This window comes from Lepus europaeus, chromosome 5 (genome assembly GCF_033115175.1).
Source record: "Lepus europaeus isolate LE1 chromosome 5, mLepTim1.pri, whole genome shotgun sequence".
Lineage (NCBI taxonomy): Eukaryota > Metazoa > Chordata > Mammalia > Lagomorpha > Leporidae > Lepus > Lepus europaeus.
This window is the reverse complement of record NC_084831.1, coordinates 70950564-71019983: the sequence shown is the minus strand read 5'-3', so window position 1 is coordinate 71019983 and position 69420 is coordinate 70950564. Positions and strand designations below refer to the sequence as shown.

At 40.4% G+C, this 69420-nt stretch overlaps 1 protein-coding gene and 1 pseudogene across 1 annotated transcript in view; one reads left to right on the top strand and one right to left on the bottom strand.

The window, feature by feature from the left end:
• Nucleotides 1-32434: 32434 nt before the first annotated feature.
• Nucleotides 32435-32844, top strand: LOC133760816 (myosin regulatory light chain RLC-A-like; annotated as a pseudogene).
• Nucleotides 32845-65097: 32253 nt separating this feature from the next.
• GIPC2 (GIPC PDZ domain containing family member 2) overlaps nucleotides 65098-69420 on the bottom strand; it is a 105479-nt gene continuing 101156 nt past the window's right edge. Inside the window, exon 7 of the mRNA XM_062191608.1 lies at nucleotides 65098-69420. This exon is cut by the window's right edge and continues 160 nt beyond it. The gene's annotated coding sequence lies outside the window, so the exon portion shown is untranslated.

The following is a 69420-nucleotide window of genomic DNA, read 5'->3' as shown; positions in this document are numbered from 1 at the left end:
CTTGTTTAATGACTGTTGAGTTTCAGTTTGAGATGAGGAAAGTTCTGGAGACAGATAGGGGTGATAGCTGTAAACAATGTAAATACACTTAATGCCACTCAACTGCACACTGTAAAAGGATTAAAATGGTAAACGTATTTTATATGTGTTTATCACAAAAAAAAAAAAAAAAGCAGGTCGAGACAGGCATTGTGGTTATATCTGTTCAATTCCCAGCTACTTTGCTTTGGATCCAGCTTCCTGCTAATATACCTAGAAAGGCAGGGGCCATTGCTGTGGTGCAGCAGGTTAATGCCCTGGCCTGAAGTGCCGGCATCCCATATGGGGGCCAGTTCGAGACCCGGTGTTCCACCTCTGGTTCAGCCCTCTGCCATGGCCTGGGAAAGCAGCAGAAGATGGGCCAATTGCTTGGGCCTCTGCACCCACGTGGGAGACCTGGAATAAGCTCCTGGTCCTGGCTTTGGATCGGTGCAGCTCCAGCCACTGTGGCCAACTGGGGAGTAAACCATCAGATGAAAGACCTCTCTCTCTCTCAGTCTCTCCTCTCTCTGCGTAACTCTGACTTTCAAATAAATAAATAAATCTTTTAAAAAAGAAAAAAGAAAGGCAATGAATGATGGCCCAAGTACTTGTGTTCTTGCCACTCATGTGGAAGACCTAGATGGAGTTCCTAGCTCCTGGCTTCAACCTGGCCTAGTCCTAGCTATTGCAGGCATTTCCAGAGTGAACCAGCAGGTGTAATACTTCTCTAGCTCACTCTCTCTCTCTCTCTCTCTCTCTCTCTCTCTCTTTCTCTTTCTCTTTCTGGTTCACCCCCAAATGGCCATAACAGCAGGACTGATCTAAAGCCAAGAGCTTCTTCAGGGTCTCCCACAGGAGTACAGGGGCCATCTTCCACTGCTTTCTCAGGCACATTAGCAAGGAGCCAGATTGGAAGTAGAAATGAAATGCATGAAGTTTGTATACCTTAAATAAAAGGTTTATTAGTTAAAAAAAAGAAGAAGAAGAAGAAGAAGAAAGAAAGAAAAAATGAAAGTGGATTAGCCAGGACTCCAACCAGCACCTATATGGGATATTGGCATCACAGGTGGTAGCTTGACCCGCTATGCCATGTCATCTCATATGTATATTTATATTTTAAGCTCCTGAAATTTAAAAGGCTTCACTGTAAGTGTACTGAACGCATGATCCTGAATTGATAATTAAATGTTTCTATTTTTGATTTATAAGTTATAAATTACTATTGCATAAATGTAATCATTAAAAGTTCAATTTCTTTATGATCTTTGGCTAATAATTCAATATGTTATAATATATCCAGTGTGTACCTACACTTTAGTATTATCTTGTTTCCTATATAATTATTAGATTTCTAGAAGTTTTATAATTTATTGAAGTATAATTGATAAGTGAAAATTTTGTATATTTGAAGTACACAAATATATGTCTCAGTATAAACATGAAGTGGGGAAATGATCAAAGAGAGATGCTGGTCAAAGAAGACAAACTTTCAGTTATGAAAGATGAGCAATTATGAGATTTTTAATACATATGTAAAATGAAACTAAGAAGAAGGAAGTGGAGCAGCCAAGACTTGAACTGGAACATCCCATCCCGTATGGGATGCCGGCACTGCAGCAGTGGCTTTACCCACTACCCCACAGCACCAGACCCAGCAAGTTGATTTTTAAAATTATAAAAAATTATATATGTAAAGTCAATAGCACAGCTTTTATTTTTATATTTTTATTTTAATTGGTTTTTAACAAATTCAATGTGATTTGCAGATACAATTCTAAGAACACAATGATATTCCCTTCCTCCCTTCCAACTTCACAGTTGGTGCACAGTAGGTAACAAGTAAATTTAGTTCCCTCCCCTTTCAGTAACTATTACACATTCTACTAGACATTGTTAATCCCTTCCTGAGATGAGCGCTGACCACATGGAAGATAAACTGCCTTTTTCTTTTCAAATTAATTCTTTTTTTAAGATTTTATTTATTTACTTGAGAGGTAGAGTTACAGACAGTGAGAGGGAGAGACAGAAAGGTCTTCCTTCCGTTGGTTCATTCCCCAGTTGGCCACAATGGCTGGAGCCGCACTGATCCTAAGCCAAGAGCTGGGTACTTCTTTCCCAGTCCCCTACATGGGTGCAGGGGCCCAAGCACTTGGGCCATCCTCTGCTGCCTTCCCAGGCCATAGCAGAGAGCTGGATTGCAAGAGGAGCACCCGGGACTAGAACCGGCGCCCACATGGGATGCTGGTGCCGCAGGTGGAGGATTAACCCACGGCACCATGGCGCCAGCCTCTGAATTAATGCTTGAGTACACATAAGAACCAAGGTAATCAGGAAGAAAGCATGCACATAATTACTCAGGTATGAAATTAGCTCCATTCCAGATCCTAGACTGGATCCTGTCCTATCTTTTCCTGAATGGCCCAGTAGGTTCTCAGACTCAGCTTTTCCCAAGCTGAATCCACTCACATGTTCATAAAACTCATTTCCTTCCTTTCTTCTTTAATTTGCAGGAGAAAATAAGGTTAGAATAGCAGTTCCCAACTTCCCTTGGTTCACAGCATCATTAATGACTTATAAATTTTTTCATGGTGACCCCAGGCCAAAAGAAATACCTAATATTTCCATTTACTAAGTGCTTAATAAATATGTATGTTATAACAACTTAGCTACCACCTGAAACATAATGCACATAAATTTTTTAGATGTTTTATTTCACTCTCTTTTTTTTTGGAATTTGCTTCACTCTCCAAGTGGTCACAACAATTAGGAGCCAACAACTCCATCCAGGTCTCCCAAGCAAGTGACAGGAGTACAAATATTTGAGCCACTTTTTGTTGCCTTCACAAGTGCATTAGCTGATGGCTGGACCAGAAACACAGCAACTAGGAATCAAATGGATGTTGCAATATTGGATGCCAGAGTTGCAAGTAGTGGTTTATCCACTGCACCACAAGGGCACCCTTATTTCAGTTTTAACACCAATATGGGTAATGCACAGCTTGTAATATCTTGTAATAAGATTGGACACCACCACCTTCATCTCTTGTTCCATGCTGATTTTCAGGAAGTACTTACTATTTATTATAGCAACCATCAGAAGACCAGCTTTGCAAAGATATGACAGCACCAAAAGGAATGTATCAGTATGACACTGACATATTGCAAACTAGTAATTTATGTGATGTCGAACAGTCTTAAAGTAAAACTATGCTTCCCTCAAGATTTTAAAAAGTCCCACAAACTCCTGTGACTTCACCCTGGCATCCCAATGCTCCTCAGCCAGTTTTGGAATGCATAGTTAGAATGAAAACTCGGAACATGCTGTGGTAAGGGTCCCTGTGAATTGTGTTTCCCTGTACCCATGCACCTGCAAAGGCCCCTCCACATAGGCTCAAGCCGATGTCACCTGCTTTGGCTGATACAATGTTAGCAAATGCCCATGAGCAGGGGCTTAAAGAGTATGTAGGCTTCGGATTTTTCCTTCTCTTGCTGCTAAAACCTCTTTTGCCACCAAGTGACACACTCAGGCCAGCCCCTTAGAACATGAGACTTCAAAAAGTGAGGTCTCAGTCATTCCAACCTTCTCAACTGAGACCCCAGACTTGTTCATGAGACCCACTTGGACTATCTCGCTCCAGCCAAGCTGTTTCAGATCAAAAGTATGATCTCTGACCCACATACTAATAAAATATAAAAAATTTGTATTTTGTTTTTAAACCACTATGTTTTTGGTACTTCTAACTGATACAATGTTATAGCAATTGAGCTTTATACATTAAGAAAATCAATAAAAGAATCCACTTCTTAATCAAGTTGAATAGAGTTATTAAGTAGATGAGTACATGATTGTGGAATTGTCCCCTTGGAATTCCTTAGAAATAGCCTGTGATGTCCATTTGTATAGCCTCAGCAACAGATTTTGAACTTCATAAATATTTCACTGTGGACAGGATTAGAAAATTTACTGCATTGTTTGAACTACTGTTCCTATAATTATAATGTAAATGATCATTACTCAGTAAGAAAATAGCTTGTAAAGGAAAGTGATAATTAAAATTTGGGTGTCAGAATTAGGTAAGGGACCGGCACTGTGGCATAGCAGGTAAAACTGCTGCCTGCAGCCCTGGAATCCTATATGAGCAACAGTTCAAGTCCCAGCTGCTCCACATCCAATTCAGCTCCCTGCTAATGTGCCTGGGAAAAGCAACAGAACTTGATCCAAGTGCTTGAGACCCTGCACCCACATGAGAGACCCGAAAGAAGTTCCTGACTCCTGGCTTTGGATGGGCTCAGTTCCAGCCATTGTGGCCATTTGGGGAATGAGACAGCAGATGGAAGTCTCTCTCTCTCTCTCTCTCTCTTTCTCTCTCTCTCTCTGCCTCTTCCTCTCTGTAACTCTGCCTTTCAAATAAATAATCTTTTGAAAAAATTAGGTAAACAGAAATCTTGTTACAAGAATGGCCTGTTCAATCAGAGGTCAGACTGCTAACCACTAAAACCACAGTGGCCAAAACTCAGCAGCAAACTCAGAAAGTGGAAATGGAGTCACAGCAGCAATGAGACGACTCCTACAATATGTTGAAACTGGGTGCTAATCAGCCATTCCCAACTAAATGCTTCTTTGATAGAGCAAGGTCTTAAAGCATCTGAAACACAGAGTCTCAGATGGAACACTTTTCGGCAGGGCAAGTAGGCAATCAATCTGAAAACCACAAGCATGACCTCAAAAGAAGCTGCTCATCAAAGCCCCATGGTTTAATGAGCTCAGAAAGCATCACATCCCACAGCACAATAAAATATTCTTTATCAAGATGAGATTGGATCATCAAGAGAATGTTGGATGTTTGTTGAAATGAACTGAAAACTTTCCAAAAAGATTTCCATTAAAAAATGATTAAGAAGGGGCCAGCACTGTGGTGTAGCAGGTAAAGGTGCCGCCTGCAGTACTGGCATCCTATATAGGCACCAGTTTGAGTCTCAGCTGTCCACTTCCAACCCAGCTCTCTGCTATGGCCTGGGAAGCAGTGGAAGATAGTCTAAGTCCCTGGGCCCCTGCACCCACATGGGAGACCCAGAAAAAGCTCCTGGCTCCTGGCTATGGATCAGCACAGCTCCAGCCATTGCAGCCAACTGGGGAGTGAACCAGTGGATGGAAGACCTCTCTCTCTCTCTCTCTCTCTCTCTCTCTCTCTGCCTCTCCTCCTCTCTGTGTGTAGCTCTGACTTTCAAATAAATCTTTAAAAAAGATTAAGAAAATGCAAGTATTTGATGTAGTGATCAAGATGCTGCTTGGTAGGGTTGCATCCCCTATTGGAGGCCTGAATTTGAGTCCTCGCTCTGCTATCCAGGCCAGCTTCCTGCTAATGCACACCCAGGAGGCAGCAGGTGGTGGCTCATGTAGTTGGGTCTGTGCCACCTGCATGTGAGATCTGGGTTGAGATCCCAGTTTCCAGCTTTCGTCTAGCCCAGCCCCAGCCATCACTGGCAGATGGGGCATGAAACAGATGATGGGAGATCTCTGTCTCTCTGTCTGCCAAATCAAATCAAATAAACAAATAAATAAATAAGAAAAATGTATAGGTTCTTAAAGTATTAAGTGCTAGAAAGTTCAGTTATGTGTAACATCCCATTTCTCAGGAGCCATTGCAAATGATAATTTTGGCATCTCCATGAATTAAAAGTTGCTCTGGGTACCAGCTCACCATGATTTTGTTTTAATCTACAGCTTTATCCTTTTCAGTGTGAGAATTCTGCCATCCCTCAATAGCCCCAAAATGATCCCTGGACACAGCACCTCTTGGGAGGGAACAGGAATGGGACCGTGGAGGAACATGATGACTATTGTTTCATTTGAGCCCGCAACTGAGCTTGTTTCTGACCAGGTGAGGCTCCACTGAGCAGACAGGGGGTGGAATCAATAGCTATCAATTATGACGAGCCCTTGCCTACAAGAGGTATCCACAAGGAGGAAGTGTCTGGCTAGGAAAAGCTGACCCAAGCTACCCGCGACCAAGACCTTGGTTATCTCCCACCATGGAAACTGCCAGAGAGACCAAAGAGTAAGTCAGGTCAAGCATACTCCAGCCACAATAAACATAGCAAACAGGCATAAAAACAGCCTTTGAAGAAGTAGAAATGTATTCAACTCATTTTTACTTCACTTTTAACAGAAGTATTTACAGAAGTTTTAGAAAACATAGTGAGGATAGAAAAAAGAAAAAGTAAAGAGTTTTTGTTCATAAACAAAATGCTATATTACAATTTGCTTTTCTTCATTTATCAGTATACAAATATACATCAACAAGATTATTGTGAGTAATTACATCATATTCAATTTAATAGATAAGCCTTCTTCATCAACCTCAGGTTTGAGGATATCCTGATTTTGTTTTCTTGTTATTTCTTGGGGTATGTCAGAAAGTGCTAGTTCAGTATCAACTGTACAATAAAAGGGAGTCAAACATATTTATATTTTTATAAAAGTGGGATTGGTGGCATGGCTCATGTGTGCAGCTCAATGAGATTGCTAACACGGTACATGGAAGTGACAGTTTCCCACATAGCCCCAGCACAGCTGGAACACTGCCAGCCTCCCCCATGGAAGGAGGCCTTCCTCACCAACGCACCACCTGGCAGGGAGTTCAGGAGAGCTCACATCTCTGCAGGCAGACAGATCTCAACATGGGAGAGTGGCAGGAGCAGTCGTCACTCATCAATGAAGCAATTTACTTCTTTTCCCCTGTGTTACAGGAATGGGCCTGAGGAACGACAAAGGTGGCACCATTCTTCCACAGAGAAACAGGGTGCCAGGCAAAGGAGGTGCCCCACTCAACACACTTTATACCAACGTCACAGTGACCATTGTTTAACTCACACCTTTGCACATTTGTCTTATTAATTCCTTAGGACAGATTTCTCCAAGTGAGACTCTAGAATCAAAGCCAGGAGCATTTCTTAACCTTTCCACACATGTTATCAAGTCACAGAGGAAGACTGCAGACCTTCACAACCACCAGCAATGGAGGGAAGTGTCCGTTTCCTCCCATTCTGTACTCTGTGATAGATTAAAGCCAATATCACACTATCATTTTGGTTTACATTTCTTTACCAATAAAGTGAAAGCTTTTCTATACATTTATTGGCCATTTTTATTTCTCCTTTTCTAACTCACTTGATATACCATTCCCATTTCTCTAGTGAAATTCTCATCTATTCTTATTCATTTGTAAGATGCAAAAATACTTAAGCAAGTCCATTTTTAAATTGTATTTAAGGTATGCAAACTTCATGCATTTCATATATACAAATTTAGAAGGGTGAGAAGAATCCCGCTAAGTCATACTTTAAAAAAAAAAAATCTTAGAATTGGAAATAATAAACTAACAAAATATGATACTGGACCATCTCCCTTTTTATTAAAATTTTACTTATACCAAAGCAAGAACATATTTGAAGAAAAAACAGGTCAATATCTACAGCCCACAGATGTGCTTAGATTTAATATTTCTTTTTTTTAACTGTTATTTAATGCATATAAATTTCCAAAGTACAGCTAATGGATTACAATGGCTTTCCCCCCCAACCCATAACTTCCCTCCCACCTGCAACCCTCCCCTTTACCGCTCCCTCTCCCCTTCCATTCACATCAAGATTCATTTTCAATTATCTTTATATACAGAATATCAGTTTAGTATATATTAAGTAAAGATTTCAACAGTTTGCACTCACACAGAAACACAAAGTGAAAAATACTGTTGGAGTACTAGTTATAGCATTAAATCACAATGTACAGCACATTAAGGACAGAGATCCTACATGAGGAGCAAGTGCACAGTGACTCCTGTTGTTGACTTAACAAATTGACACTCTTGTTTATGGCATCAGTAATCACCCTAGGCTCTTGTCATGAGTTGCCAAAGCTGTGGAAGCCTTTTGAGTTCACCAACTCTTATCATATTTAGACAAGGTCATAGTCAAAGTGGAAGTTCTCTCCTCCCTTCAGAGAAAGGTACCTCCTTCTTTGATGGCCCCATTCCATCCACTGGGATCTCATTCTCAGAGATCTTTCATTTAGGTCTTTTTTTTTTTTTTTGACAGAGTGTCTTGGCTTTCCATGCCTAAAATACTCTCATGGGCTTTTCAGCTGAATCTGAATGCCTTAAGGACTGATTCTGAGGCCAGAGTGCTGTTTAGGACATCCACTATTCTATGAGTCTGCTATGTATCCAACTTCCCATGTTGGATTGTTCTCTCCCTTTTTTGTTCTATCAGTTAGTATTTTCAGACACTAGTCTTGTTTATGTGATCCCTTTGACTCTTAGTCCTATCATTATGATCAATTGTGAACAGAAATTGATCACTTGGACTAGTGAAATGACATTGGTACATGCCACCTTGATGGCATTGAATTGGAATCCCCTGGTATGTTTCTAACTCTACCGTTTGGGGCAAGTCCGATTGAGCATGTCCCAAATTGTACATCTCCTCCCTCTCTTATTCCCACTCTTATATTTAATAGGGATCACTTTTCAGTTAAGTTTCAACACTTAATAATAACTGTGTATTAATTACAGAATTAAACCAATAGTATTAAGTAGAACAGATAAAAAAAAAATACTAAGAGGGATAACGTATCAAGTTGTTCATCAACAGTCAGGGCAAGGGCTGATCAAGTTACCGTTTCTCACAGTCTCCATTTCACTTTAACAGGTTTCCCTTTTGGTGCTCGGTTTGTTGTCACCGATAGGGAGAACATATGATATTTGTCCCTTTGGGACTGGCTTAATTCACTCAGCATAATGTTTTCCAGATTCCTCCATTTTTGTTACAAATGAACGGATTTCATTGTTTTTGACTGCTGTATAGTATTCTATAGAGTACATATCCCGTAATTTCTTTACCCAGTCTACTGTTGATGGGCATTTGGGTTGATTCCAGGTCTTAGCTATTATGAACTGAGCAGCAATAAACATTAAGGTGCAGACCGTTTTTTGTTTGTCAATTTAATTTCCTTTGGGTAAATTCCAAGGAGTGGGATGGCTGGGTTGAATGGTAGGGTTATATTCAGGTTTCTGAGGAATCTCCAGACTGACTTCCATAGTGGCTTAACCAGTTTGCATTCCCACCAGCAAAGGGTTAGTGTCCCTTTTCCCCCACACCCTCGCAAGCATCTGTTGTTGGTGGATTTCTGAATGTGAGCCATTCTCACCGGGTGAGGTGAAACCTCATTGTGGTTTTGATTTGCATTTCCCTGATTGCTAGTGATCTTGAACATTTTTTCATGTGTCTGTTGGCCATTTGGATTTCCTCTTTTGAAAAATGTCTATTGAGCTCCTTGGCCCATCTCTTAAGTGGGTTGTTTGTTTTGTTGTTGTAGAGTTTCTTGATCTCTTTGAAGGTTCTGGTTATCAACTCTTTATCTGTAGCATAGTTTGCAAATATTTTTTCCCATTCTGTCAGTTGCCTCTTCACATTCCTGACTGTTTCTTTGAAGTACAGAAACTTCTCAATTTGATGCAATCCCAAATGTTAATTTTGGCTTTGACTGCCTGCACCTCCAGGGTCTTTTCCAGGAAGTCTTTGCTGGTGCCAATATCTTGCAGGGTTTCTCCAATGCTCTCTAATAATTTGATGGTGTCAGGTCGTAAATTTAGGTCTTTAATCCATGTTGAGTGGATTTTTGTGTAAGGTGTAAGGTAGGGGTCTTGCTTCATGCTTCTGCACATAGAAATCCAGTTTTCCCAGCACCATTTATTGAATAGAATGTCCTAATTCCAGGAATTGGCTTTAGATCCTTGATCAAATATAAGTTGGCTGTAGATGTTTGGGTTGATTTCTGGTGTTTCTATTCTGTTCCATTGGTCTATCCATCTGTTTCTGTACCAGTTCCATGCTGTTTTGATAACAACTATCTGTAGTATGTCCTGAAATCTGGTATTGTGATGCCTCCAGCTTTGTTTTTGTTGTACAAGATTGCTTTAGCTATTCAAGGTCTCCTGTGTCTCCATATGAATTTCAGCATCAATTTTTCCAGATCTGAGAAGAATGCCTTTGGTATTTTGATTGGTATTGCATTGAATTTGTAAATTGCTTGGGAGAACAGACATTTAGATGATATTGATTCTTCCAATCCATGAGCATGGAAGATTTTTCCATGTTTTGGTATCCTCTTCTATTTCTTTCTTTAAGATTTTGTAATTCTCATCATAGAGATCTTTAACATCCTTCATTAAGTTTATTCCAAGATATTTGATTGTTTTTTAGCTATTGTGAATGGGATTGATCTTAGAAGTTCTTCCTCAGCTGTGGCATTGCCTGTGTATACAAAGGCTGTTGATTTTTGTGCATTGATTTTATATCCTGCTACTTTTCCAAACTCTTCTGTGAGTTCCAATAGTCTCTTAGAGTTCTTTGGACCCCCTAAATAAAGACAACCTAAATAAAGAATCATGTCGTCTGCCAAGAGGGATAGTTTGAGTTCTTCTTTCCCAATTCGTATCCCTTTAATTTCTTTTTCTTGCCTGATGGCTCTGGCTAAAACTTCCAGAACTATATTGAATAGCAGTGGTGAGAGTGGGCATCCCTGTCTGGTACCAGATCTCAGTGGAAATGCTTCCAATTTTTCCCCATTCAATAGCATGTTGGCCGTGGGTTTTTCATAAATTGCTTTGATTGTATTGAGGAATGTTCCTTCTATACCCAGTTTGCTTAGGGTTTTCATCATGAAAGGGTGTTGTATTTTATCAAATGCTTTCTCAGCGTCTATTGAGAGAATCATATGGTTTTTCTTCTGCAGTCTGTTAATGTGGTGTATCACAATGATTGTTTTGCAAACACTGAACCATCCCTGCATTCCAGGGATAAATCCCACTTGGTCTGGGTGGATGATCTTTCTGAAGTGTTGTTGCATTCTACTGGCGAGAATTTTACTGAGGATTTTTGCATCTATGTTCATCAGGGATATTGTTATGTAATTCTTTCAATGCTGCATCTTTCTCTGGCTTAGGAATTAAGGTGATGCTGGCTTCATAGAAAGAATTTGGGAGGATTCCATCCTTTTCGATTGTTCTGAATAGTTTGAGAGAATTGGAGTTAGTTCTTCTTTAAATGTCTGGTATAATTCAGCAGTGAATCCATCTGGTCCTGGGCTTTTCTTTGTTGGGAGGGCCTTTATTACTGTTTCAGTTTCTGTCTCAGTTATGGGTCTGTTTAGGTTTTCTATGTCTTCCTGGCTCAATTTAGGTAGGTTGTATGTGTCCAGAAATCTATCCATTTCTGATAGATTTCCCTGTTTGCTGGCATACAACTCTTTGTAGTAATTTCTGATGATTCTTTTTATTTCTGTGGTGTCTGTTGTTACGTTTCCTTTTTCATCTGTGAATTAATGATTTGGGTCTTTTCTCTTCTTCTTTTAGTTATTTAAGCCAATGTTGTGTCAATTTTATTCATGTTTTCATAAAACCAGCTCTTCGCTTGGCTGATTTTTTGTAATTTTTTTTGGATTTAATCCTGTTGATTTCTTCTCTGATTTTAATTATTTCTCTTCTACTAGATTTGGGTCTGGTTTGCTGCAGTTTTTCTAGATCCTTGAGAGGCGTTGAAAGCTCATTTATTTGGTGCCTTTCCAATTTCTTGATGTAGGCACCTATTGCTATAAACTTCTCTCTCAACACTGCTTTTGCCGTATCCCGTAAGTTTTGATATGTTGTGTTGTTATCCTCATTTACTTCCAGAAAGTTTTTGATTTCTCTTTTAATTTCTTCTATGACCCAGTGTTCATTCAGGAGCATGTTGTTCAGTCTCCATGTGTTTGCATACTCTCTAGGGATTCCTGAGTTGCTAATTTCCACCTTCATTCCAATGTGGTCTGAGAAGATGCATGGTGTGATTCTAATTCTTTTAAATTTGGTGAGACTTGCTTTATGGCCTAGTATGTTGTCAATCCTAGAGAAGGTTCCATGCACTGCTGAGAAGAATGTAAAATCTTTAGATGTAGGACTGAAAGTTCTGTAGATATCCGTTAGATCCATTTGGGCAATAGTGTCTATTAAATCTGCTGTTTCCTTGTTGATCTTCTGTCAAGATGATCTGTCTATTTCTGAGCGTGAAGCATTGAAGTCCCCCTGTACTATTGTATTGGAATCTAAGTCTCCCTTTAAGTCCCCTACCATATCGTTTAAATAAACCGGTGCCCTGTAATTAAGTGCATATACATTTATAATAGTTACATCTTCCTGTTGAATTGAACCCTTAATCATTATATAGTGCCCCTCTTTGTCTCTCTTAACAGTTTTTGCGTTAAAGTTTATTTTATCTGATATTAATATGGCTACACCTGCTCTTTTTTCATTTCTGTTGGCATGGAATATCTTTTTCCAACCTTTCACTTTCAGTCTGCATGCATCTTTGTTGGAAAGATGAGTTTCTTGTAAGCAGCAAAAAGATGGGTTTTGTTCCTTAATCCATTCAGCCAGTCTGTGCCTTTTAACTGGAGAGTTAAGTCCATTACTGTTCAATGTGACTATTGATAAGTAGTAACTTTGCCCTGCAATTTTCCCAAAGATATTTTCTAGTATATGCTTTGAGCTTCCTATGATCTTTTACTGGTAGGTTTTCTTCCTTTACCTTCTTTCATATTGATGGCCATGTTTCTGAGTTTCTGTGTGTAACACATCTTTAAGCATTTTTTGCAGGGCAGGACGAGTGGCGACAAATTCTTTCCATTTCTGTTTGCCATGAAAGGTCTTTATTTCACCTTCATTCACAAATGAGAGCTTTGCAGGATATAATATTCTGGGCTGGCAGTTTTTCTCTCTTAGTACCTGGGCTATATCTCGCCATTCCCTCCTAGCCTGTAGGGTTTCTGATGAGAAGTCAGCTGTGAGTCTAATTGGAGATCCTCTGAGAGTAATCTGGCGTTTCTCTCTTGCACATTTTAGGATCTTTTCTTTATGTTTCACTGTGTTGAGTTTAATTACAACGTGTCATGGTGAGGATCTCTTTTGGTGATATTTATTAGGGGTTCTATAAGCTTCCTGTACTAGGATGTCTCTGTCATTCTCCAAACCTGCTAAATTTTCTGCTAGTATCTCACTAAAAAGGCCTTCTAATCCTTTCTCCCTCTCCTTGCCTTCAGGAACTCCTAGAACCCGAATGTTGTTTTTTTTTTTTTTTTTTAAATAGAATCCTGTAGATTCCCGAAAATATTTTTTAGATTTCTAATTTCCTCTTCTTTTCTTTGGTTTGACTATATACTTTCCTGTTCTCTGTCTTCTAAGTCTGATATTCTCTCTTCTGCTTCACTCATTCTGTTTTTAAGGTTCTCTAATGTGTTTATCATTTGCTCTATTGAATTTTCATTTCATTATGATTTCTCGTCACTATCACAGTTTCATGTTCTACTAGTTGCTTCATTTCATTTTTATTCCTTCTTTTTTTTTTTTTTTTTTTTTTTGGACAGGAAGAGTAGACAGTGAGAGAGAGAGAGACAGAGAGAAAGGTCTTCCTTTGCCATTGGTTCACCCTCCAATGGCCACCGCGGCTGGCGCGCTGCGGCCGGCGCACCGCGCTGATCCGATGGCAGGAGCCAGGTGCTTCCTCCTGGTCTCCCATGCGGGTGCAGGGCCCAAGCACCTGGGCCATCCTCCACTGCACTCCCTGGCCACAGCAGAGAGCTGGCCTGGAAGATGGGCATTTGGGACAGAATCCGGCGCCCCAACTGGGACTAGAACCCAGTGTGCTGGCGCCGCAAGGTGGAGGAATAGCCTGTTGAGCCACGGCGCCGGCCTCATTTTTATTCCTTCTTAATATTTCATTTTTGCGAGATATATTTTCTATCCTGTCCAGTAAGGATTTCTGTAGTTCAAGAATTTGTTTTTGAGGATTTCTTAATGTTCTTATCAATTTTTTGAGATCCGCTTCTTGATTTTTTTCTATCTCATCACCTTCATAATCTTGAATTGGGGTGTCTTTTTCATTTGGGGGCATCATAGTGTCTTCCTTGTTCTTATTACCTCGGTTTCTGCATTTGCTGTTTGGCATATTGGAGATATTCTTTGGTTTCTTCACTGTGGTGTTTTTTCTCATTATACTATGACTCTAGATTAAGTGGGCTGTCTGCTTTTGATGGATCCTTAGAGGCTGTGATGGGTGTGGTCAGAGAGCTCTGTTTGGTTCTTCAGCATTAAGGGTGTGCCAAAGGTGACTCACCCAGACTCACCCAGGTTGTTCTCTCGCTGGCTCGCTCGCTCGCTCTTTCTTTTTTTTTTTTTTTTTTTTTTTTTTTTTACTCAGAAGGGAAGTAATTCTGCTCAGCTAAGTGGAATTGAGGGTATTTGATGTATGAAATCTGGCCCCTGTGGGTATTTGTCTGCCCTACCTCTGGGACCACACAAAGGGTTTATGCAGCCCTCAGTGTGGTCTCAAATTTCTCTGCAGTCTCTCACCGGGTTGCCAAGGTTACCAAGTTTGTGTACTCGATGAATTCTCTCGCCCACCCTCAGATTTTCACAGTCTCAGTTCGTTTGCTCCACACTTTCACTAGGTCCTAACCTCCTGTTATTTCTCCCCACCAGGGTCGGGTTTTTCTGCTTGGCTGATGGCGGGCACCGCTTAAGTATGTCCAAAATGGCGCCTGCTCTTTGTCTTGCTCGGCTTTGTAAGGCAAGTAGAGAGAGAGGCTAGTGTCCGTGCTGGTTCCCCTTATTTATTCGTTTTTTTTCTCTCCTCCAGTCAGCCTGGTGAACTTTCCACAGTGGGGCTTCAAGCCTCATTCCCTCTAGGCTCTTTCTGCCTTTCCCCACCAATGTCTCAGGTTACCGAGGTTTTTGTCTCACCTCCCCTTCCAGCACTGGCATGCAGACTCTGCAGCTGGTCTTCCACACCGTGGGTGTCCTTGTTCTCCCCAAAGGTCCTCTGTGTCATATCCACTAGATCTGGAAGAGTTTCCTCTGCAGTTTTTTCCCAAGCCTTTTCCTGAGACTACAGTAACTCCACTTTTATTGAACTATCTTTTCCCGGACTATCAGTGCATGCCCTCACTATTCCACCATCTTCTAGATTTAATATTTCTTAAGTTATTGTTATGGCCAGCGCTGTGGCTCAATAGGCTAATCCTCCACCTGTGGCGCCAGCACACCAGGTGCTAGTCCTGGTCAGGGCGCCCGATTCTGTCCCGGTTGCCCCTCTTCCAGGCCAGCTCTCTGCTGTGGCCTGAGAGTGCAGTGGAGGATGGCCCAAGTGCTTGGGCCCTGCAGCCCATGGGAGACCAGGATAAGTGTATCCATTGATTTCTCCACAATGTTGCAGTGGGTTCGTTTCTGAGAGGAGAGTTGTGGGGGCAAGAGGCACGGAGTCACCACACAGACCCCGGGAGTCAGGTGAAAGCAGGCTTGAGGCGAGCAGCCCACAGACTCGTTTATTACAGTTGGTACAACAGCTTATAAAGCCAAGACCAGCCAATCTGGTCAAGGGGCGGTCTATGCCCCAACCAATCACAGCCTGTTGCCAGGCAGTTTCCAGAGCCATCCAATCACAGCCTGTCACCAGGCAGTTTCAAATCCATCCAATCACAGCCTGTCGCCAGGCAGTTTCCAGAGCCAGGTGGGTTTCAAAGCCATTCCTGACTAACTGACGCTCACTTGCCAGTGGTCACCTTCGCATGGCCTTCTCATTCCCCTATAGATAAGCACCTGGCTCTGCCTTCGGATCAGTGCAGTGCACCACCTGCAGCGCACCGGCTGCAGCAGCCATTGGAGGGTGAACCAACAGTAAAGGAAGACCTTTCTCTCTGTCTCTCTCTCTCACTGTCCACTCTGCCTGTCAAAAAAAAAAAGTTATTGTGTTTGCATTTTTATTCCGTTTTAAGAAATTAAGTTATTATTGATCCATAAATATGAAAAGAAATCCTTACAGATACATACTTTTTCTAAGCATATTTAGTATATGGAAATTGAAATTTTGGACAAAAATAAAACCTCAGAAAGAAATTACTTGTTCTCATTAAAAGACCACCACTAGGGCAGGTGTTTGGCATAGCAGTTAAGTCACCTCTTGAGATACCTATATCCTATATTAGATCAGAGTGCATTTGTTCCAGTCCCACCTCTACCACTTCTGATCCAGCTTCCTGATAATGCTCATCTGGGGAGATAAAAGATGATGGTCTAAGTACTTTGCCTGTCACCCACATGGATGGCCCAGATGAAGTTCTTGCTTTGGCCTGTTCCAGCCTGACTGCTGTGGGGATTTGGGATTCAACAAGCAAATGAAACATATTTCTCTCTCTCTCTCTCTTACAAATAAAATAAATAAATTTTTAAGTTCATAGAATGATGACATTCAAAGATGTTTGTTGAAAAAAAATTAAAGATCACCATCAGAAACCTAAGTATAAACTATTGGCTGAAGTCAAGTACAGCTTAAAACAATTGGATTCATAAAGACGTTATATGACTAACAGATAGTTGTCAGGATGTTGGTGCAGAATTTGCCAAGAATAGTAAGTCTGTAGGTTTAAGTACTAAAATTGACCACTGACAGTATTAAGAACTTTTTTTATGGATTATCCAATAATATTGTGTAAGAGGTCTTAAACTGATGGATATTGAACAAATTCTAGTGAAAGAGTGCCTTGACAAAAAAGCCTTTAGTCATTCTATCAAGAGAATTTCCATTCTTAACAGAAACAAGCTTCAAAATCTACCAGAACATTAAATTTTAAAATTGCAGAACTGCTATTGTGCATTGTCTTTATATTTCTAAACAAGTCTATCAATGTCTGTTAGATTTCTCATCATTCTTCACCATTCATTAATTCAATAAACATATTCAAGAACTTAGTCTGTGCTTCCTTTAAAGCTAAAGTTAAAGACACAAATAAAAAAAATCTTACTCTCCAGGAAGACAGTGATCTACTACAGGAGTCAGTTTTTGCTTCATTCTGATGGTTACCTTCATGTGTCAGCTGGCCTGGGTAAAGGGATGTCCAGATAGCTGATAAAACACCATTTGGAGGAGTCTCTGTGGCATGGTTCCTGAAGAGATTAGCATGTGGACCAGCAAACTGAGTAAAAAAGATGCCCTCACCATTGTGAGTGGGCATCGCCAATCCACTGAGGGCCTGAGTGGGATAAAAGGCAGAAGCAGGGGCTGACATTTGGCATAGTGGTTAGGATACCTGCCTCCCACATCAGAGCACCTGAGTTCAACTCCCAGACCCAGCTCCTTATTCCAGCTTCCTGCTAATGCCTGGAAGTGGTGGTGATGGCTCAAGTAATTAGGTTCACCCACATAAGAGAATCGGAGTGTGTTCCCTGCATACACTGCAGGCCATTAGGAAGCGAACCAGCAAGTAGGACTATTCACTCTTGCTCTCTTTCTCTGTGTGTGTGTGTGTGTGTGCCACTCTGCGTGTGTATACTCTCACATAAACAAAGAAAAATTTTAAAGGCAAAAGAAGGGAAAATTTTCTCTCTCCTTGAGCTGGAACATTCATCATCTCCTGCCCTCAGACACTGGAACTCCGGGACATACACCGGCAGCTGGCCAGTTTTCAGGTCTTTGGCCTCAGACCAAATTAGACCACTGGCTTTCCCTGTTCTTTAGCTTGCTTGACTTTTCAGACTCCACAATTGCATAGCCAGTTCTCACACTACCTCCCCCCCCACACACACACACATACACAAGAATACTTCAAACATTCATAAAAATGGAATTTAAAAATGAGTTTATTTTGGAGCAAAAATCTTTGAAATCCATGCATACTCGTGTGTGTGTGTGTGTGTGTGTGTTTCCTACTGATTCTATTTCTATAGAGAATCCTGACTAATACATTTAAATAGTAGGGGAGATTAGGAAGGTAACAGAAGAATAGAGTTCATTGTGATGGAATCAAACCCTGACAGACAGCTCAAGAGAGTAACCACTAACAGGCTGAGAGAACCAGGGGGTCTTCTAGGAGGAAATGACGATGAGTCTCTGAGTCCTGGGGAATGGACAGGTTCTAGCCAGGAAAAGAAAAATGGTATTTCAGGCACAGAGGCAGCATGGAGCACAGTGTGCAGAACTACTGCAAAAACCTAGGTTTAGCTGAAGCACAAAGTTTGTGTGGGTATGAGCAATGTTGAGAGATTTCACTAAACAGGAAATAACAGTGAAAATGTTTCAACAATTATTATTGACAGTTTAGCATATCCCAGCCATTATACTGACTGCTCTACATCTCATTGAATCAGGACAAAAATAGATGAGGAAAGGACTACTCTTACTCTTACTCCCATTTTACAATTAAGGAAACAGAAGTCCAGTGAGATTAAGTGATTTACCCAAGATCATGTATTTTGCAGATGGCAAGGATAGAATTCCAATTCAGAAATTCCAGTTCCAGATCCTAGGTTTGTCTACTAATCATGAATGAATCATGTGCTACCCTAAGGAGTTTGAACTTTAACTCTGAGGCCACAGAAGGCAAAGAAGGATTTTAGGGAGGAGAGTGACATGATCAGTTTCCTTTTTAAAGGCTAGCCCAAGTTACTGAAGGGAGGGGGAGGAGCTAATGATAGATGTCCAGGTTGTATTCTGTACAACTGTAAGGAGGGTCATTAAACCATGGTCTATGAATGGCACCCCGGCACTGTGCAGGAAACAACCTATACGGCAAACAACAGATCTGCATGTCAGGAGGCACTTACAGTAACCTAGACATAAAATGTAAGAGGCTTAAACTACGGAAAGGCAACAGCAAAGAAGAGGTCTCAATCCAGATGTGTTAAAGATATAGAATCGATAGGGTTTGATGGCTATTTGAGTAAAGACGATGATGAGAAGAGAGCATAGATAAGGTGGTTTTATTCTGTGTTAGTCTGGATACATTGCAACAACATTTTAGAATTCCCTGCCTATTTGATTTTGGGTTGGGCTGGACCAAAGAGAAACTTGGTTGAGATTTGGAAAGTGAAGTGCAAGAGTAGCCATTATGCTTTGAAGGTCATCATGGTTGTAGGTGATGAAAGATAGACACAGAGATGCCAGTAGGAGTCAATCTGCCTTTGATTTTCTTCCCAACTCTATATCTTCTTTCTGCTCTTCCTATGTGCCAGCCCTGCCCTGCTGACCAATAGCAACCTGCAACCACATGGCTGTTGCAACCCACAGAGGCAACAGGTAGGAAAAGGCCACAGTCTTCCAGAGACTCCTACAGCAGACCACTTTCTGTCCCACCCACCCCTGCAGATCCCCCTGAAGCTCTGACTACTCCACCAAGCCAGTTTTTCAATAGGCTACTTAGTCACGCCTCCCCAAATCACCAGCTCTTCTTTCTGAGCCCCTAGTTCCCCAGCTTCAGTGCCTGACCCCAGCAGGCTTTTCTATATCAATTGAAAACGTGATTCCAAAACCTAGACAGAACTGCAAAAGACCTGTGACATTCAAAGCAACCTTGAAAAAGAACAGTGATGAGCATGGGCATTTGGCCGAGCAGTTAAGATGCCCAAGTAGCACATCAAAGTACCTGTGTTCAATACCCACCTATAGCTTCTGGCTCCAGCTTCCTGCTAATGCAGACCATGGGAGGCAGTGATGATAGTTCAGGAATTTGGTTCCTGCCACCCATATAGGAGACTTAGATTGAGTTCCCAGCTCCTCGCTTTGGGCTTAGTCACAGGCATTTGAAGAGTGAAACAGTAGAAGGGGTCTCTCTCTCTCTCTCTCTCTCTCTCTCTCTCTCTCTCTCCCCCCTCCTCACTGAAATAAATGAATAAATAAATTTGTCATAAGAACAAAGAGGCCTTTCACCATTTAAGAATTCTAAAGGAATCCACAACAGAGCAGTGAAAAGCAGTGAAGATGAGCTTCCAAATTACACATGGATAAAATGATTGCTAAAGCTTTTGCCTTCATTCTGGAGATGTTTGTATCCGGATAAACTCCATGTGCTGAAAATCCACAATTTAGAGACAAAAAGAATTTGTCTTGGAATTGGGCTCATAACAACTTTCATGTATGCAAACAAAAGTATGGAAAACCAGGTTCTTCTAAAAGAAAGGGACTCGAAGATTCAATATGCTTGGTTACTGGTGCTTTTAGCAGATCTGTTCTATATCATTCCCACTTATTTTATTACAGCTGAATCTTTTTAAATCTTTTAAAATCCTACCAGGGATACTTTGAGCTTCTAGGAAGTATTTTAGAGTACTGGAATTACAGACCTCATTTTGAATTCCTTCTCACAGATTCAAGAGGTCTTATTTTATTGGTGTTTTCTTTGATCATGCCTTTTAATTCCAAGGTTTACTAACAGTTTATTTTCTTAAATGAATGATGTCAGTAGTACTGAACTATGTTCCCTGGCCAGTGTGGTTTTATTACCTCATTTGCTATGGGAGTTGGTAATATAACAAAATAATGTTGTGGGATATTACTGGCACTACTCTGCCTCATTTTAAAGCTTCTGGACTTTTTGGATATCTGAGAATTTTAAAGTAGGTTTTTGTGAATATTTTTACATTAGTGAGCTATGGAGTTACTTGTTCAGATGTGGATAAATTTGCTCAATATGTCAAACTGAGAGGCAGATTTTGTGGCACAGTGAGGAAAGCCACTGCTTTTGATGCCAGCATTCCATGTCACAATGCCAATTCAAGTCCCAGCTGCTCCACTTCCAATCTAGCTTTTTGCCAATGCACCTGGGAATGTGGTGGAATACAGAGCCAAGCACTTAGGCCCCTCTCACCCATATGGAGACCAAGATGGAGTCTCTGGCTCCTGGCTTTAATAGTTAGATGTGGGACAAAGATGTCCTATAAGCACAAGGCTAAACACTCACCACTAAAAGCTATAGTTTTAATGGAAGTTCTATATGCTGTATTTTATGAGTAACAATCAAATTTTCTAAGTGAAAATTAATTCATTAATTGTATGTTTTTATATTGTATTACTCTATGTAATAGAATTAGCAATCACTGAGAATTAATAATTTGAATATTCTTAAAACCTCAGTGTTGCTGCAAAGATGACATTAAAAATTTGGCCTTTCACCCAAACCTATGGGCCTCAAGGTACCTAGCACAACATTGAGAAAGAAGAACATAGGGGCAGGGAAGTAAAAAAATAAATGAGACTTGAAACTGACATATGGGCAACTACTAGCACATGAAACTGATTGGAATTCAACAGATCAGAAATATTTTGTTTCTAAATGAATTGTATAGCAAATAAACATGATCCCAACCTGGAAAAGCCTTGAACTATTAGAGCATTAAAGAAATCCTTAGGACCCCACACTTGCACAAGTGGGAATCCAGCTGTGAAAATTATATAGCCCTCAAGATGAATAGATTCTGGAGTGGGCATTGTGGTGCAGTACTTGGGACTCTTGCATCTGTGTCCCATATCCTAGTGCCTGGGTTCAAGTCCCCGTGCTGCTTCCGATCCATCTTTCTGTAAAGCACATGCTGGGAGGCAGCAAGTAATAGTCCAAGCTTTTGGGTCCCTGCTAACCCTGGGAGAGATCCAGAAGGAGTTATGGACTCCTGGACTCAGCCTGGCCTCGCCCCAGCTGTTGAAGGCATTTGGGAAGTGAACCAGCAGATGGAAGAGCTCTCTCTACTGCTCCATGTTTCAAATAAATATAAATAAATAAGACTTTAGTTTAAAAAAAATTACTAAATAAGAATATATTCCCAAATGTCCTCTTCAGATGTGGCTAGAAGGGGCAGGATGTGACGATCCTTCCAGAAGAGGGACCAAGGCTATGGTCAAGAAGTTCCTCCCAGACAGCAAACACAGAATCTAATCAAGGAACATCCCCACCACAGGGTAGGTGACTTCACAATGCCTGCTTAGTAGTATTCCATATTTTCTAGCAGTCAGGAATTGCTGAGTGTCTCCCATTCTTCTCCAAAAAAAAGTTATTTTCATACTCATCCTGCCCATCCTCCACTCCTGTATATTGAGAGGGTATGGATGAACAGATTGTCTTTTTATTTTCAGGTCACCACCAGATGTCCTATCTAGACACCATGGAAGAGACTGTACATCACCTGGAGCTCTTGGGTTACCTCTGTGGGTCTTTAGTCTGTCTCCCATGGGGAAAAGATTAGTATGTTCTGTGTAAGAGAAGAATGGCATAGATCTTTGGTGACCAGATGGGATGACTGTGGAGGACAGTAGTTAGCTAGCCCTCTTTCTCCTAGGCACACTGCTGTTCTACACTTTCCAGTGTCCCTTGTGGCTGACAGTACAATGGTCTCGGTTCTGCTCAATAAAATGAAGACAGAAATGTCATCTGCTGCTTCCAGGTCTGGTCCATTTAGCCTCTGACTCACAACTCTCTATGCGCTTTCCCTTCCTACAGACTAGACTGAAGATGACTAGCACAACCTTGGGAGTCACAGTGTGAAGATGATGAAACCTCAAGATGGAGAAACCTGGGCCCATGAAAACATGTGCAGAAAAGCCACCCAACAGAAGTGACTGCATTTGACTAAGTTTAATTCACATTAAGCCCCTGAGATTCCGGACTTTGTCTGCCACTACCATCACTAGGTTATCCTAATCCATTTCCATGAGAAGGAACAGCACATGCAAAGATGCAGTGTTCAAGTTCAAGGCACAGCCTGAGGAGGGTGAGGAGTTCACTGTGGTTGAAATGTAGTCACAAGGGGCAGAGTAGTAGAGGATGAGTCCAAACAGTTCCTTTGAGCAAATACCACAGGTCTTGAATGTTATGCAAAAATTTGGGCTTCATTCTGTAAGAAAACAGGGACCATAAAAATTTGTTTTCTTCCATCCGAACTGTTATTGTAAAATGCTGCCGGTAATGTGCCTTCTCTGAAACAACTGAGAATCCGAGAGTCTGAAAAATGTCATCGCCAAGTCGACAACCGTTTTTGCAGCCTGTGAAAGCTACAAGTCATAACAAAATGGATCCTGCCACATTCACTAAGAACATAGAAGAATCAATAACTTCCAGAGAAAAACTCAACTTGTTTTTTTTTTAACTTTTATTTAATAAATATAAATTTCCAAAGTACAGTTTGTGGATTACAATGGCTTTCCCCCCATAACTTCCCTCCCACCTGCAACCCTCCCTTCTCCTGCTCCCTCTCCTTCCATTCACATCAAGATTCATTTTCAATTCTCTTTATACACAGAAGATCAATTTAGTATGTATTAAGTAAAGATTTCAACAGTTTGCACCCACACAGAAACACAAAGTGTAAAGTACTGTTTGAGTACTAGGTATAGCATTAATTCACATTGAACAACACATTAAGGACAGAGATCCTACATGAGGAGTAAGTGCACAGTGACTCCTGTTGTTGACTTAGCAAATTGACACTCTTGTTTACGGCATCAGTAATCACCCTAGGCTCTTGTCATGAGTTGCCAAGGCTATGGAAGCATTTTGTAAATACTCAACTTGTAAAATCTACTTTTTGTGAAACTGTGGTGGATGTGTACATGTGATGTTTTCAAGTAATAAATAACATTCATACAACAAAACTTTGGAAGGGGACTTCAATTCAAGCTACATTTATCAAGTTCCTTCCATATGACAGGTATTCTGATTTGCACCTATGACAGAAAGATAAATAAATGACCAACAAGGACTTTAAACTGCCCCCAAACCAATAATAATGTGAGCATTTCAACAAGTTAGCCAGGATGTATCAGAACACAAGCTATTATAGAAATAAGACTACATATATGGAGTTGAGAGAAAGTCGATGATAACAGAACATTCTTAGCCTGATAATGAGGACCCTTCTGTATCAGACTCAACCTACTACTTCAGGCTGAAACTCTACTCTTTTTTAGATTTATTAGAATTACAGAGAGAGAAAAACAGGGAGAGAGATCATCCATCCACTGGTTCACTCCCTAGACAGCCACAACAGCCAGGGCTGGGCTAGGCCAAAGCCAAGAGCAAGGAGCTTCATGTCAGTCTCCCATGTGGGTGGCAGGGGCCCAAACACTGGGACCCATAGTCTGCTGCTTTTCCCAGGCACATTAGCAGGGACCTGGATCAGAAGCTGAGCAGCCGGTGCCCATATGGGACGCCCGCATCGCAGGTGGCAGTTTTACCCACTATGCCACAATGCCGGCCCCAAAACGCCACTTCTTTTATTCACACAATTGCTCACTGTCTTATCTATCCTATACTTCTATACCTCCTAGAATATTCTCAATGCACCATTGCTGGCCATGCTTCAGGTACCACTAAGATCCCCCTCATGAACTAGTCCCTGGTTCCAGTGAGATGTGTTCTTTGCCTTCCTTAAAGTCCCATTAGCTCCCTCTGCCTCAGGTTTGCATCAGAGCTGTGTGCTGCCTTACTGGGTTTTTTGTGGTTTTTTTTTAAGTTTGTGGTTTTTTTTAAGATTTTTATATATGTGAAAGAGCGGCAGAGAAAGGAAGAGATCTTCCATCCACTGGTTAACTCTCCAAATGGCTGGGCCAAGCTAAAGCCAGGAGCTGAGAACTTCATCTGTATCTCCCATGTGGGTGGCAGGGGCCACATTACCCAAGCCATCTTCTGCTGCTTTCCCAGGCACATTAGCAAGGACCTGCATCGGAAGCAGAGAAGCCAGGACTAGAAGTGGCCCTCCAATATGGATTCCAGCATTGCAGGTGGCAGCTGAACCTGCTATGCCATGATGGTGGCCACTGCCTTGCTGTTTTTGTCTGATCTTTGTTGTAAACCATATACCCTTGGGGATGGGGCAGGAGAGAAGAGGTAGGTAAGGAAAACTTTTTTTCTTTTTTATACTTCTGGTATCAAGCATAGCACCTTGTACACACATAGTTGTTGTTCACTAATGAATGTTCGAATTTTAAACCTAAAGCCCACTTCCTGAGGACACTGACTCTACATACATCAGCAATCATTTCAACTTAGTCTTCGGTCCAGAGCTTATTTGTTAGGTGGCATATTATGTTTTTCAGGGCAGGAAGATAGTTTTTTTAGAATTTAGTAATCATGAACAGGGAAGATAAAAATTAAACAACACTCCTGGTTCCCAATATGCCTAGCCATATCTCCAGAACTAAGACTGTGCAATACACATTCCCTTGGACTTACCCCTAAGGGTAAAGTTAAAAACTTGCCATGGGACTCCGAATCCCATTAAGTTGGCAGGTACCAATGCCATCTTACTAGTTAAAGAGATCAGTTTAAGTCCATAACTGATCATAAAGATAAGATTAAGTGTCAAAGGGATCACATAAATAATACCAAGTAATAGATAGAATTAAAAAGGAGAGAATGATCCAACATGGGAAGTAGGACACATAGCCAACTCATAGAATGACAAATGCCCTAATAGCACTCTGGCCTCAGAATCAGCCTTTAAGGCATACAGATCTGGCTAAAAAGCCCATGAGAACATTTCAGGCATGGAAAGCCAAGACACTGTGGCAAAAAAATGACCTACATGAAAGATCTCTGTGAGTGAGATCCCAGTGGGAAGAACGGGCCATCAAAGGAGGTACCTTTCTCTGAAGGGAGGAGAGAACTTCCACTTTGATTATGGCCTTGTCTGAATAATGTCATAGTTTATGGACCTAAGAGGCTTCCGTAGCCTTGACAGTTCATGACAAGCACCTCGGGTGATCACTGACATCATAAATAGGAGTGTCAGTTGTTAAATCAACAACAGGAGTCACTGTGCACTTGTTCCCCATGTAGGATCTCTGTCCTTAATGTATTGTACTATGAGAATTAACAGTAAAACTAGTCTTGAAACAGTACTTTATACTTTGTGCATCTGTGTGGGTGCAAACTGTTGAAATCTACTTAGTATGGAGTTGATCTTCTGTATATAAATATAATTAAAAATGTCTTAATGAAGAATGGAATGGGAGAAGGAGTAGGAGGTGGGATGGTTTGGAGATGGGAGGGCAGGTATGGGGGGAAGAACCACTATAATCCAAAAGCTGTACTTATGAAGTTTATATTTATTAAATAAAAGCTTTCTATAATAATAATAAATAAAGACTGTGCAATAATCCAGTGTCTTAGCTCACAGAATAGAAGAGTTCAAAGTCTCCAATCTTCTCTACTGCAATATAATCCATTATGAAAGAATCTCTATTAACTTTTAAAATATGATATTATCATTCTTATACAGTCCAGCAAAGAGAAACTGGGCAACTGCCTGCCTTTCTAATATCAATACCATTAGCAAATGGTATTGACAAGAGGACAGCTGGGTGCGGAAGAAATATTGACTATTTATAATTTCCCACATTGGTACCCTATGAGAACTGGAAGCTAAAACACAAGGACAAATCAGCAATAGGCAGTACAAAATTGTCAAAATCAAAAGTAGAAAAGATCAATATCTATAAAATATTGAAGCATATCAAATTTGTTTGCTAGGATCTGGAGTACAATAAATAAGGATAAGTGTAGGGACAAACTTAGGGTAAATAAAACCATGCACAATTTTTTTCTAAGTGCAGCAAACTTCAGGATTTTGTTAACCAACAGACACAAGCAGACAAGAATGAAAATAGAATTCGTGGATTCTAAGTTTCATTTCCATAAAGTTCATTGATAATAGAAATATTTTTGTGGGAAATTGTCCCCAAGCTGTTGGTTTCTGAGGGCTTTGGCCAGGGCGGTTATTACAAGGAGACTTTAAGTACATGTATACCTCAGGCCTTGTTCAAACATTGCGCAAATTATGTGCCTAAAATATATAATGATGCTTCAAAAAGTTTGTGGGAAAATAGAAATAAAAGATAAGTTTAGAGGTAGGTGCTGTGTCACAACTGGTAAAGCCAGCATTTGGGATGTCCATATCCCATATCAGAGTGCCTGGGACCCAGTCTGGCATCCGCTTCCAATCCAGTGTCCTGCTAATCCTTACTCTGAGAGGCAGCAGGTGATGCCTCAAGTACTTGGGTTCCTGCCACCCAGGTGGGAGACCCAGATGGAGTGCCTGTCTCCTGGATTTGGCCTGGCCTTGTCTCTGCCCTTGTCTTAAACCTGGCTTGGCCCCAGCTGTTGTGGGCATTTGGAGAGTAAACCAGCAGTTGGAAGATCTCACTAGCTCGCGCTCTCTCTCTCTCTCTCTCCATTTTTGCCTTGCAAATACAGAAAAACAAATAAACTATTTTTGAAGAATTTTTTATTTATTGAAAGGTAGAGTTACAAAGAGAAAGAAAGAGAGAGAGAGATAGGAGAGACAGAGAAATAGAGCTTCCATTTGCTGGTTCACTCCCCAGATGGCCACAATGGCCAGAGATAGGCTGATCTGAAGCCGGGAGCCAGGAGCTGCTTCTGGGTTTCCCACAAGCACGCAGGGGCCCAAGCATCTGGGCCATCTTCCACTGCTTTCCCAGGCCATTAGCAGAGAACTGGATCAGAAGAGGAGCAGCCAGGATACAAACCGATGCCCATAAGGGATGCTGGCACCACAGGCAGAAGCTTAGCCTCCAAATAAACTATTTTTAAAAGGAAAGCCTAACCATGGCAGTTCAGGCATTTGGAAAGTGGACAAGTAGATGAGGGCTATCTGTGTGTGTGTGTGTGTGTGTCTTCTCTTCTTCTCTGTAAGTCTACCTTCCAAATCATCTTTTTTTAAAAAAATTAAGTTAATTTTGGTGAAAAATTTATGCATAGTTTTCTTATAATACACATTTTCCAAGAACTCTTTGAAGACACCCATTTGTGTCTTCACAAATTTTGTGCACACTTCCATTTTGTGAACCAAAATTAATTTATATTTCTTTAAAAGATTTATTTATTTATTTGAAAGAGTTACACAGAGAGGAGAGGCAGAGAGAGAGAGAGAGAGGTTTTCCATCCTATGCTTCACTCCCCAATTGGATGCTATGGCCGGAGTTGCACTGATCCAAAGCCAGGGGCCAGGAGCTTCCTCCAGGACTCCCGCGTGGGTGCAGGGCCCAAGGATTTGAGCCATCTTCTACTGCTTTCCCAGGCCATAGCAGAAAACTGGACCAGAAGTGGAGCAGCCGGGTCTCAAACCGGCGCCAATATGGGATGCCAGCACTTCAGGCCAGGGCATTAGCCTGCTGCGCCACAGCGCCAGCCCCAAAATTTATCTTTTAATTCTGTATTTCCACAAACTTTTTCGAGTACTCTCATATTACCACCATTTGACACAAACAGAGAGCTACTTTACTCCTGAGTAATGGAATATCAGGAAGGCTGGAGAAGCCAGGAAGGCAGATCTATCAGACAGAGGGCAAGAGGCCTCTGCTCCTGGAGGCCACCTGCTCAGTGAGAGGGCTCATGGTGGGAGCCGGGGCATAGAAAGGGCCTGAGAAGAAGGGGAAAGAAGCAGAGCCAACAAGACGGCACAAGGCTGGGGAGCAACAGAACCTCTCAGTCTTCAGGGAAACTACTGCGGTCATAAAATTCCTTACACGGTTACATTTTTAGTGGAAAAGAGTAAAAGGCTGTGCTTCTGCATTTGACACAGAGTTCATCTCAGCAAGCAAAAAAGCAAGAGCAAAGCAAAACACCAGGAATGAAAGAATGGGGAACTCAAAGAAATAGGAGCCACATGTTGCCAGTTACAGGTCCTGGAAATGGAGCTCAATGCAAGTTTAGTCTGACCTTGAAGAACATGGGGACCTTGGCAATATCCTAGTTTCTTATAGAAATTCACCTAAAAATATTCCTGAATCTTCAGAAGTTTTTTCCCATTATCTGTTTCTTTAGCTGATGAAATGATTTGTATTCTTTAAACCCTATCTTCAGAGCATTAGCCTATTAGGATTGATGTCAAGAGACGTTAGCCTCCTCCGAGCCAGAGGCTGAGCTGAGCTCGCCGCAGGTTGTCATATTTGCTAACAGCATCCACAGACTACATCCTGGCCCTGTGCGCTGCTGGAGAAATCAGAAAACTGATCACGAGGAAGGCCCAGAATGAGTGCAAACAGAGCTTTCATCCAAGCCTCCACTTTCCTTTCCTTGCTCAACCTCACCTAATCCTCAAAACAACCCTTCGTGGAAGTTCCTATTATTGTCCCAATAATAAAAATGAAGAGAAACTGACCAATGTCGCAAAGCTAGCATGAGCCTTTCTCTCAATTCTTTGTTATCCTTATAGTAGCTTTATATACTTATCTGGAATTTAATGGAAATTCTTTTTGGTTCAAATACTTAAGAACCCACAATTCTCTTTATTGCAATTAAGGATATCATTCCCATTTGTATCTCTTATTTTTGAACTTGCTAATTGAAAGTCTACGTTAGAGTCTTATTTAAATGTAGACTTTCAATTACTATGTCTTCAGGGAATTACTAAACTTACTAAGATATAAATTTGACATTAATTCTTTCAGAGTTGAGCTCTGTTCTGATAAAAACCTTATTGAAGTTGATTGTCATTTTTCACATTTACCATGTATCAAAGGCAAGGAATCAATGTTTGCATGAGGGAAATGAGTACTGACAAGGCAGAAAGGAAAACTTAAATCTGGCCATGATGGTTAGTAATAAATGACTGGCAGCATCTAAAAAAAAAATGCCTGCTTCAAAACAAAAAGGTGAAATCAAGCTTGAAGGCTGTGAGAATGATAGGTGACAATATGCTATGCTCCAGTCCAGAGCAACAGGTTCGTAAGAGTCAGAACCGGGTCTCAGGGCTGGGCTTCCCTGAGAGTAGGAACCACATTCTGGTGTCCCCAGTCCTAATAATAGCTGTTCAGTAAACTTTTTGAGGCTAAAACAGTATGGATGTTTGTAGGAAAACAATTTAATTCAAAGGAAAAGAATGAAAAGGAAAGACATGTGATGAGCAGGCATGTGGTGCCACTTGATTACTAGATCCAGAGGCTGAGACTCTTAGGACCACCAGAGCAGCAAAGCATCCATGAAGGCGAGTTCCTGAGGCTGGGGATGCTTACTTAGTTCAAGAAATACTCACACTCTCCCCTGTGGCAATAGAACATAACAAAACCGGATATTTAAGAATCTCCACTGCATCCCTAACCCACTTGACTTTTTTTTTTTTCCTCCTAAAAAACTAGTGAGCAATTTTCTTAAGTTTTTTAGGTAAAAATAATATGTATTTCAAATTCTCCTTTTCTGATAATTCTTCCTACCGCCTTCAAATATTTGGGCCTTGTTTCTCGGCCTGAAAAAATCATTTTCAAAATAACACACATCATGATTTATGTTGGTCTCTATTCTGATTAGAAGTGCAAATTCAGCTTTGTTTTATGGGTAGCATTATGGGAATTCTGATGCAGAGGCCAAGCACTCCTTCAAGCCATAAAAATTCTCACATAGGTTTATATAGATATATATATATATAAACATATACATAAACTAGTCCAAAAACCTTTTTACTTCATATAGACATTTCCTGGGAAGGAACCCAAAGATTTCACAATCAATGCTTGTACCGCAACAATTAAATAAATCTTTCATCTCAAAGCTTTCAGAGCAAGAGCAGAACTGTGAGCCCAGGATACAGGGGCCTTACCTTTGCCTCTGGCAAAATTACCTTGAGCGACTTCAAAATCAGAATAGTATTCTGTCTTAAAGAATCAGCATAGCCAATTGATAGAGTCAGCTCACTGGGAAGCAAATCTATACAAGGAGACTTCATTAGAATTGAGGTATGATTGGAGAAGAATGAAAATCATTAACCCTGGGGTTAAATGTCATACAGTGATTTTTCAAACCACTCTTACTAATGGAATCACAAAATCATAGAAATTTAGGATTGAATGACGTGTTAACATAACATCTAGATTCTGGAGCAAAATGCTGTGTTAGATGCATGCCTGCTCACATTTTCTTAATTTGTTTATTAGGTCTAATGAAATGTATTTGAAAACAAGCCCAAAAATCCTGAATTTTCATTACATTTTTTTTAATTGCTGGCAATCTGACAACACACTCAAATGTGAAAATGACTTGGCAAAAACTACAAAGTATAATACGTAATGTTTAGGAAGACAAGTTACTTAGAAAATTCTGATGGATTTCTTTTAATGCTTAAATATTTGTTTTGAAGCTGATTTAGACAACATAACAGAGAAAAAAAACAAGATTAACAATCTAAGGGGGCCAGGGTTGTGGCATAGTGAGTAAAGTCACTGCCTGCTGTGCCAGCATCCCCTGTGGATGCTGGTTCCTGTCCTGGCTGCTCCACATCCAATCCAGCTCCCTGGTAATGGCCTGGGGAAAGCAATGGAAGATAGTCCAAGTACTTGGCCCCTGCCACCCATGTAGGAGACCTGGAAAATCTCCCGGCTCCTGGCTTCAGCCTGGCTCCTACCTGGCCATTTCAGCCATCTGGGGACTGAACCAGAGGATAGAAGATCGTTCTCTCTTCTCTCTTTTTCTCTTTCTTTCTAGCTGATTTTTAAATAAATAAATAATTTTTTTAAAAAAATCTAAGGAAAAAGGCTAAAAGATATGATATATTCACCACAGTTTTTGTCAAATGGCCATACACATCTCCCTACTGGTCCTAATGAAATCTCTTTTTCACTGGTGAGAGTCTTCCTTGATTTTTGAAGCACCACTAGAACAGATGAGAGTGAGATGTCCGGTTCTAACTGCTCTGTATAGCTTTACATCAGCAAAACTTCAAAGGGTGTCAAATCTTCCTTCCTAAAGTTCAAGACCTCTTTCAAATTAAAAGGTCATAGATGTTTAACATTTCCCAAATTTGTTAGCACTAATTAAGTCACTTGATTCAATTATCTGAGTCATTACATCTATTGCAGGACAGAAATGACCCTGATGAGACTCTTTGAAGAGTAAAATTCAATTCGCCTGGGAGAACCAGCCCTAACAATCATGTGCTCCTTTAACTTTGAATATGTATCACTTCCATCTCTGAAATAAGGCAAAACCTGAAAAAAATAATGGTCAGGCATATAACCTTGATTTGAGGGGACTGTTTAAATTTCATGTATTTTAGATGTAGTACTAAATATACAATAACAGATTTGTTTAAACTAATTGTAATATACCACACAACCAGCAGCTATGAAGACATTTAGATATGTTAAAGAACATGAAATGCAAAAATGCAAGTAATGTGTGGTTAGATTAGAAGGCTAGATACAGAACACTATTAGAATATAATCCTGATTTTAACCTAAAAAAAAGAGGAACCAACAGAAAACAGAAAAGCACACACCAAAACAATAACTGTAGTTATATTTGAGTGGCAAATTATATGTGATTTTTCCATTTTACTTTAAATTTTTCCATGTTTGCTAATTTATATTAAAAAGTTTTACTTTCTTAAATAGATTTAAATAATTATAAAAAATACAGTTTCTATCATCAGCAAAAGATACCTTAAAAAGTAAAAGTTGGAGTAGTTAGTGGCTCCCTTGGTGGAAGGGTGACGATAGCCACAGCAAGGGGTTCACTGAAGTGCTCCAGTTCTCACAGTTGTGCAAGGATTTAATCACCACCATGACAAGCAAAAGGGCCAAAACCAAGACCACCAGAAGTGCCCTGAGCATGCAACTTTGAGAGTGTCTGCCATGCTCAAGGAGGCCTTCAACAGAGATGGTTTCACTGACAAGGAGGATTTGCATGATACACTTGATCTCACCGTGTTTAGTGAGAAGCTGAATGGCACAGATCCAAAAGGCATCATCAGAAATGCTTTTACTTGCTTGGACAAAGAGGCAATTGGCACCATTTAGGAGCATTACCGAAGAGAGCCACTGACAAGGATGAGAGAGAGCTTGGTTTACAGATGAGAAAGTGGAGAGCTGTACAGAGAAGCACTTATTGACAAAAAGGGGAACTTCAATTGCATTGAGTTCATGCAAATCCTTAAATATGGAGCAAAAGACAAAGATGACTGAAAAGAACTTCAAATTCTGGCCAAATATTTCTTATTGTCTCTTTACCACTTTTTCTTTTCTTGTACTTATTCTCAGCCTTTTGAGCACATCTATCTTGGGATATTTATTCTCTGCCATTTTGGGCAATTTATCTATCTATGGGAGTCTTTGCCATTTTCAGAACAGAAAGTAGAGTAATTTAACTTAACAATTTTCCCTCCCCATAACTGTAGTTTACACCGAGTCAATACATTGTTTAAGAGAAAGTTATCCACTGAATTTTTCCTGAACCATCATTAAACTTTATTATAAACTTTTTTCAAAGAAAAGTTAAAATATTTTCTATAATCTTCAATATAAGCATCTTTTGAATTTATTCTTCCCTCTTCCTTTTAGTCAATCTGTATTACCTTGTATGGCTACATAATTATTTACTCCAAACTTTAGCAGATTAAAACAACACACATTCATTGCCTCTGTTTCAACGGGAAAATGAGTCTGGGCAGAGCTTATCCAGGTCCTTGACTTCATGATCTCTCCATCAAGATGCTGACCAGGGTCTCATCTGAAGGTTTGATGAGGGAAGGATTCCCAAGCTCACTCAGTGACTGTTCACAGCAGTTGGTTCCTCAAAGGCTACTGGACTAAGCAGCTCAGTTTCTTGCTGGCTGGGGTCATTTCCTTGACAATATACTTTTCCCACATGGCAGCTTTCCACATCATAGCATGCAAGCAGGGATGACTCCAGATAGGGTCTGCTAGGAAGAAGTTACTTATTTTTTATTTCAGAGGCAGAAAGACAGAGAGCGAGAGCTCCTGTCCTCTGGTTCACTCTCCAAATGCCCAAAAACAGATACAACTGGGCCAAAATCAGGAGTTAAGAACACAGTCCAGATCTCACAATTACTTGAGACATCACCACTGCCTCCCAGGGTATGTTTAGTAGGAAGCTGGCATCAAAAGCCAGGCCAGTGCTGTGGCATAGAGGGTAAAGCCACCACCTGCAGTGCTGGCATCCCATATAGGCACCAGTTCGAGTGTCAGATGCTCCACTTCTGATCCAGCTCTCTGCTATGGCCTGGGAAAATAGTAGAAGATGGCCCAAGTGCTTGGGCTCCTGCACCCACATGGGAGACCTAAAAGAGGCTCCTGGTTTCAGATCAGCTCAACACAAGCCGTTGTGGCCATTTGGCGAATGAACCAGCAGATGGAAGACCTCTCTCTCTCTCTCTCTGCCTCTGCCTCTGCTTCTCTGTAACTCTGCCTTTCAAAAAAAAAAAAAAGCCAGCACTGAGTATTAAATGTACCCAGATAGTCTGATAAAGCATATGAGCTTCTTAGCATCTTAACAACTAAGCCAACTGTCCACCTCAGAACTCACCGTATTTTATAACTTAATCACAGAAGTGCCAGCCCAATGCACCAATGCCATCTCACTAGTCCAAGTGATCAATTTCTGTTCACAATTGATCATAATGATAGGACTAAGAACCAAAGGGATCACATAAACAAGACTGTGTCTGAAAATACTAACCGATAGAACAAAAAAGGGAGAGAATGATCCAACATGGGAAGCGGGATACACAGCAGACTCATAGAATGGCAGATGTCCTAAACAGCACTCGGGCCTCAGAATCAGCTCTTAAGACATTCGGATCCGGCTGAAAAGCCCATGAGAGTATTTCAGGCATGGAAAGCCAAGACACTCTGTCAAAAAAAAAAAAATGACCTAAATGAAATATCTCTGTGAGTGAGATCCCAGTGGAAAGAACAGGTCATCAAAGAAGGAGGTACCTTTCTCTGAAGGGAGGAGAGAACTTACAGTTTGATTATGACCTTGTCTAAATATGATCAGAGTCGGTGAACTCAAAAGGCTTCCATAGCCTTGGCAACTCATGACAAGAGCCTAAGGTGATTACTGATGCCATAAACAAGAGTGTCAAATTGTTAAGTCAACAACAGGAGTCACTGTGCACTTACTCCTCATGTAGGATTTCTGTCCTTAATGTGCTGTACATTGTGATTTAATGCTATAACTAGTACTCAAACAGTATTTTTCACTTTGTGTTTCTATGTGGGTGCAGTTGAGATCTTTACTTAATATATATTGAACTGATATTCTGTATATAAAGAGAATTGAAAATGAATCTTGATGTGAATGGAAGGGAAGAGGGAGCGGGAAAGGGGAGGGTTGCGGGTGGGAGGGAAGTTATGGGGGGTGGAAAGCCATTGTAATCCATCAGCTGTACTTTGGAAATTTATATTCCAAATAAAATTTAAATAAAGTTTTAAAAAATAGAATAAAAAAAAAAGAAGTGCCAGCCCATCACCTTTGCTATATTCTATCAGGGAGAACCAAACCATTAAGTCCTGCCCATGCACAAAGCCATGATTATCAGATGGTGAGAATTAAAGGGAACCATCTTCAAAGTCTGCATACCGCATCATTGTTTCCACTTAGCCTTTTAAAAACTTCTCCAACATATCTTAGAATAAGTCTTCCTGTTATAGGAATGTTTCCTGGCATTATTTTCCCCAGGCCTTTACCCTTGCATGAGATAAGAATTCAAAGCAGAGACATAGGTAGAAAAACAAGAGCAGGACTTATATAAAGAGTAAGTACACATTCAGATGTGAGTGTAGCCAATTCCACTAAGAAAGACATTGCTTATGACAGAGCCAGAGAGAGAGAGGGAGAATGGAAGAGAGAGAGAGAGAGTCAGCTGTGCCTTAGAAGAGAGAGAGAGTGGGCTACATACCCCTTTATTGGGTAGGGGATGGTGCCCTAATTGAATATACAAAAAGGGTGGAGTTGGGTTGGGGGGAAGATTCAAAGTGCATAATGTCCTTCTGGAACATTCAGCTTCCTGCTAATGCACCTGGGATGTAACAGAAGATGGCCCAAGTACTTGGACCCCTGCAACCCATATGGGAGACTGGAATGGAGTTCCTGGCTCCTGACATCAGCCAGGACCAGACCTAGCTCTTGTAGTCATTTGGGGAGTGAAACAGAGGATAGCAGCTCACTTTTTTATTCTCTCTCTCCCTTTGTCATTCAAATAAATAAGCAGCTTTTGTAAAAAGACTAAGAACAGAAAAGAAAGTAACTGTTTAGAATTCCTCTTGAGGAAATCTCTTTGGGGCACAAAACAACTGGAATATAAATGAAGTAAGATTTCAAAAGTTTTACTCATATATTATTTGAGTATCTATTGTGCACAGGGAGATACTTTCATAGGTCTAAATGAAATTTGTCAGTTTAGGAAGAAAACCCAAGTTATATAAAATTTTCCTATTTGGCATATTAGGTCTTTTTTTAATATGCAACAGTATTTTCTAATTAATTTATTGAACTTATATTTATATATATTAAACTTCTACTATAAGTTACTTGCTGTTGAATTTTCAGTAAACCAGCCTTCTTTTTTTTGTCACCTTAAGGAAAATTAAAACAGAAAGCTCATCAATGATAAAGCATCATGTAAAGAATACTGCTATGTTTGCATCTAGGTGTAGCATACAGCTTCATGCATCTAGAAATCATTTGTTTGGGGAAAAAATAAATTTCTTAAGAAGCTAAATAGGAAATGAAGAAAAGAAAAAACTAAAGAAGAAACTTCCCCCAGCTTACCACAAAGTTAACCACATGAAATTGTCTAATCAGTTGTTCCCTGGGACAATTTCTACCCACCATCCCCTCAACACTGATTCTCTTTGAGAAAAGGACACTGTGCAGTAAACAGTTCCTCCTCAGGATAATCCCCAAGGACCAGCTACATGCAATATGGCAGCCTGAGCCACCTTCAGATGACCTCAACCTTCATTGTAGTCTAATTTCCATGTTAAATTACACTCCCAGCAGCACCCTGACAGTTGAAAACCACCGGAAGAGAATTATTCTGCACCCTTTCCTAGAGTGAAGTAACACCTTGACAGTAGGAATTCCATTTTAGAGCACCCAAGACTCCATCTTGAGAAAGCACCCCCCACCATGAGACCCTGGTCTGAAACTATGATGGAACAGTACACTGCATCCCACTTGGCAGAACATAGAAACTCCCTAGCATAATTTCTCAAGCTTAAAACAGGCTGCACCTTGATTAATGTTAAGATTATAATTTGTCTATTGTCAAGATAGTAATTGATATTAGTTTCATATAGGCCTTAAGTCAGCTTGACCCTAGTAATAATGTATACCCCCCGATCCTAGCAACCATATATTCCTCCTCCTCTCCTTGTGGTTTTTGCCTTTATAAACCATATTGCTTTGAGCTTTGGAGTCGAGAGTTCTTTAGAGCATGAGCTCACTCTCCATCACCAGAATAAAGGACTATCAAATTTTTATCAGTGTGTGGTGCTCCTCTGTTTGCACTCACTCAGGTACAACAAGAAAATCCATGGATATTCCCACACTTATCAGCATATTCCTCCTCATTCCTGTGGCCCTGTATATATGACTGCTCAGCCCCTAGCAGGTTGAGAAGTTATTTGCAAGAGAGGCTCCCACTTCTCTATTCTTTGACCACTGAATAAATATTTTGCTGTTGAGGCTCAGCTTTGGTTTTATTATTGGCTTCATGACATTCAGTGGACAAAGAACTCTATAATGGGGTCCCTCCCCACCTAACAAGAGCCCACAAAAAAGGGGGCTAACATAATATTTTTCTATAAATGTATCAATTTAATAAAATTTTGCATCTATGCATTTTATATAGCCATTATGTTTTTTTAAATAATATTCCTTTTCTGATTATAGAAAGAACTTATAATCATTGTAGAGAATTTGGAAAATTGACAGAGGCACATGAAAAACACAAAGAATCACTCATAACTGAACTAGTGAGGTTTTACTTTAAAAATTATTATATTTCTTATATTTTTTACTAACAAAAGCCAACCTATTTAACATGAAGTTATGTGTCTTCCCTCTTCACTAAACATTATACATTTTCTCATGATGTTAAATGTCTTTTGAAACTTTTTTTAAATTGATTTGAGCGGCAGAAAGATGGGGGTAGAGAGAGAGAGGGAGAGTGTGCACTCTCATCCACTGGTTCATTCCCCAGATACCTGTCATCCTGGCTGGAGCCAGAATGCATTCAGGTTTCCCACACAGGTGGCAGGAACCCAATTACTTAGGTCATCATCACTGCCCCCAGAGTGTGCTTATCAAGAAAATGGAGTCAGGAGCTGGAGCCAGGAATCAAATTCAGGTACTTCAATGTGAAACCTGGACATTTTATACTAGGCTAAGTCCCTTGAATATAATATTTTAATGATACTATAGCCTGGTGATCATCTTTGATCTAAATCTCTGTTCTAGTATCTAAGTGTCTTATCAAGTTATATATCAGCATCTTACTACATTTCTATGTCAATTGGTAAAATTGTAGCATGAACTCTGCTTTGTAACAGTTACTATAAAACAGCAATTCTTTAAAAAGGAGAGAATGATCCAACATGGGGAGTAGGATACAAAGCAGACTCATAGAATGGCAGATGTCCTAAAGAGCACTCTGGCCTCAGAATCAGCCCTTAAGGCTAAAAAGCCCAAGACACTGTGGGAAAAAAAAATGACCAAAATAAAAGATCTCTGCGAGTGAGATCCCAGTGGAAAGAATGGGTCATCAAACAAGGAGGTACCTTTCTGAAGGGAGGAGAGAACTTCCACTTTAACTATGGCCTTGTCTAAATAAGGTTGGAGTTTGTGAACTCAAGAGGATTCCATAGCCTTGGCGGCCCATGACAAGAGCCTCAGGTTATTACTGACATCATAAATAAGAGTGTCAATTGTTAAATCAACAACGGGAGTCATTGTGCACCTACTCCCCATGTAGGATCTCTGTCCTTAATGTGTTGTCTATGCGAATTAACGGTAAAACTACTACTCAAATAGTGCTTTATACTTTCTATGTCTGTGTGGATGTAGTCTGTTGAAATCTTAGTATATAATAAGTTGATCTTCTGTATATAAAAATAATTGAAAATGAATCTTAATGATGAATTGGATGGGAGAGGGAGTGGGAGATGGGATGGTTGCTGGTGGGAGGGAGGTTATGGGGGGAAAAGCCGCTATAATCCAAAAGTTGTACTTTGGAAATTTATATTATTAAATAAAAGTTGAAAAAAATAAAAAGTAAAACAGGAATTATTTTTTCAAACAAAGAAATTCTCTTTTCTAACTACTTGGATATAGCATCATCATCCATCTGCTGATTCACTCCCCAAATAGCCACAATGGCCATGGCTAGGTCAGCCCAAAGCCAAGAGTCATGGGCAGGAACCCAAGTACTTGTGCCATCTTCTTCTGCCTTCTTAGGCACATTAGCGGGGAGCTGGATCAAAGCAGAGCAACAGGGACTTGGACTGGTGCTCAGATATGGGATGCTAGTGTCGCAAGCCACAGCTTTACCCATCGCACCACAATGTCAACCCTGCAGGTATCATTAATACCATTTAAGAGATGAGGAAATGGAATACTGGGGAAGTTAAGTGATTTATCTAACCTGTAGATGGCCCAGCTAATCTAGTATCCAAGTTTATATGGCTCCAACTCATTTCCTTAACTGTAATGCAGTATTGTCTTCCATTATGAGCTTCAGATTGGCCCAGCTCCAGCTCTACAACTTGAACAAGCAGATGGAAGATCTCTGTCTCTCCTTCTCTCTGTGTGTAACTCTGCCTCTCAAGTAAATAAATAAATCAAGAGAGAGAGAGAGAGAGAGAGAAGTGGTTTAACTAGTGCCTTGGTAACCAAAGAATCTGAGATGGAATTATACTAATTACACTAATTAAGAATCAGTAATCCGAAGGATCTCTGTGAATGAGACCCCAGTGGAAAGAAGGGGCCGTCAAAGAAGGATGTACTTTTCTATAAAGGGAGGAGAGAACTTCCACTATGCTTATGGCCTTGTCCAAATATTGATGGAGTCTGTGGTCACGAAAGGCTTCCACAGCCTTGGCAGTTCATGGCAAGAGCCTTGGGTGATCACTGATGTCATAAATAAGAGTGTTAATTGTTAAATGAACAATAGAAATCACTGTGCACTTACTCCCGATGTAGGACCTCTGTCCTTAATGAGTTGTACTATGAGAATTAACTACAAAACTTGTTCTCAAAATGTACTTTATATGTTGTGTATATGTGCAGGTGCAAACTGTTGAAATCTTTACTTAGCATAGAGTTGGTCCTCTGTATATAAAGTTAAATTAAAAATGAACTATAATGAAAAATGGCATGGGAGAAGGAGTAGGAGGTGGGACGGGGGTCTGAGTGGGAGGACGGGTATGGGGGAAAGAACCACTATATTCCCAAAGTTGTACCTATGAAAAATGCATTAATTAAATAAAAAACAAAAAAGAATTAGTGATTGTGGCCAGTGCTGTGGCTCAGCAGATTAAAGCCCCAACCTGCAGAGCCAGCATCCCATATGGGCTCCAGTTAAGTCCCGGCTGCTCCACTTTTAATCCTGTTCCCTGCTAATGTGCCTGGGAAAACAGCAGAGGATGGTGCAAGTGTTTGGGCCCATATACCTATATGAGACACCCAGAAGAAGCCCCTGTCTGCTGGCTTCAGCCTGGCTCCATCCTGGCTGTTGCAGCCATTTGGGAAGTGAATCAGTGGATGGAAGATCTCTCTGTGTCTCCCCTTCTCTGTAACTCTGCCTTTCAAATAAATAAATAAATATTTTGTTTAAAAAGTGACTAACTGAAAGAGAACAAGCATTCAGCTCTTTGAGTAAATAAAGGAAAAATAACACTAACATTTAGCATAGCTTATATAAATTCAATTTGGAAAGTAAATATGTTATTCATTAGGAAGAGGCTTTAGCATGCACAAGAGAGAAACAAAAAAGTCATTTGCTTATCTAGATCAATTAACAGTCCATTAGTTTCTTAATATAATTTGTCTTACAGCTTTTGCATTGAGATATTCTGTAATAATGGCTAACTTAATAAAATTCATTTAAGTGAACTGTCATTTGTATAAGAACAAAGCATTTTTTAAGTAAAGTAAGAGAAGTTGGAACATTTCAATCTTCCAATAAAACAAGTAAAATATAACCGAGACAAAAACATGGTGATGGTTTCCCACTCATTGAATCCCAAACAAAAAGTAGTTCTGACATGTACAGTATCACCAAAAAGAGAAATGGAGAGAAAGGACTGCACCAACAAGTTGCCTAATACCACACAACTCAACAATTAATCTTTGAGGTTCACTTTGACTTTATATCTTCTGGAATAAAATCCTCTACTGCAGTTGCCTTGTCTTAAAACAATGGCATATTCTTTTTTTTAAAGACTTATTTATTTATTTGAAAGGCAGAGTTAGAGATGCAGAGTCAGAGAGAGAGAGAGAGAGAGAGAGAGAGAGAGAGATGTCTTCCACCTGCTGTTTCACTCCTTAGATGGCTGGAACTAGGCTAATCTGAAGTCAGGAGCCAAGAGCTTCTTCCAGGTCTTCCTCATGGGTACAGGGGCTCAAGGACTTGGGCCATCTTTTACTGCTTTCCCATGCACATTAGCATGGAGCTGGGTAGGAAGTGGAGCATCCAGGACTTGAACCAGTGCCCATAAGGGATGCCAGCCCTGCAGGTAGTGACTTTATCCACTACACCACAGTGCTGGCCCCAACAGTGATATATTCTTGGGTGATATTGTTTATCCTAAGTCTAATAGTTACCTTCTCCAATATACACCTCAATATAACATATTATATGTTTCTTATTCCTTAAAGTACTGATGTTATTTGAAATTAGAAGCATGATAGCATAAAAAATCAATCTGTGTAAATATGTTCTATCTGCTTACTATATAAGAACAAGATGGATGAATTTTTGCCAATCTGGAAGGTAAGTTTGGGTTGGTCTGACTTAAATACAGACTATTGGCAGTAACCAAAAATGTGGATTGTCTTGTTCACAATCTTTTTCAATCTCCTAGTGTTATCCTTCTTATACTATCATGTCCAAAAAGCTAAAATCTGGCCAGTGCCGCGGCTCACTTGGCTAATCCTCCACCTGCGGCGCCGGTACCCTGGGTTCTAGTCCCAGTCGGGGCGCCAGATTCTGTCCCCATTGCTCCTCTTCCAGTCCAGCTCTTTGCTATGGCCCAGGAGTACAGTGGAGGATGGTCCAGGTCCTTGGACCCTGCACCCGCACTGGAGACCAGGAGGATGCGCCTGGCTCCTGGCTTCGGATTGGCACAGTGCACCAGCTGCAGCACACCGGCCATGGCGGCCATTTGGGGGGTGAACCAATGAAAAAGGAAGACATTTATCTCTGTCTCTCTCTCTCTCACTAACTCTGCCTGTCAAAAAAACAAATAAATAAATAATAAATAATTTTTTTAAAAAGCTAAAAACTACCTTCCCCAGATTTTCTTGCAGTTATGAGTTCTAGATATGACTTAAGTCTTTTTAAAAGATTTATTTATTTATTTGAAAGGAACAGTTACACAGAGAGAGAGAGAGAATGTGTTAAGCCACTGCCTAAGATACCAGCATACCATATGAGCACCGGTTCAAGTCCCAGCTGCTCCACTTCTGATCGAACCGTCTGGGAAAATAATGCACCTAAGAAAGCAGCAGAATATGGTCCAAGTCCTGGGCCTCCTGCACCCACATGGAATACTGGTTAAAGTTCCTGGCTCCTGGCTTCAGCCAAGCAGCTGGCCATTGCAGCCATATGGGGAGTGAAACCAGAGGATGGAAGGTCTCTCTCTCTCTCTCCCTCTCTCTGTTTCTCTCTCTCTCTTTCTCCATAATTCTGCCTTTCAAATAAATAAAATTAAAATTAAAAATTTTTAATAAAAAAAGTGATGGAGAAATAAGATATTTTCCAGATAAGCAAAAACTGAGAGACTTCACTACCACCAGAGCAGCTTTACAAGAAATTCTGAAGGGCAATCTGCATTAGAAGTAAACATCATGAAAACATATGACACCACCAAGTTAATTAACACAGCAGGTAGAATCCATATCTAATCAACAAAATGACAGGCCTTGGTTCTTATCTACTAATACTAACCTTGAATGTAAATGGATTAAATTCTCCAAGCAAAAGACTAAGGCTGGCTGAATGAATGAAAAACCAAGACTCCACTATATGCTGCCTACAAAAACTCACTTCACAAAGATACATACAGAGTGAAAGTGAAGAGCTGAAAAGCTGTACCAGGAGAATGGAAACCAAAAATGAAAAGAATAGCTATCCAAATATCAGATAAAAAAAAAAACTTTAAATCAGAAACTGGAAAAAGAGATAAAGAAGGACATTATATTTTGATAAAAGGTTCAATTTAGCAAGAAGACACAATAATCATAAACATATATTTACTCAACACAAGTCCACCCAGATATATACAGCAAATATTATTAGACCTAAAGGGAGAGACCAATAATAGTGAATAATAGCGGGTAACTTCAACACCCCATTCTTATCAATGGACAGATCGTCCAGACAGAAAATCAATGAAGATATATTAGAGTTAAAACATACTATCAAGCAAGTATACCTACCAGACATTTACAGGACATTTCACTCAAAACTACAGAATACACATTCTTCTCATCAACACATGGAACATTTTCTAGGAGAGATCAAATATTATGCCACAAATCAAGTCTCAAAAAATTTTAAAAGACTGAAGTCATACCATGTATCTTCTCAGACCATAAAGGAATAAAACTAGAAATCAACAAGAAGAACAATAGAACATCCATAAATACTTGGAAATTAAACAACATGCTACTGAATGATCTGTAGGTTATTGCAGAACTCAAAAGGAAACCACAAAAACTTTTGTGAAATAAAATGAAACCACAACATATCAAAACCGGGGGGGGGGGGGGGGGGGGAGTTGTAGTGGTATAGCAGGTAAAGCCGCCACCTGCAGTGTGCTGGTTTGAGTCCCAGCTGCTCCACTTCTGATCCAGCTCCCTGGTATTCCCTGGGAAGCAGCAGAAGATGATCCGAGTCCTTGGACCCCTGCACCCACATGGGAGACCCAGAAGCCTCTGGCTCCTGGCTTCAGATTGGCCCAGTTCTGGCCATTGTGGCCATTTAGGGAGTGAACCAATGGATGGAAGGCTTCTCTCTCTTTGCCTTTTCCTCTGCCTCTCTGTAACTTTGCCTTTCAAATAAATACATAAATCTTAAAAAAAAAAAAACTGTGGTATACAGCAAAAGCAGAATGAAGAGGGAAGTTTACAGCATTGAGTGCTTACATTAAAAAAAAGAGATATGTCTCAAATTAAAGATCTAATGATGCATCTCAAAGACTCAGAAAAATAAGAATATTCAAACCCCAAAATCAGCAGGTGAGAAATAATAAGGATCAGAGCAGAAATAAATGAAATTTAAACTAAGAAAACAATACAACAGATCACCCAAAAGTTTGTTTTTTGATAAACAAAATAAACCTCTAGTCAGGCTAACAAAGAAAAAAAGAGAAAAAATGTAAATAAAGAAAATTAGAGATGAAAAAGGAGACACTAAAACCAACACCTTAGTAAAATGGCGCAGTCTTATCTGTGGTGCAATCTATGCCCTGGACACCATCCTAGGCTCTAGCCCCCACTGCCATTGCTGAAAGCCAGGTGACCACTTGGTCCAACCACCGGTGTCAGCTCCACCACTACCCTAATGGGATTTGCCGCTCCTACTTCCCTGCCCACCCCCCAGCAAAAGTTTAACAGGATCTGTTCCTGAAAACATGGCTCTCACTCTCTCCCTCTCTCTGTGTGTCTCTTGATCTCTCTCTCTCTTGATCTCTCTATTACACTCTCCTTCTCCCTCTTTTCCTTCTTCATCCCTTCTCTCCAGTCTGTCGGGTTTCCTCACCAATAAACCCTTTCCCTTAAAATAAATAAATAAATAAAACCAACACCACTGAAATATAAAGTATCATAAGAAACTTCTATGAAGAACTATATGCTGATAAACTGGGAAACCTCAAACAAATGGATAAATTCCTGGATACATTTAATCTAAACAGACTCTCAACAAGCAATGAGATTGAAGCAGTAATCAAGTCTTCTGTTAAGTTAAAGTCCAGAACCTGGTGGCTTTACTACAAAACATTCAAAAAGGATGTAACTCCAATATTCTTCAAACTATCCTAAAATACTGAGCAGGATGGAACTCTGCCAAACTCTTTTTATGAGGCCAGCATCACTTTGATACCAAAACTGAACAGACACGACATAAAAACAAAATTACAGACCTATATCCTTAATGAATATAGATGCAAAGATTCTCAGCAAAATATTAGCAAATTGAATCCAAAACCACATCAAAAAACATCATATATCAAGATCAACTGGGATTTATCCCCAAAATGCAAGGGTGGTTCAATATTCACAAACCAATAGAATGAAGAACAAAGCCCATATGGTTATCTCCATAGATGCAGAGAAAGCATTTAATAATATTCAACACCCCTTCATGATAAAAACACACCAAAAATTAGGTATAAAAGGAATATAACTCAAAATTATAAAGGCTACATATAACAAACCAACAGCCAATATCACTGCATCGACAAAAGCTGAAAGCATTTCCCCTCAGAACTGGAACAAGACAATGGCGTCTACTTTCACCACTCTTATTCAATATATTACTAGAAGTTTTAGCAAGAGCAATTAGGGAGGAGAGAAAGAAATAAAGGGCATCAAAATTAGAAAAGAGGCCGGCGCCACGGCTCACTAGGCTAATCCTCTGCCTGCGGCGCCGGCACTCCGGGTTCTAGTCCCGGTTGGGGTGCCGGATTCTGTCCAGGTTGTTCCTCTTCCCAGTCCAGCTCTCTGCTGTGGCCCGGGAAGACAGTGGAGGATGGCCCAAGTGTTTGGGCCCTGTACCCACATGGGAGACCAGGAGGAAGCACTTGGCTCCTGGTTTCGGATCGGTGCAGTGGCCTTAGTGGCCATTTTGGGGGGGTGAACCAACGGAAAAGGAAGACCTTTCTCTCTGTCTCTCTCTCTCACTGTCTAACTCTACCTGTCAAAAGAAAGTTAGAAAAGAAGCAGCCAAATTATCCATATTTGCAGGTGACATGATGTTGTACATGGAAAAACTTAAACACTCCACCAAAAAGCTGTTAGAATTGATAAGCCAATTCAAGTAAAGTTGCAGCAGGTTACAAAATAAACATGTAACAAATAGTAGCTTTTTTATACATTAATGATGAACTCACTGAAACAGAAATTAGAAAGAAATCTTGCAACAGCCACAAAAGTAATCAAATATTTAGGAATAAATTTAACTGAGAAAATGAAAGATCCTTACAATGAAAATTATCAAAGGTTCCAAGATGGTGGAATAGCACACAGCAGTCTGATCTAGGCTAAGTGAAATTAGTATGAAAAAAAAAAGGGGGGAGGGGGGAGAAAATAGACTCTCAGAGTAAAGCTTCAGGGGAAACTGCAGTGGGAGGTCCTGCGAAAGCTGTAGAAATGGCCTGGACCTGTGTGGAAAGTGCAGACACACAGCAAAACAAAGGACCCAGCAGCTTGGATCTGGTGGAAAAAGCACCCACTCTGACAAGCAAGCTGAGATCAGACTGCATGGGCCCATGCCACTGCTGACACAGCTGGAGGGAGAGCCTAGTGGACTACACTGTCTTTGAGTCCAGCACAGAACCCCGAAGGGAACAGGTGACTGCTTTCCCAGAGGAAAAAGAAAAAAAAGAAAAAGTGGCATGTCTCTCTCTCCTTGTCTCCCACCCACACCCCAATAGCACCTGCGGCCAGCTGTGGGAGGGCTAGTGCCATATTTGGACATAAGCAGGTAGCAGGTGCTCCAGCTCTTGTGCATGCACCCAAAAACTATAGTGGACATACTCTCTACCTGGTCGTCAGGGGCAACCACAGCAGTTCAATTGGTGGGGTTAGTCTCCACCTTGCCAGCTGCACCCACCTAGCAATGGGTGGGGAGGGGGAGCCATCCCGGCAGAAGAGAAGTGCTGCCTGCAAAGACTCTTGTACAAACTCAGCACAACTGTGAAGTGAGTGGGGCTGCGGCTGGTGGGTATTTTGCATGCGTGTGTTCCAGGGATTTTACCAGAAGGAAAAACCCACATTCTCCACTGACTTTGAGTCTGGCTGGGAAGATTGGGCTTCATCTGCCAGAGCGGAATGCATCAGCAGTGGCTCTGGGAAACTCTGTTTCTCTATGGATGGGACAGGCTAGCAGGGCAGAGTGGTCCCTCTTGCTCTCCTTGTCAGTGGGAGCCCTGGGTGCTGAGACTGAGGAAACAGTGTGACTGCATGAGACGAGGCGGGGTGTAGCTGGGTTTCTGGGCAATCACTGGGTGATACTGCACCCTCTCGGAACTCCTTGGTTGCATAGAGCAGCTCATGGCAGCAGAACTGTACTCACAGTGAAGACTGCGCAGGTCATTTGTGTGGTATGAGCAGTGAGGATGAGTGTTGAACACACTGGGGGCTAACACCCAGGCATAGCTCAGCTTGGAGGAGAGGAGGTGAGGGGCAGATTGCACCAACAGAGGTGACCATTCCCCTCCATCCTCTTAACCAGAGGAGAGCTACCATGCCCAACTTGGGTGTTACCCTGGATATTTGCCTCACCCTAGAGTACTGATCAGAGCTCCTTGGCCACACCCACCACACACCTCTTGACATTCACTGAACGTGCAGACATCCCACTAAGCCACAGAGGCATAGCTCAAAGATAAAAGCCATCAGAGGAAAAATAATTAATTCTACAAATGCCTAAAAATAAATGCAGAAATTCAAGGAACATCATGACCCTCCCCACCCCAAGAAATACAACATTTCAATATTAGAATGTGGAAATGAAGAGATTGAAGAAATGCCAGAACCGAGATTCAAAAAATTATCATAGGATTACTCAAAAGCAATCAGAAGCAAATCCATGAACTAAAGAAAACCATACATGATATGAACAAAAAATTTTCCCATGAGATTGAGATTTTAAGATGAAATCAAAATGAAATATTAGAAGTGAAGAATTCAATACATCAAATAAAAAATGTGGTGGAAAGCCTTAACAACAGACTAGGTGAGGCAGAAGAAAGAATACCTGAGTTAGAAGACAAATCTCTGGAAATCATTCAGTCAGACAGGAAAAAAAAAAAAAAAAACCAAGAAATTAGAAAACTTAAAAACAGTGCTGGAGATACCACCAAATGAAGCAACATAAAGGTCTTAGGAGTTCCTGAAGGTGTGGAAAGAGAATAGACTAAAAGGCCTATTTAGTGAAAAAATTACAGAAAACTACCTCCAATTTGAAGAAAGGGACATCTAAGCACAAGAATGACATAGAACTCCTAAAGACATGACCAGAAAAGATTTTCACCACAACACATTGTAGTCAAACTTTCCGAAGTAAAACATAAAGAAAAGATTTTAAAATGTGCACAAGAGAAACACTAGATTATTTCCAGAGGATTTCCAATTAGACTCAGAGCTGATTTCTCATCAGAAACCCTACAGGCTAGGAGACAACGGCAAGATATAGTTCAAGTACTAAGAGAAAAAAACTGTCAACCCAGAATACTGTACCCTGCAAAGCTGTCATTTATGAATGAAGATGAAATAAAGACCTTGCATAACAAAAAGAAATTTAAAGAATTTGTCACCACTCGCCCAGCTTTACAAAAGATGCTAAAGAATGTGCTACACACACAGAAAGAAAGAAAGCCATCATCATGAAAGAATGTGACAACAGAAAATCCCCCAGTAAAAGTAAAAAAGAAATCCAAAACAAACAATAGGAATATTCCTGGAAAAATGGCAGGGTCAAGTTGTACTTATCCATAGTCTCCTTGAATGAAAATGGCCTCAACTCTCCAGGTAAAAAATACAGACTAGCCAAATGGTTTAAAAAACAAGACCCATCTGTTTTCTGCCTACAAGAAACACCAACAAAGATACACATAGACTGAAAGTGAAAGGATGGAATGATATTCCATGCTAACAAAAAGCAAAAAACCACAGGTGTAGACATACTAGTATCAGGCAAAATAAACTTTAACATAAAAACTATTTGAAGAGACAGAGAAGGGCACTATGTAATGATTAGGGGATCAATTCAACAGCAAGACATGACGATAATAAATATATATGAACCTAATTACAGGGTGCCTGGCTATCTAAAAGAACTATTAAAGGATCTAAAGGGACCCATAGACTCCAATACAATAGTAATAGAGAACTTCAATATCCCACTTCCATCAATGGATAGATCAACCAGACAGAAAATCAACAAAGAGAAAATGGAGCTAATCAAAACTATAGAACATATGGAACTAGTTGATATCACAGAACTTTCCACACACAGTAGCAAAATATACATTCTTCTCACCAGTACATGGAACTTTCTCTAGGATAGACCATATACTAGGTCATAAGGAAAGACTTGGCAAATTCAAAAAAATAAAAATCATACCATGCATCTTCTCTGATCACAATGGATTGAAGCTGGAAATCAACAACTCAAGAATATCTAGAACATTTGCAAACACACGGAGACTGAACAACATGCTTCAAATGAACAGTGGGTCATAGAAGAAATCAAAAGAGAAATAAAAAAATTTCTGGAAATGAATGAAGACTAACAATGCATCATATAAAAACTTATGTGATACAGTAAAAGCAATGATAAGAGAGAAATTTATAGCAATTGGTGCCTACATCAAGAAATTGGAAAGGCACCAAATAAATAAGCTATCAAAGCATCTCAAGGACCTAGAAAAACAACAATAAACCAAACCCCACATTAGTAGGAGGAAAGAAATAATTAAAATTAGAGAAGAAATAAAAAATTTTTTGACAGGCAGAGTTAAACAGTGAGAGAGAGAGAGAGAGAGAGAGAGAGAGAGAAAGGTCTTCCTTTTTCCATTGGTTCACCCCCCAAATGGCTGCTATGGCCAGCACGCTGCACCGATCCGAAGCCAGGAGCCAGGTGCTTCCTCCTGGTCTCCCATGCGGGCACAGGGCCCAAGGACCTGGACCATCCTCCACTGCCTTCCCAAGCCACAGCAGGGACCTGGACTGGAAGAGGAGCAATCGGGACAGAATCCAGCGCCCCAACCAGGACTAGAACCCGGGGTGCCAGCGCCACAGGCGGAGGATTAGCCAAGTGAGCCACAGAGCTGGCCGAAATAAAATTTAAACCAAAAAACAATACAAAAGATCAACGAAATGAAGAGCTGGGTTTTTTGAAAAAATAAACAAAATTGACACACCATTGGCCCAACTAGCCAAAAAAAAAAAAGACCCAAATCAATAAAATCAGAGAATAAAAAGGAAATTTAACAATAGACATCACAGAAATAAAAAGAATCATCAAGAATTATTACAAAGAGCTGTATGCCAACAAACTGGGAAACCTAGAAGAAATGGATAGATTCCTGGACATATGCAATCTACCAAAATTGAGTCAAGAGGACATAGAACACCTAAACAGACCAATAACCAAGATAGAGATTGAATCAGTAATAAATAATCTCCCAAAAAAGAAAAGCCCAGGTTCCTACAGCTTCACTGCTGAATTCTACCAGACATTTAAAGAAGTAACTCCAATTCTTTTCAAGCTATTCAAAACAATTGAAAGGGAGAATATCCTCCCAAGTTCCTTCTCAAAGCCAGAATTATCATAATTCATAAACCATAAAAAGAAACAACAGAAAAAGTGAATTATAGAACAATTTTCCTAATGAACATAGATGTAAAAATCCTCAAAAATACTAGCCAACCGAATACAACAACACATCAAAAAGATCATTCATCCAGACCAAGTAGGATTTATACCTGATATGCAGGAATGGTTCAACATCCAAAAATCAATAAATTAACAAACTGGAGAACAAAAACTATATGGTTATCTCAATAGATGTAGAGAAAGCATTTGATAAAATTGAATACCCTTTTGTAATGAAAACCTTAAGCAAATTGAACATAGAAGGAACATTACTCAACACAATCAAGGCAATTTATGACAGAACCATAGCCAGCATCCTACTGAGCATCCTACTGAGCAGGAAAAATTTTGAGGCATTCCCACTAAGATTCAGAACTAGACAAGGATGCTTATTTTCACCATTGCTATTCAATATAGTTTAAACTCCTGAAATTTTAGCCAAAGCCATTTGGCGAGAAAAAGAAATCAATTGGATACAAATTGGAAAGGAGGAAGTCAAACTATCCATATTTGCAGATGACACATTTCTATATATATATATGGGATCCAAAAGACTCCACTGAGAGACTACTGGAAATCAAAAAAGAGTTTTGTAAAGTATCAGGATATGCAATCAACACGCAAAAATCGATAGCTTTTGTATACACAGACAATGTCATGGCTGAGACAGAGCTTCTAAGATCAATCTCATTCACAATAGCTATAAAAATTTTAAATACTTTGTAATAAATTTAACCAAGGATGTCAAAGATCTCTACTATGAAAATCACAAAACATTTATTTTAAAAAAAGAAACAGAAGAAGACATAAGAATGAGGAAAAATTTTCCATGTTCTTGGATTGGAAGAATCAATATCATCAAAATGATAAATAAATTCAATAAATTCAATGCAATCCCAATCAAAATACTAACAACATTCTTCTCAGATCTAGAAAAATTATGCTAAAATTCATAAGGAAACAGAAGAGACTGTAAATAGCTAAAACAATCTTAAACAACAAAAACAAAGCTAGAAGCACTACAATATCAGATCTCAAGACGCACTACATGGTAGTGATAATCAAAACAGCCTGGTAATAGCACAGAAACAGATGAGTTGACCAATGGAACAGGATAAAAACTCCAGAAATCAACAAACAACAAATGCTGGTGAGGATGTGTGGAAAAGCATGCTCTAATCCACTGTGGGTAGAAATAAAAACGGGTGCAACCATTGTGGAAGACAGTAGAGAGAGACCCAGAAAGCTGAATACAGACCTACTATGTGACCCAGACATCCCACTCCTGGTAATTTACCCAAAGGAAATGAAATCAGCATTTGAAAGAGTGACCTGTACCCCCATGTTCATTGCAGCTCAATTTACAATAGCTAAGATATGGAATCAACCCAGATGTCCATCAACCAAAGACTGCATAGAGAAATTATGGTATATATATTCATGTAATGCTATACAGCAAAAACAAAAAACATAATATTCTGTCATTTGCAACAAAATAGATGCAACTGGAAACCATTATATTTAGTGGAATAAGCCAATCCCAAAAAGACAAATACTATATGGCCTCTGATCTGTAGTAATTAATAGAGAGCCTAAAAGATTATCTATAGGAATGAAACTGACACTTTGACATGTCTTGACTGTTGAGGGACAAAGTTTTTGTTGTTGTTTGTTTTTGTTCTTTTCTTCTTTTTTTCATACTATTTGGTGAATTCTATACTTAGTGTATAATAGATCTTTGTAAAAATAATAGATCTTTGTAAAAAATAAGAATGGGAGAGGGAGGAGGAACAAGGGTAGAAGTATGGGCAGTTGGGAGTTAGGGTGTGCAGAATCTCCATGTTCCCAAATTTGTATATATGAAATGCATGAAGTTTGTATTCCTTTTTAAAAAAGAAATTTATTTTATTTATTTGAAAGACAGAGTTACAGAGAGAGGTAGAGACAGAGAGAGAACCATCCGCTGGTTCACTCCCCAGATGGCCGCCAATGGTCGGAGCTCTGCCGATCTGAAACCAGGAGCGAGCCAGGAGCTTCTTCCGGGTCTCCCACATGGGTGCAGGGACCCAGGGACTTGGGCCATCTTCTACTGTTATCTCAGGCCACAGCAGAGAGCTGGATCAGAAGAGGAGCAGCTGGGACTAAAACCAGCGCCCATATAGGATGCCGGCGCTTCAGGCCAGGGTGTTAACCTACTGCACCACAGCACTGGCCCCAGAAGTTTGTACTCCTTAAATAAAATTTACAAAAAGAAAATTATCAAAAATTGATGAAAGAAATCATGAAAGACATACAAAAAATGGAAAGATATTCCTTCCTCATAGATTGGAAGAATGGGTATCATTAAAATGTCTACATTATCCAAATCAATCTACAGATTCAATGCAATCCCTATCAAATACTAATGACATAATGACATTCTTTATGAAATTAGAAAAAAAATTGTAAAATTCATATGGAATCACAGAAGACCCAGAATAGCCAAAGCTATCCTGAACAAGAAAAATCAAACTGGAAGCATCACAACATCTAACTTCAATGCATACTTCAAAGCTATAGTATTTAAAACAACATAGTACTGGCAGAAAAACCAAATCATAGATCAATGGAACAGAACAGAGAGTGCAAAAATTAGCCCACATACATATATCCAACTGATTTTTTACAAAAGTGCTCAGACCCTAATGTGGAGTAAGGATAACCTGTTCAATAAACGATGCTGGCAAAACTGGTAGAAGAATGAAATTAGATCCACATCTCTCACTGTATACAAAATTCAACTCAAGATGCTCAAGATGCATCAAAGATCTAAATTTAAGACCCAAGACTCTGAAGTTACTGGAAGAAAATGTAGGGAAAACACTTCACAAGACAGTGGCATAGGGGACAACTTCTTCAACAAGACCCACAAAGCACAGGCAACAAAAGCAAAACTACACAAATGGGATTATATCAAACTCAGAAGCTTCCATACAGCAAAAGAAAGAATCAGCAGAGTGAAGAGTGAAAAAACATCCAACAGAATGGAAAAAAATATTTGCAAGCTACCTATCCAACAAAGGATTAATATTCAGAATATATGAGCAACCTAAAAAACTCAACAACAACAAAAAGCAATCATTCCAGTTCAGCAATGGGCAAAGGACCTCAACAGACAGTTCTCAAAAGAAGAAATACAAATAGCCAACAAATATCTGAAAAAAAACTCAACATCACTTGCCATTGGGGAAACGCAAATCAAAACCACAATGAGATATCACCTCACCCCTGTCAGAATGGCTAAAATCCAAAACACAGAGAGTAACGCAATGCTGGCAGAGATGTGAGGAGAGAGTTTCACTTACACATGTTGGTGGGAACGTAAATTAGTGCAGCCACTGTGAAAACAGTGTGGAGATTGCTTTTAAAAACTGGAAATAGACTTGTTATACGGTCCAGTGATCCACTACTGGGTATACCCAAAAGACTTGACACAATGAATCAAGGAGATACCTGCATTTATGGCAGCACTGTTCACAATAGCCAAAATTTTCAACCAAGCAGATGAATGGATAAAAAAAAAATATGGAACATATACACAATGGAATGTAATTTAAAGCTACAAAAAAAGAATAAAAGTATACCATTTGTAGCAAAATGGACACAACTGAAGGACATCATGTTGAGTAAATTAAGACAGACCCAGAAAGACGAATACCACAAGTTCTCCCCTATATTTGGAAACTAAAATTTTAAAAAAAGAAAGAAACGCCTAGATCAGTATTGTTGCAGATATAGTTTTGTAAAACTTTGTTTTATATCTTTGTCATTTTTCCACAGTTTTGTAAAACTTTTATATCTTTGTCATTTTTCCATTCAATTATTATTTATAGCCATTGTCTATTCCCATTAAACTAGGGTCTTTTTGCTTTTTACTTGTTAAACATCTTATTCAGTGAATTATTAAGCCTTTTTACTATAGTGTAAATTTGAAATGTTATCTTAAAAAAAAGAAAAAATTAAGGGAGAGGGAAAGAGTAGGAGAGAGGGAGGAAGGCAATATTATTTATCCTTAAAAGTACACCTATGAACTATATTGAACCTGTTAAAAACTAATTAAAAATTAAAGGTCAAAAATTCAAAAATTAATAAAAACAATCATAAAACCATAATTGGTTCTGTAAAATGAAAAAGAACAAAAAGTTAATTCAACTGACAACTGTTAAAACAGCAATATTATGTATGTCTGGGTATAAAAGCCTTTTGTCGTGTGAATTATCTACATAATATTGATTACTGAATGCAGAGAAGCTCAACTTGTTTTATCTATTCAAGCAAAGAACAATTTAATTCACAATTATCTGTTCACCTGAATCTCCTCTAAGAAGTCAAGAGGGAGGTTTTGAAGTTTTTAATGTACCTATTTAATGTAATGCTTGATATAAAGCCATCAATAACTTTCACAGAATATTAACCCTAATCACTACTGCAGCACTTCGGCACTCCGTCATTTCTGCACCTCTCAGGTCTTATGGGAACTTTGGTTGGTTTGACAGAATTAGTCATTCGCACTGAACACCCTCTGAGACCACTTGTTACAATCTCTGCAGTTTGAAGCTATCTAAATATCCAAGACGCTTTAACTGCCAATAGGATATCCCTGGTTGGATCACAAATGAGTTCAAAAGTCAGACTGGGCAAATCAGAATGACTACAACAAGAAGGCAACATCTGAATTGCATTCAGGGTCAGAAAAAAAGAAATAGCCTTGAGATAGTCGCCGGGGTAGGGGATGCCACCTACTGGTCAGTCAAGGTAGGAAAAAGAAATAGCCTAGTGAATTCACTTCTACCGTATTGGACGATTGGGGTTGAGAAAGTGGAGATCTTCTAGTCATCAGTGAAACAAGTATTAGAACATCTGAAGGAATCTTTCTGGGACACAGTTAATTCATTTTAAAAGATTAAACCAGAGTGTTTAACGATGAGATCAAGAAAATAAAAAAGGAGATACAGACATATTCATAGAATTTTAGAATGATCACTCTCTAAAAGGCCACTGTTTCGATTTCAGTCTACCTTCCTTCTTCAGAATTTCCCTGGAAAACTTCTGAATTGGAATTCAATAAACATGTCCCCATTACAAATGAATATTAGATACTCTGGAAAGGAACATGATTGATCTGATTTTTAAAATCAACTCAGTTACAGATGGTCATATTTTATGTTTAATATTGAGGGAAGGCTCAATAATATTCTCTATTCATTAACTCACAAGTTAAGTTTTAATTGATTAATTTTATGTGTAGGAAAGAATTGAGAGGGAAATATATTGAGGATTTATAATATCTCTATTAACTCACTTTTAGTCCAGAAATGAGCTTTCTGAAGCAATATAACTTCCCAATTTGTTCCTCAGAACTTAAATATCTCAGAGTTTTAAAAGTGATTCATATTAAGATTCCAGGGCCTATGAAATCTGAAATGCTAATGCCACTTTCAAACAGTAAATGGCACATGTGACATTTAATAAGAAGCTGCTACTTTTTAAAACTCATACTATCAAAAAATGCCTAACGAACACAGCAATTGCCCTTAAAAGATAGTTTTCTGAAACACCAACTAAACAAAAGCTTTCTAAAATATAAACAGTAATGACTCCCAAAAGCAAAATACCCACATCCCAAATCAATTAAACCATGAAATCACTCTAACCAGAAGAAGCTTTGTAAGATTTCTAAGACCAAACCTCATTCTCCAAGAAACAGTCAAGACCTTTCATTTTCCTGTTCTCCTTTTACTTCTTCTATTTTTCTTCTTTCATTCTAGCAAGAATTTATTCTGACAATTAACATATTTTTAAAATCAAGACTTAAATCTTACTAACTGGAATTTTTTAACCTAGAGAACTATCAGAATCCTTCAGCATATAGCTTCTAAAATCCATCACTAAGCCATTTAAATCTACTTCTTGGCTTGAATTGTGCAGAACTGTTCCCTTACTCAGGCTGTGGAGACCACTTAATTGAATCTATAACCTTGCTCTCTGGGCTTTCATCTCCTACACAGCTTGTTTTGGTTCGATGACTAGCACATTCTACATTGTTCTAGTAAAATATTAACAGAATCAGCTTTGGGGAGGGTCCCAGCCTTAAACTCAAAACTAGGTTCAAATCTTGTCTTTGCCACTAGTAAAATATGTGCCCTATAGCAAGTCATTTAATTTCTCTGGCACTGGTTCTTCATCTGTAAAGTGGAGGAGATCATGACCTTCCTCAGGGGTTACTAAACATTGGGTGAGGTGATTCATCCCCTGCACCCAGGGACATAGAGAGCACTTATAATTTTGTTGAGGCTCCTCATCAATAATTGCTATTTTACTTTTTTTTTTTTTTTTTTTTGGACAGGCATAGTGGACAGTGAGAGAGAGAGACAGAGAGAAAGGTCTTCCTTTTGCTGTTGGTTCACCCTCCAATGGCCGCTGCGGTAGGCACGCTGCGGCCGGCGCACCGCACTGATCCAATGGCAGGAGCCAGGTGCTTATCCTGGTCTCCCATGGGGTGCAGGGCCCAAGGACTCGGGCCATCCTCCACTGCACTCCCTGGCCACAGCAGAGAGCTGGCCTGGAAGAGGGGCAACCGGGACAGGATCGGTGCCCCGACCGGGACTAGAACCCGGTATGCCGGCGCCGCAAGGCGGAGGATTAGCCTAGTGAGCCATGGCGCCGGCAGCTATTTTACTTTTTAATATTCACCAGGCTGCAAGTTAAGTGCTAGGGAAAAAAAAAAAAAAGTAGAAAACCAGAAATAATCTCATCCCAAGAATACGATTTTCAAATAGAAAAAAAATTTTTTTTAAACCACACAATAAAGTAATCGTGAGTAGCGACGTGTTTTGATGGAAATAAATAGGGGCTGGGATTAAAAATGCAGAGAATAAGGTGAGGAAGATTTGAAAAGGCTTTGCCATGGGGTGGGCGTTGTGGTGCAGCAGGTTAAGCTACCATTTGGGATGCCCACATCCTAGACTGAGGTGTCAATTTGAGTGCTGGCTAGTCTGCTTCTGATCCAGCTTCCTGCTAATGCATTCTGGGAAGCAGCAAATGATGGTCAAAGTGCTTGGGCCTCTGCCATACACATGGGAGATCCCAAATGGAATCCTAGGGCTACAGGCTTCAGCCTGCACCAGCACTGGCTATTGCAGGCATTTAGTGAGTAAACCAGCAGATGGAAGCTTGTTTGCTCTCTCCACTCCCCATTCTGTTACTCCATCTTTCCAGTGGATGAAAATAAAACTTTTTAATTGATTAAAAGGTAAATGGTACTTTTTTTAAAAGGCTTCTCCAAAGAAGTGGCATTTAAACTAATAACTTAGGATTGTCATTGGCCCAGCAGCTAAGAAGCCCACGTCCCATATCAGAGTGCTTAGGTTCAAGTACTGATGCCACTCCTGGCTCCATCTTCCTGATAATGCAGACCCTAAGAGGCAGCAGTGATGGCTCAAGTAGTTGGGTCCCTGCCACCCATGTAAAAGACCTGAATTGAGTTCCCAACTCCCCACTTTAGCCAGGCCCTGTCCTAGCCATTGCAGGCATTTAGGGAATGAACCAGTGGGTGGGAGCTCTCTCTGTAGTTCAAATTTTTTAAATTAAGAAAAGAACATAAACTAGTAATTGAAAGACAATTAAGGCTGGCGCTGTGGCTCACTAGGCTAATCCTCCGCCTGCAGCGCCGGTACTCCGGGTTCTAGTCCCAGTTGCTCCTCTTCCAGTTCAGCTCTCTGCTGTGGCCCGGGAAGGCAGTGGAGGATAACCCCAAGTGCTTGGGCCCTGCACCCACATGGAAGACCAGGAAGAAGCACCTGGCTCCTGGCTTCGGATCGGTGCAGCGCGCTGGCTGTGGCGGCCATTTGGGGGGTGAACCAACAACGGAAGGAAGACCTCTCTCTCTGGCTCTATCATTGTCTAACTCTGCCTGTCAAAAAAAAAAAAAAAAAAAGGAAGACAGACAGACAATTAAAGGGCCGGCGCTGTGGCGCAGTAGGTTAATCCTCCACCTGCGGCACCAGCATCCCACATGGGCACAGGTTCTAGTCCCAAATGTTCCACTTCTGATCCAGCTCTCTGCTATGGCCTGGGAAAGCAGAAGATGGCCAAGTGCGTGGGCCCCTGCACCCATGAAGGAGACGCGGAGGAAGCTCCTGGCTCCTAGCTCCTGGCTTCAGATTGACTCAGCTCTGTCCATTGCGGCCAAGTGGAGAGTGAACCAGTGAATGGAAGACCTTTCTCTCTCTCTCTTCCTCTTACTGTCTGTAACTCTACCTCTCAAATAAATAAATAAGGGGTGGGTGCCATGGCGTACTAGGTTAATCCTCCACCTGCAGCGCCAGCATCCCATATGGGTGCCAGTTCTAGTCCCGGCTGCTCCTCTTCCAGTCCAGCTCCCTGCTGTGGCCCGGGAAGGCAGTGGAAGATGGCCCAGGTGCTTGGGCCCCTGCACCTGCATGGGAGACCAGGAAGAAGTACCTGGCCCCTGGCTTCGGATCGGCGCAGCTCCGGCCGTTGTGGCCATCTGGGGACCAACAGAAGGAAGACCTTTCTCTCTGTCTCTCTCTCTCTCTCACTGTCTGTAACTCTACCTGTCAAATAAGTAAATAAAATCTTTTATTTTTTTTTTTTTTGACAGGCAGAGTGGATAGTGAGAGAGAGAGACAGAGAGAAAGGTCTTCCTTGTTGCTGTTGGTTCACCCTCCAATGGCCACTGAGGACGGCGCATCTCGCCGATCCGAAGCCAGGAGCCAGGTGCTTCTCCTGGTCTCCCTTGCGGGTTCAGGGCCCAAGCACTTGGGCCATCCTCCACTGCCTTCCCAGGCCATAGCAGAGAGCTGGCCTGGAAGAGGGGCAACCAGGATAGAGTCCGGCACCCCAACCGGGACTAGAACCTGGTGTGCTGGTGCCGCAAGGCGGAGGATTAGCCTGTTAAGCCACGGCGCTGGCCAAAATCTTTTAAAAATAAATAAATAAATAAAATCTTTAAAAAAAAAAAAAAAGAAAGACAAATAAGAGGAAAGGTGTTCAAGGCAGAGAAGATACAAGTACAAAGCTCTGAGAGGTGTCTAGCAGTTAAGATGCTGGTTAAAATGCCCATATCCCATATTAGAGAAGGAGGGTTCAATACCTAGCTGTGGCTCCTGACCCCAGCTTCCTGTTATTCAGACCCTGGGAGGAGGCAGCATTGATGTTTCAAGTAATTGGTTCCTGCCAGCCACGTGATGTGAGAGATCTGGATTGAGACTCTGACTCCCAGCTTTGGCCCCAGCCCAGTTCCCAGCCAGAGGGGGGAATGAACTAGCAGATGTAGTATTTACTCTCTCTATCTCTCTCTCTTTTCCTCCCTCCTTCCCTCCCTCCCTCCCTCCAAAATGATAATAAAAAAACTCTGAGAAAGGTTAAGAGAGTGGAAGAGAAAGAAAATTTAACATAACCAGAGCATAGAGCTAACAGGGGCAGGGGAGGCAATGTGATAGGCAGAGCATCGGTGGCCACTGGAGGGAGTCTGAAAGGGAGTGATATGATCCGTTAACACATAGCAGGGTGGGTCTTTTGCCCATGTCCCAGCCAGGGGTCTCATGCTAGCTCACTTCCGTCTCAAGTACACGTAGGTTTTCCCTACTCTTCCACCAAGTGATGGAGGGATCACCTATGTTTTCCAAGGTATGTACAAGTGGATATCTACATTGAAAATAAAAGAGTTTGGAAGTGGGACATACACAGATGTAAGCCAAAGAGGTCTGGGCTGATGAGGTAACACTCCTAGTGAGCAGGGACAGGCAAGGCCGATGGCAAATAAAATCCTCACCAATCACTGATGCTAGGAACAAATTGGGTTCTACGAATGCTGGAAGTCTCTAGTCAATGAGTCAAGCTTTCACAAGAGGCTTGGGTGCTTATGATGATGAATTTTGTGCCAATTTGCTGGGGCTAAGGGCTGCCCACATAGTTAGCAAACATTATTTCTGGGTATGTTTGGGAGAGTATTTCCAGAAGAGACCAGCATTTAAATTGATGAACTAAGTAAAACAAATGACCTTCCCCAGTGTAGGTGGGTGTCATTCAAAGTGTTGAAGGCCAAAGTAGAACAAAAGGGCACAGGAAGGGTGAATTTATTCTCTATGCTTGAGCTGGACATCCATTTTTTCCTTGGTTATTGGTGCTCTTGGTTCTCAGACTTTTGAACTCAGGCAGGACTTACATCATCATTCTACCTCGCCTCCATTCTCAGGCCTTCAGATACAAACTGAACTATACTACCATCTTCTATGATTCTCCAGGGTATGGGCAAGCAGACAGATCATGGGACTTCTCAGCCTCCATAACAGCAAGAATCAACTTCTATATGAAATCTTATCATATGTATATGCATATGAATATGCTTCTTGACTTAGATGGAGTTATATCAAGAAACCTATCATGAAGTTAAAATATACTAAATCAAAATTGCACTTAATACACCCAACTTACTGAGCACCATAGCTTAGCAATGCAGTGCACTGTAGAGCCCTGTTGTCTACCCTCACACCTGTCTGATGGGACTGCTTGCCCTGCTGCTGCCCAATATTGTGAGACATTCTCATACTACATATTGCCCCCACCATACACACACACACATGCACACTCACACTCACACACACACACACACACTCACATCCTAACAGCCTTTAGTCTATACCTGTGGAAGTTCTTCCCCCTGTCTCCTTCCTCCTAGCTCTTCCACAGTAGAATCTGTGACCCCTTTAGTAACAGGAGATGAATCTTCCAAATTCTAGTGCCCTTTTCCACAAAGACAGAAAGGGAAAAAGACAGAGAAGGAAAAAATGAGATACGTTGCTTTTTTTTGAAAAGCTGAGTAATCGTGTCCTGTCACAGACATTTTGAGAGCACTCTCATTACTCTGTAGTCTCACCTGGAGGAGGGCAGGAGTTGAAGAAGGGAGAGCTGCTGAGTCTGTTGCAGCCACCCAGATAGGGAACGTGATATGGACTGAAGAGGTGCCCGTGACACTGGTAAGAAGTGCTCAATGTGGGAGGTGTCTTTGGAGACACAGTGAAAAGGACCTGCTGACGAATTTGATGAAGTGAAGGAACAAAGAGGTCAACAGTGATCCCACTGCCTGTAAGAAAACTGAGGAAGAAAGACTTTGAAGAAAAAAACCTAGGCCGGTGCCGTGGCTCAACAGGCTAATCCTCCGCCTTGCGGCGCCGGCACACTGGGTTCTAGTCCCGGTTGGGGCGCCGGATTCTGTCCCGGTTGCCCCTCTTCCAGGCCAGCTCTCTGCTGTGGCCAGGGAGTGCAGTGGAGGATGGCCCAAGTGCTTGGGCTCTGCACCCCATGGGAGACCAGGATAAGCACCTGGCTCCTGCCATCGGAACAGCGCGGTGCACCAGCCCCAGCGCGCTACCGCGGCGGCCATTGGAGGGTGAACCAACAGCAAAAGGAAGACCTTTCTCTCTGTCTCTCTCTCACTGTCCACTCTGCCTGTCAAAAATAAAAAAAATAAAAAAAAAAAAACAATCTAGGTTTCATCCTGACATGTTAAAGTTTTGAGTGGAAATGTCAAGGAAGAGGTTGAATACCCGAGTTCGGAGCTCAGAGGAGAAGTCCGTGCTGAAGGTAGAAATTTGGGAATCAATAGTATAAAGATGAATAAAGCCATGGGAATGGGACATGTCACTGAGAAAGGGTGGTAGGGTGAGGGACAGGAACCCAGTCAGAGGCCTGAGGAAGCCCCACCATGGAGCCTGGATGGAGAAGAGAAGGAAGAAATGAGGAGAGAAGGCTCTGGCCAAGAGACAGCTGCAATGCTCTCACTATCCTTCTCCCAAAGCGAAAATGCCACAAGGCTCTTCCACCACTTGCTAAATTCGCAGCATTTTACGTCCCCATTTTCTCCATGGCCACTGCAGAAGAAGCCATGTTCTGTTTTACGGGGGAAAATGTCTTTGGTTTGTTTCACTTTTATACTTCTGTTTACTTCTCACTGAGAAGCTATTAAAATAAAGTTAAATTTAAATAAAATTATACATAAAGTAACCTATCCAAACCACAAGAGGAAATTCTTTCAAGGAAATCACTTTCTTTTTTTTTTTTAAGATTTATTTACTATTTGAAAGGCAGAGTTAGAAAGGGAGAATCTTCCATCCACAGGTTCACTTTCCAAATGGCCACAACAGTGGGAGCTGGGCCAATCCGAAGCCAAGAACCAGGATCCAGGAGCCAGGAGCTTCCTCTGGGTCTCCTTCATGGGTGCAGAGGCCCAAGGAGTTGGGCCATCCTCCACTGCCACTCCAGGCCCATGAGCAGGGAGCTGGATCAGAAGCAGAGGAGTCAGAACTCGAACCAGCACCCATATGTGATGGCGGCTTTACCCACTACACCATAGCGCCGGCCCCAGAAAATCACTTTTTCAAGGTTAAAGTAATTCATTGGACATAATGTTTAAAAATCCTAAATGTGGCCGGTGCCGTGGCTTAACAGGCTAATCCTCCGCCTTGCGGCGCCGGCACACCAGGTTCTAGTCCCGGTCGGGACGCCGGACTCTATCCCAGTTGCCCCTCTTCCAGGCCAGCTCTCTGCTATGGCCTGGGAAGGCAGTGGAGGATGGCCCAAGTGCTTGGGCCCTGTACCCGCATGGGAGACCAGGAGAAGCACCTGGCTCCTAGCTTCAGATCAGCACAATGCGCTGGCTGCAGCGGCCATTGGAGGGTGAACCAATGGCAAGAAGGAAGACCTTTCTCTCTGTCTCTCTCTCTCACTATCCACTCTGCCTGTCAAAAAAAAAAAAATCCTAAATGTGATTACCCACATATTATTAGATGACACATAAGATAATAAAGCATAAATCATCTGCAATGCACCATTTCCAACACAAAGGACATTCATTAAGAAAACACCTATACAAAGAAAATTCAGGTAGCATTTTATAAACTTTTATTCTTACTAGATTTCCACCATCAAGACCACAGTAGCCATTGAAGTTATTGTCAATGAGAGGCCAGCCTTCTTATTATGCATGTTAATTCTATCCTATGAAATCCAAAAGTGTGCTTTGGAAACCATTGTTTCAGAGGATCTTTATCTACAAAACTAAAAGATAAAATGTCTAACAAAGGTAACTAAATAGCCAATATTTATCTGAATCATTGGTAAGCAACAAACACTGCAAATCAACTGAGGCAAAATCATCATATGGGTTAATAATATATACATCAAAAAATCTATTTCACTAAAGTAATAAATTCTCCCAGCATACTAAGAAAATCAGCTACTGGACTGGCATTGTGGCATAGCAGTAAAGCCACTGCTTGCAACACCAGCATCCCATATGGGTTCTGGTTCAAGTTCCAGCTTTTCCACTTCCAATTCAGCTTCCTGCTAATGCACTGGGAAAGCAGCAGAAAATGGCCCAAGTGTTTGGACCCTTGCTACCCATTTGGGAGACCTGGAAGAAGCTTCTGATTCCTGCCTTGGCTTGGCCTAGCCCTGGCCATTGCAGCCATGTAAGAGGTGAACCAGAGGATGGAAGATCTCTATGTCAGTCTCCTCCTCTCTCTGTAACTTTGACTTTTAAATAAATAAATCTTAAAAAAGAAAGAAAAAAAAACATCTGCTTTGCAAAATTAAGAAGAATCTTACCATCATTATATAGTTTTTACCCACAGAATCTATGTCCACATCAGCACTTATCTAATTGTATTAGAAATCTCTTCAGTCTCTTACCTTGATAGATCACGAATTCTTGAAGTCACATCTATCTCCTACCTTATTGTTAGTCTGGGATCCTAAGAGACCTCAAGATCCATGACTCATTCTCCATTAGAATCACCTGAAAGATGTCAAAATGCAGATTCCTGGGTCTCACCACCAAACATGGAATTAGCATGGTACTGTAAAGATTTCTGACAGCTCTCATAGGACCTTCAAACTGTGTCAAAATTATAAATCTAAAAGGCATCATTATATCTTGTCCTCATTTACTCATATGATAGTTTGGAAATCATTGCCAAAAAATGTGTTCAATGAAGGAATAAAGGAGTCAGTTTCATATTAGGTAAACCTCTATCTTATAACAGAAAGAGCTGATGACTATTTTATCTTAAGGGAATTGGGGTAGCACATATCTATGTATTCTTACTTAATCTGAGCAAATAATAACCTTAGAGATTACACCTTGTACAACATATGTTAAGAAAATTATACTAAGGATATGTTAAAAAAAATACAGTCCTGAACAATGGCATGTTATTCCTGTCATTTTTTAATATTTAAAAGTCCAAAAATACTAAAACCTCAACCCTTTTTATGACAGATATGTTCATCACTTTTTTCATGAAAAGCTTATTTTAAGGAGTCACACTTAAGAAAATAGTATAAAATCATAGCTTTACAAATAATTCACTTTTTGATCAACACATGACTAAATTGTATATATAAGTATAAATATAGTAAATAATACATTTATAACAGTATCAAAATATAATTTATAACTTCACAGATTAAGAGCTCCCCAAAATTCAATCTCAAACATTTTCAAGTATATGTTATGACTTCTATAAAAAGGAAAACCTTTTTTCCAAAATAGAATACCTTATCAGTATATAATCAATACTATCACATGACACAGTTCAAAATACTAAATGTTGTCTCAAAATCATCTTCAAAATTTTTTTTTAATTTCTCCTATTTGCCATTGCTTGAAAAATATCAAAGACTATACTTCAGTCTTATGGAGACTTGCTGTCTCCAACTGAAATAAACATGCCATATTCAACTTCCCCCCTCCTTGCAGATAATAACCATGAATCATTTCTAAGAACTAAGATTTCAAGTAATAGGATAGGGACAGGCTGTGCCATTTTGTACTTCACAATTGTAGAAGCATTTTATAACTATGATATGTGCTGGGACTTGTAATTACTCTGACATTTCCCTCTATCTGTGTCAAGAAAATAACGTGTGTACTTTACATGGGGCACTGGTACTTGGGACTGTGAGTTGCATAGCATCTCCTATCCCTTTATTCACTAATAGCTCGGGTAAAGCACTTAGCTGTCCTTCTAACCTAGCACCTCCACCAGAGTAATAGCCAGGTTCTTGGTAGCCATCTATTTTTAGATGCATCAGAGAGTGAAAGGCCTAATATGATCTATCTTTTACATCTTTGGCAGATAACTGAGCTCTATTTAGAAGAGCTATTATGTTGAAAACTCCATTTCGTGGAAGAAATTAATTTTGCTACCATGCTAGATAGGCAAAAAAGACCACAAGTTTCAGAATGTGATGAAGGTCTAACAATAATGTGGGATCAATGAAGTGTCCTTTACTTGGAAAGTGTCTATTTGCTAAAGTTGCAGGGGAATATATGGCAAATTATATCTCATTTGGAAAAATAAAGTTATATATCCCTAGTTAATTATGAGTCATGCTATCATAATGGTTATAGAAGCTCCACACAGAAGTTAACTAATTACTGCTTTTAAAATCGATTTCTTAGAGAGTTTAAAAAATAAAAGTATATAGTTTAAATTTTAAAACATCTCAAAAATCCAAAATGTGCCACCTGTAATCATCATAATGTATACAGTAGGACCCAGCTATGCTCAAGGCCCCAGTGACTCCAATGTTCAATGCTCATCTGCAAGTTTTGCCACATAAGATTTACTTGAAACAGCAACAAAGAGAGATGGAGAAACAGATGGAAACAGATCTTCCATCTGTTGGTTCACTCTCCAAATGCCTGCAACTGCCAGGGGCTGGGCCCAACCAAAGCCAGGAGCCCTGTACTCATCCAGGTCTCCCATATGGGTAGCAGGGACCAAGATATTTAGGCTATCATCTGCTGCCTTCTAAAGTGCATTAGCAGGAAGCAGGATCAGAAGTGGAGTGGCTGGGACTTGAACCAGCACTGCATATGGGTTGCAGTCACCCTAAGAGGCAGCTTAATTCCCTGGACCTCAAAGCCTCCCCCTATATTGTGCATTCCTAGTGGTCACTGAAAGAAGATGCCATTTTGTGTGTAAGGAAATCAACAACAAACGAAATAATCACTCACCATTGGGAGGGAATCTATAGAACAAGAAAAAACAAGAGTCCTAAAAATGTCTAGTAGTGCTTATTAAGTGGAACATTTACCAAAGAAAAAAATAATAATTCTCTCATCACAGCAGGAGGTTAGCCGACACCTAGGGGACTGCACTAAACACTGACTCTGCTCCTTTTTGGGCACTAAAAAGACACAAAGCTCACAAACAAATATATTTTCAGAAATGTGAACAAAAGACATTAAAAAAAACTGACATGGTTACCAGTTTAGTTATAGAGGTAAGAGACAGGGACATTTCAAAGAAAAATCTATTTGTATAAAAGGTACCTGGGCCCAACTGAAGTCCTTAGTTGGCCCACTGAAGTGGCCCACTGAAGGCTAACAGACAAGCATAGTTATAGCAATACATGGATGTTGGTACCTCACACATCGAAACTGTGGAATGATCACTGTAAATATGGCATTCTACTCATCACAAGGAAAACAGCACCAAGTACCAGTCTTCATACATGCCCAAAAAGGAACGAAAAACTGACATCTGTCAATAACAAGCAACAAATCGTTTCAAATTTAACATCTAGTGCCAAAAAAATTCCTATAATTAAACTAAAAATGTTTCTATAAGCCTCTTAAATCCTCCAATAACTCTCCTACTCCTAAAAATATTAGCTCTTTTCTTTTTTATTTATTTGAGAGTAAGAGAGGCAGAGACAGAGACAGAGAGAGAGAGCTCCATCCATTGATTCAACTTCCCAAATGCCCACTAAGCTGGGGCTGGGCCAGGCCAAAGCCAGGAACACAATCCAGGACTTCCATGTGGCATGGCAGGAACCCAATTACTGGAGCCATCACCAGTGCCTCCCAGATTCTACACTGGTAGAAGGTGGAGACAGCAGCCATAGCCAGGAATCAAACTCAGGCACTCCAGTGTGAGACGTAGATGTCTTAATCAACAAATACCTGCTCCGGCTCTTTTTTTGTATCTTTCTAAAAGAGGTGGTATCAAGAAGAAACAGGAGTGGTGGCTGTTGTGGCACAGCAGGTTAAGCTGCCACTCAGAATACCTGCATTCCATATAAGAGTACCAGTTCCAGTACCAGCCACTCCACTTCCAATTCGGCTTCCTGCTATTGCATCCTGGAAGGCAGCAGATGATGGCTCAAGTACCTGAGTGCCTGCCACCCACACTGGAGACCTGATGGATTTCCTGATGCCTGGCATCACAACCTTGCCCAGTCCTGGCTGATAGCTGCCCTTGGGGAGTGAACCAGCAGGTGGAAAATCTATCACTGTGCCTTTCAAAAAAAAAAAAAAATGAATGAATTTTTGGGAACTTCTGAAAGAAACCCACTAAACAAGGTCAACAAATTATAGCCTGACGTGGATCCTATTTTCAAAAGAAGAAAAAGTAATAAAACAATTCATAGCCTGTAAGTTACTTTTCTTATCCATTAATGACTAAAACACCTTCTTGTGCAGGTTTCAAATTGGACAAAGAATACCAGCTTCAGAGCATTAAATTTACATAAAAAGAAGTGGCTGACAGTAAAGTTTTACCAGAAACAACAGAGCTATCTAAGCAATAACCCAGCATGAAGAGGGACTCCTTCCGATTTCCCAGTGCACATCCCTCACAGGTTGCTACTTATGATTACCAAGGCAACACGCAGCATTTTCCATCCAGCACTTTTAAAGGAGGCTAGGTCACACTACGCTCTGCTCTATTAAGTGACCTATGTGGAAACCATCCATTTCCATTTCTCTCACACCTATAAAATGTCAAGTAACAGTGATAAAACTGTCATTTACCATCAATTTTCTCAATAATATAAGGGTTATAGAGAATGTGTGTTAGAACTCTAAAATAATAGATTAATATTTTTCCTCCATTCTCCTTTCCTCCTTTATTTCCACTGGGGGGAAATCTATTTCTGATAGTATCTCCTCATAAACTTTAAATGGCTGAAAAAGGTTGCTGCCTAATCCCAAAACAAATGTTCTCAAACACAGTTATTTTCTGAGTAAATAGCTTTCAAAAGAAAAATTCCGCAAAAAATATATAACCTTCCCTGGAGTGTTTATAAAGGGTAACATAAAAATAGCCCTGGGTAAAAAAGGAAATATCTTAAGAACTGCAAAGAAAAAAAAATATGCACATGATTCTAACTTATCTGCCTCTTTTTCATTCTTCTTGCACACATGCAAACACACACGCAGCACAGTAACTCTCAACCATAAGTCTTAAAAGCAATCACAAAAAAACAGAAGAGAGAAAATCAACCAATCATTGTTTTCCAGTGGAGGGGTGGGCACAGAAATCAACAGGCCGGTGGAATCTTCATTCCCTTAAACAGTAGATTTAAAAAAAAAAAAAAAAAAAACAGTGTTTCTAGAACCATGGTGGGCATAAAAAATTCACTTCTCATTTCCTAACATGTACTGTTCAAGCAGGTATAACAAAATGAATATGTGTTGAGATAAATTACACAGCAATCTTAATTTCCATCACTTAAAGAATTATAAACCTATTGTCATCAGCTACTTATATGTGGAAAAGCACAGGTGTTCACAGGAAGCAAAATCATCTGTCTAGAAATACTCCTTAAAATTTACTTTAACAACTTTTGAACTCACATTACAATTTATATTTTAGATCATTTTTCTTAGGCATACCACATAAACAATGGCATTAAAAATAACTCAGAAATCAAAATAAGATTTCAAAGAATGTATTCTTCATACACAAAGCTAAACCAAGTTCACAGAAGTTTCCAAAGGAAGTTCTTATGGGGTTGTTTTTAAAAAGAGCCACGGTGCACTTCTTCAGGGATGGAT